Genomic DNA, 60,948 nt, shown 5'->3' on the forward strand with positions numbered 1-60,948 from the left:
ATATTCTCAAAAAATACTAAGAGAATAGATGTAAAGTATTCTTACCACAGAAATCATAACTATGAGATGTATCATGTAAATTAGCTAGACAATTATATATACATTGTCATTCCACAATGTATATATACTTTAAAACATCATGTTGTACATGATACATATAATTATGTAAATTTAAAAATAAATAAATGTTTTAAATCACTGAATTGTACACTTTAGAAAAGTGAATTTATGGTATGTGAATTACATCTCAATAAAACTGCAGGCTTGGCATGGTGGTTCATTCCTGTAATCCTAGCACGTTGGGAGGCTGAGGTAGGTGGATCACTTGATGTCAGGAGTTTGAGATGAGCCTGGCTAATATGGTGAAATCATGTCTCTACTAAAAATTTTAAAAATTAGCCAGGCATGGTGGTGCATGCCTGTAGTCCCAACTACTCAGGAGGCTGAGGAAGGAGAATTGCTTGAACTTGGGAGGCAGAGGTTGCAGTGAGCCAAGATTGTGCCATTACACTCCAGCCTGAGCAACAGAGTGAGACTCTGTCTCAAAATTTTACAAAGAGTTCTCATAAAATACTCACATTAAAAATCATGTAGCTACTTTTAAATATCTGACCCTGTTCATTACCCTTTGCTATGGACTGAACTATATCCCTCTGGAATCCAAATGTTGAGGCCCTAATCTCTCATGTGATTATATCTGGAGATAATAGCATCTTTTGGGGTTAAAGTGAAATGAAGTCATAAGAATGAAACCCTGATCTAACAGGACTATGTTCTTATAAGAGGAAGCAAGAGAAAGGTCTCTTTCTCTCTCTCTGCCATCTGACAATACAGTGAGAAAACATCTACCTGCAAGCCAGAAAGAGAGACCTCACCACAACCCAACCATGCTGGCACTCTTATCTGAAACTTCTAGCTCCCAGACATGTGAGAAAATAAATTTCTGTTGTTTAATGCATCCAGCCTATGGCATTTTGTCATGGCAGCTAAGCTAATACTGCTTAGTCTAATTCTGAAGCTTGGTCTTAGAATTTGCATTATTCTTAAAGCTAGCATAAAAATTATAATAATATGATTTCTGGCCTAACAGCCAGGGAAAAACCGTCACTTTCCTAGAAGAATGTTAACTTTAGAAGCAGAATATTACATGCTTTATATTTCTCACTGTCTAAATTCTATTTATCTTCTTTTCATGTTTTAGGTTCCATTTCCTCAGGAAAGCACTTCTCATCCAGTGCTAGCAAAAGTCATTATGTGCTCAGCCTTGAGACTTTGAGCCTCCCTATTGAGCAGCCGTCTATCAAAGAAATTGTGCCGAGAGAGAAGGGATGAAAATGCTACCAGTACAGATATAAAACAAGATAAATAACAAAGTCATTTAGAATTTGTTTTAGACAACGTGAGGACTAAAAACATTCACAGCAATATTAATACAATGTAATTGTCCTTTTCTGTTTTATGTTATCATAAAAAATCAGTACCTGCCCTGTGTTTGTAGCAATAGAGTATTTGAGAGCATCTGGGCTGCAGAGATCACTGTTCCGTCCTGAGAAATAAACCATTAAGGCTTGAAAAGTCTGACTTATATAGTCAAACTGATTGCCCCGGACAATAAAGTTAAAATTTGGATCTCTCTTTTCTGAAAGTTAAAATAGGTATTTCTTTGTTAGCCAGGAGAGCTTAGTGATTTCCTGTTTTTTCAGTCACATGTAGGTTAAATAATGTGATGAATCTGCTAGGCTTCTTAGTTTGAATCAATGAATTTTAATGTCACATTAGAAATCAAATTAAAAAAAGTAACACCAAAACTCTTTATCTCCTTATCTACAGAGTTAAAACCTCACTTCCTGCCATTCCACTATCCCTTGAGGCCTCACAAGAAAGAGTCCAGATTGAGGTTACACTTCCCATTCCTATACTTTAGATAAATGTACACAAACAAAACAAATGAGAGGAAAAAAGAAAGATCTTAGATATACATAATGAAGACTGATGAGGTGTTTTAAAGCCACACTTAGAAACACAGACTTCTAAAGCAAAAAGTCAATTGTTGACCAAGATGAAGAGCTTACCTTTGAAGAATCAACTCTGCCTGTTTTTCAGAAATAGACCCATTGTCTGGAAACACTGGACAATTTCTGAAGCCTCAATTTTTTTCTTAAAAGAAATAAAAAGGGCAAAAAATAAAACTCAGAACTGACAAGAACCACAGAAATAATGAATTTCAAACCTCTCATTTAACAGAAAGCTTTACACTGATTAGGGCAAAATTATGCACTTAGGTGAGTTACAGGTTTGCTTAAATGCCTATCCCAAAATCGATACTCAAAATTTAACAAATGTATTAAATAAATAAACACACATTTTTAAAAATTCAGTAATTATAATAGCCCTATAGATAAATAATATTCCTCCAAAGAGACTGACTTCTCAAGTGTCCTTACCAAGTAATGTAATTAAGAAGTAGCGGAACTAAGATCCAAATCAAGATATTCTAACTCTGAGATAAATTCAATTAAACTAGGATCTACTTATTTTAATAGTACCTAATTCTACATTTTTAATAAATTACTAGACATTTTACTACGCAAAACATCATATTATATGATGGAGTTAAAAAGAAGTAGAAAATGAGGAAATAGACTTAACAATTTGGCAGTAAAAATATGGGGAGCAAAGATATAAGAACAATAAAACAGAAAATTTTAATGTTAAGGAAATTAGAGCATGTTTGTAGACAGAGGAGAACAATCAGAACAGAGGAAGAAAGAGAAAAGAGAAAGTAAAATGGAAGCAATAAATTAAGTACTACTGTATTTTCTTCCAGCAGCTCACAGGCGCATGAGAATCCTAGGATGACTGTACATGAAACAGAATAAAACAAAACAAAGTAAGAGAGGGTCTGGTGCTGAAGCAGCATGAGCAGCAGACTTTTCCAGAAAAAGAAGATAAAAATTCCTGCCAGTGGTGAAAGGACAGACTTTCTTGGAGAAAGGACCTTGGAGAGAAGACAGGATTCTGAGAGAATCCTCCCGAAGAGAAGGAACGAGCAGCATGAAAATCTTGATCATGAAAGGACAGTAAGAGCCAGCATCTGTTAGCAATGAAATTATGCAAATATCGTTCTGAATATTCTCCTTTAGAACTGCACTCTTAAAGAGATATGGTCAATTCTCATTATTCACAGTAATCATTTTCTATAAAGTTCTATATTCATTGCAAACACTGAATTAGCATACACTGAACCATTGTTCCCACAGGACATACAGGGTGAGGTTCCTATGAGCTGCTGATCACAACACTTTCATCAGTTGATCAATACATAACCTTTTCTTCTGTCTGTTTCTGTTTGAAGGCACCTCATTTAAAGTATTTGTTGATTCACTAACACTGAATTTGGGGCAAAGCTTATCTAATGCATCTATTTTCTCCAGAAGGCATTTCAGCGCTACATTTGGGGAACATTTTAAAAAGCAAATTATCAAAAAAATACAAAAATGCAAAAACTGGCACAAAATAGACCTTGAAAGAGATAGTTATTAGTTAATAGTATGAGAGCTGAAACAAGAAGGCAGAATATTGCCTTATTCTACTAGCCAAGAATATGCATGCTGAGCAACTCAAGTTTTTCACTACTCTGTGCATGTTCATGAATGCCTGGGAAAGTACTGTGAATATATATTTTGGGGTTACTTTTGGTGAGTAAGCAAATTTGCAAATACAGAATCCCCAAAGAATGAAGATCAACTGTAAATTTTTACATTAAGGAAGTCTGAAAAATAAAAATATAAACCTTTAATGCCACATTGTTTTAAAATAAACAAACATGGTAAATTAAGGGAACATTGTATAGATTTGCTACAAGTAAACCATTAAAATGTAATCTTTAATTATTTCCTCTGGTTCATTTAGAATGCTATGAAATGAACAGTTGATGTGTACACAACTTATACACTAGGATGATCGACCTCTGATTATCTGGCAATTGATCTTAAGATAGCTACATCTCTCAGCTACTGCCTCCCATAACAGCACACAGACAATCTGATATGCAACTGAACTGCAGAGGATCCATGCTGGAATGAAAGTTTGCAGGCAAGAAGGAAAGCTGAATTTTGCTAGAAGACTGGACTAAGACTAGACTTGGGGGCATATATTGTAAGACTCATTGGGGGTGACAAATGTTCCAACAGTACTACTGTCCAACCCAAACTCTGCTCTTCCTGGCTGAGAGTCATGGACTTGAACAATCATCAAAACCATTTAAAGAGTTTAGTTTGTTTGAGGGAAATTGCTTTGAATTTAACTTTAATTTTCAGTGTAAATCAGGGGATGGCCAGCTATAACCCTCAAGTCAAATATAGTCTATAACTATTTTTGTAAATATACTTATATTGGAAATCAGCCATACCCATTCATTTACATATTGCCCATGGCTGCTTTTGAAGTACCACAGCAGAGATGAGTAGCTACAACTGTGACCACATGACCCACAAAGCTAAAATATCTATTATCTAGACTTCTGGACAAAAAAGTTTGCTGACCTCAGATATGAACCACATTTCCTCTCAATCTATTTGTTTAACCTGTTTCATTAATAATAAGTCTGTAAATGAAATGACCCTGACTCTTTACAAGTAGGAAGGAGTTTGGGGCTGCATTATAATTTTATAAATTCTCTCTTCCTGTTAAAGTTTGCCTCTGGTGATGAGGGCTTCAAGACTCTATTTCTAATTAGAATTAGATAAGGTCTTCAGAGTAGGGCCCCCATGATGGGACTAGTGGCTTTATAAGAAGAGAAGGAGAGATCTGAGGTTGCACACTGACACAGTAAGAGGCCCGCACCAGATTCAGCCCTTCAACTTTGAACTTACCAGCCTCCAGAACTATAAGAAATAAATTTCATTTCTTCATAAATTACCCAGTGTGTGGTATTATATTATAGCAACTGAAAACAGATTAAAACAAACTCCAATCTATTCATCGAAACAGAGAAGTCATAATCACAACTAGAAGGCACATACTTAAATGTTTAAGTGCCATTTTTTCCCCTAATTTCGAGGACCAGAGAGTATCTTCTCTAAATTAATTCTTTCAAAAATACTATCAAATGGAAGATAATCTGAAAGTGTTTTTTTTTTAATTTGAGAATATACAATTGTCATTCCTGTCTAGAAATAAAAACAAATCTCTCTTTACTAGAGGGCAAGGAAATGTAATTATTATTTTTAAACTACAGGTTTAAGTCAAATCAGCATAATGTTCCACAGTTAAAATTTACAATAGGCCCTGCCCACAGTTTTTAATTCAGCAATGTAATTCATTACATTTCAAAGTAATGAAAAAAAAAAGCTATCTATAAGTTTTCTTCACTAAATAATATGAACTCTACATAAAAATCACATTACTAAGAAAAATAAGTATTAACACAAATAATAATTATCATCTAAACCCAGAGAGATTATACAAGCATCCTTTAGACTGTTGGAAGCATGAGAAATGCTTCTTCATAGCTGGTGATAAATACAAAAGAAAGACACACCATCATTATTTTTGTCCAAACTCTTAAATGCCAATTTCATTTTCTTCTCATGGTCTTTAAGGTACTTCATAAATTCTTCAAAATCCAGCTTCCCATCTTTGTTGACATCTCCAGTAGTAAAAATTTTCTATAAAAAACAAAAAACATTAGAGAGAAGTTATTGCCAATATGGGCTGATATATTAAATTATTTCTACACATATTTCAAGCATATTGACTGTTTTCCTAAAAAACTACAGCACCTATTTTGGGCCAGATATATTATCATTCATTATGGCAAAGGTCTATAATAAAAGTAGTTTTACTGCTGCAAAAAGATTCCGGGTCTTGTGTTAAATTTTCAATCAGAAAAAGGATACATTGATTTTTATAAAACATTACATTTTTAAGGCTAATGTAACCACACCCTAAATTTCTGGACATGTACTTTCTAAACCCCAAGATAGAAGACAAACACGTGACCTAGCACAGGATTTAGAATATTGCAGCACTCTGGGAGGCTGATCGGGGAGGATCCCTTGAGATCAGGATTTAAGACCACGTTGGACAACATAGTGAGACCTCATCTCCACAAAATATTTTTAAAATTAGCCAGATGTGTTGGCACATGCCTGTAAGTACTTGCTACATGGAGGCTGAGGTAGGAAGATCACTTGAGCTCAGGAATTTGAAGTTGAAGTGAGCTACATTGCACCACTGCATTCTAAACTAGTGACAGCAATACCCTGTCTCTAAAAAAGAAAGAAAAAAGCCTGAAACAATATTTTTCCCTTTGATTTCAAAAATTAAATCATCTTTTACTAAGGATGATCCATATAAAAAGCTGTCATAGCAAACTCTCCATTTCCATTAACAGAAATCATTGCTTTTGAGAAGTAATGAAGACCTTATGAAATTTGATATGACATGTAAGCCCTCTGTTACCACCACCCAAAATAAAGTCTATCTATCTATCTATCTACCTATTATGATACCCACAATCACCCACTCAAAGCTTACAAATTCCACTGTTCTGTTGGTCATGCTCTTCTGGGTAAATAATGCCATGTTGTTACTGGATGGTTTAACGGTCAGATCTCCAACCTCCAGACTTAAAGAGACAGATCCAAAAACTGTTAGCTGCAACTAAACCTTGAGAAAGATTTAAGGTTTAAATTGCATAATCAGAAAAGAAGAAAGACTGGAAATCAGTGATCAATCATTAAGGCTTATCTCAATCTCAAAAAATTATTTAAAAATTAAGCCAAATAAGAAGTTGAAGGAAACAAAAAGCAAGAAGTAATGAGACAGAAAACACACCATTGGGAGGATTAACAAAGCCAGAAGATGGTTCTTTGAAAACACTAATAAAATTGATAAACTTCTGAAACTGGCAGATAATCAATGTCACAAAGTAAAGATGGAAACTACTAGGCACTATAGACATTAAAGATATCATGAACAGCTTCACATCCAAAATAGGAAAGTGAGATAACAAACGCCTATAAAACCAACTTATTAAAAACTGACATAAGACAGCAGAAAATCTGAGTCGCCCCATACTCAGATTTTAAAGAAATTTAAAGTGTACTTTGAAAACATTCCCATGAAGAAAAATAGAGGCCCACGTGGTTTTAACAGTAATGTCTACCAGACTTTACGAAAAAAACCCACCAGTTTTCCAGAGAATTAAAAGGGTAGGAACATTTTCCAACCCATTTTATGATGTGGGTATACACTTGATTCTAAAACCCAACAGGGACATAACAACAACAACAAAAAAATTACAAGCAATGTCAACTAGTGAAAAAGAAGCAAAACTCCCATATAAAATATTTGCAAATCAAATCTAATAATACACAAAATGGATTAACACTATATATATATATATATATATATATATATATATATATATATACTTGGACTGTATACATTTCAGTCAATGACAGACCACATATATGACACTGGTCTAATAAGATTATGGTACTATATTTTCACCATGGAATACTACACAGCCAGAACAAAGAATAAAATCATGTCCTCTGCAGCAACATGAATGCAGCTGAAGGTCATTATCCTAAGCAAATTAATGAAGAAATAGAAAACCAAACACCACATGTTTCCACACATGGGAGCAAAATGTGAGGTGCACATGGATATAAAGATGGGAACAGCAGAAACTGGGGATTATGAATGGGGAGGGAATGGGCAATGGTTGAAAAATTATCTAATGGGTACTAAAAATAATTTCTCTTAGTCATGGGTTCCTTTAACTCTTTGGGGGCACAGTTTCATGATCATTTTGGAAGTTACAAATTAAAGAACATCCATGACCCTATCTGTGAACAGTTTTATTTTTTAAACCATATTTCTGCAACATTTCTTATGGTGAATCAAGAGTTATGATTGTCTAATGAGTTTGACTCAACAATATAGTAGTCCTCCCTTATCCATAGTTTCACTTTCCAGTTTCAGTTACCTGTGATCATTCATGGTTTGAACTATTAAATGGAAAACTACAGAAACAACTTAAATTGCACACCATTCTGAGTAGCATGATGAAATCTCACAATATCCTGTGCCATCGTGCCGAGGAGGTGAATATTCTTTTGTCCAGCATACACGATATAGATGCTACTTGTTAGTCACTTAGTAGCCAAACAAGTTAACAGATCAACAATATACAGTATATGGCCAGGCACAGTGACTCACGTCTGTAATCCCAGGACTTTGGGAGGTTGAGGCAGGAGGATCACTTGAGGTCAAAAGTTCAAGACCAGTCTAGCCAATATGGTGAAACCCCATTTCTACTAAAAGTTAAAAAGTTAGCCAGGTGTGGCGGCACATGCCTGTAGTCCTAGCTTCTCAGGAGCCTGAGACACAAGAATTGCTTGAACCTGGGAGGCAGTGAGCCAAGATTACACCCCTGCACTCCAGCCTGGGAGAGAGAGCAAGACTGCATCTTAAAAAAAAAAAAAAAAAAAAAAAAAGAAAAAGAAAAAAGTCCTGTGTGTGTGCATCTATATATACATACCAGGAGAGAGGGAGTATATATAGGGTTCAATATTACCCACAGTTTCAGGTATTCAGTAGAGGTCTTGAAACATCCCCGGCACATAAAAAGGGGACTACTATATTATGAAAGACTAGGGATGGATTCCGCTTTAAATTTTCCTGTCTGTTACTTGTAGAAATAAAAGACCAACCAAATGAGAAAAGCAAAAGCTACTTGGTCCAAGCTTGCTATAACAAGGGAGTCAGCCACCCTCACTTGCTTTTTTTACAGAGACTCAAAAGCAGGCAGAGAAGTGGGAAAGCTTTACAGTGGGAAAACGGAAAGGCTTCAGGCATTTCCTGATCGCAGGCTGATGGCCTGGGGAAGCTGTAGGCAGGCTCACTAGAAGCAGGGCATCCTATTTGACTAGTAGGGGGTGCATATTTAGCTTACTCTGGTTCATCTTAAGTTGGAAGTGAAGAAAAACATTAGGGATTTGTCAGTTATTAATCAAATCCTGATCACTTGGGGCTGAATGTTAGAGCAGTTAATGCACAGCTTTGTGTATTGTCTCTAGAGATAGCAACCTGACTTCTTGCAAGTCTGGCATAACAAGCTGGTTTCCTGGTCTCTTTATTTTAGATAAAGGGCTGATTTTCTGGGCAGACTGCTATAAATTTTGAGTCAAAGTTTCATTTTTGTGTATGGTCTGACCATGATCTACATATTTAGCTTCTCAACTTTCACAGAAAAAAACAAAATATTGTTCATAAAACATACATTTATCACAATAAAAATTTATATCTTTTGTATCTTAACATGACAATTTAAGTACCATTTCTTTATTTTTATTTTTTAAATCACTTGAGTTCTGTTTATATAAACAAATTTTCCTGCTAGGGAAGGTAGAGACATGTGAGAAAAGGCCTCCTATCAAAACTTCCTAGAGATGTGACTGCCACCTGAGGAAAAGTCCCAACAGTGCTCCTCTGAAATACAATGTTCTGTGTGGTTGGTGCAGAATTCTCTGGGGATGCACCTCCCTTGGGTTTTGACATGTGAACCATCATCAGTCATCAGTAGGTACACAAAGCCTCCTTGCCAAAAACGCCAGAGAGATCTACAAACCTTTTGTTTCAATAAGAAAGAAATGTGTTTCAAAACATGCGACTTGATGGCATAACCCAGAATTTCTTATGAAAGCCTACTTTGTATCAAATAGCCTACTTTGTATCAAATAAACAAATACAAGTTAGGCTTGCAAATGTAAATGTAAGAGTGGCTTTAAACAAATGTGAAGAACACTTAACTTTCTTTCTTTCTTTCTTTTTTTTTTTTTTTTTTTTTTTTTTTTTTTTTTTTTTTTGAGATGGGGTCTCCCTCTCACCCAGGCTGGAGAACAGTGATGCAATTTCAGCTTGCTGCAACCTCTGCCTCCCTGGTTCAAGTGACTCTCCTGCCTCAGCCTCCTGCGAACCCACCACCACACCCGGCTATTCTTAATAAACAGTAAGGTTGGTCAGCCACCTGAACACTGCAGCGGGCCTGGGTCAAGCTCGAGAACATGTAAATTTCGCCCTCTCTGCCCAATACCTCTCCAGGGCTCCCAGCCCCAACATCTCTCTGACCACAGCCACAGTGAGACCCACCTTCGCTTCTTCTGGAGAATGAATGACCCCTACGTCCTCCAGGCCTTCCCGAAGCTCAGAAATGTCCAAGGCACCGTCCTCGTTACAGTCCAGGTACCAAAGGAGATCTCCGTAGAGGGAGCCCGTCAAGGGTGTCTCCCTCGCAGTGCCCGACCCCAGCGGGGTGTGGACGTGTGATGGACCAAGGGGATCTCTGCCCCCACCACAGGTCCAGTGGGAGGAGACCTAGGACGGCATCCTTCTCAGGGGCGCCGAACACAAAGCACATTCGCGGTTCACGCGCCGGAAGGAGAGGGGTCGCCCTAAGGGCCCCAGCACGGAGGCGGAGCGCAGCGCCAGGACCTGCGCGGGCCGCACTGGGAGCTGCGCCCGCGGACCACGGAGCTCCTGCCGCGCTGCGTCTGATCAGAAGCCCTGGTTCCCACGCCAGGAAGAGTCGAGACCGGACAACTCATGCGCCTTTCCCTAGAAACTTACAGGGAGAACCCAGCACGGGGCCATCGAAAAGCAGAGCTGCTTTTTGGAGAGAATTTAGTCGGGAATGTTGGGACATGGGCTATCGCAGCGTAAGTGACTGGCGGTGGGGGCCCGTCAACATTTCAAAAAATTGGTTTGGCCGCACCTGTCTAGGAATCCTTCTTTTTAAGAATCTTTATAATGATTTTATTTTTTAAAATAATTTTATTGTAGATTCAGGGGTTACACTATCAGCTTGTTACAAGGGTATATTGTATGATGCTGGGGTTTGAGCGCCTAATGGTTCCATCACTCAGGTTGTGAACAAAGTACCCAGAAGAAAGTTTTCCAGCCCTTGCCTGCCTCCCTTCCTTCCTCTGTTTGGAGTCCCTAGTGTTTGGAGTCCCTAGTGTTTATTGTTCCCATCTTTATGCCCCCATTTACCCAAGGTTTAGCTTTTTTTTTTTGTAAGTGAAAATATAGTGATTTTCTGTTTCCAGATTAATTCACTTAAGTGATTGGCTTCCAGTTGCATTCATATTGCTGCAAAGAACATGATCTTGTTCTTTTTTACGGCTGCATAGTATTCTATGGTGTATATGTACCACATTTTCTTTATCCAGTCCGCTGCTGATGGGTACCGATATTGTGTTATAGGAATCCTTTTCTAAGGTCGCAGCCCTAAAGAACTGCTGTAATAAAGACTAGGAACTGAATGAAAATCTGCCCACATGGGCTCTTCCTTTTGTGACCTACCTTCCCAGTTTTTAATCTTTTATCTTCATCCAATCCCTACAATGGCTCCAGGGCAAGCTTAGCCTTAAGCTATTTGTGGCATGATTGGGAAGATAATCTCAAAATCGGCAAAAGTTCAGTGATCCCAGGTCCCAGAGAGAAGTCAGGAGATATTCATAAAGGCTATCTAGAGTTTCCTTTTAATCCTCACCCTCCAGAACCACAGAGGACCCTGGTTTCCCCAGTCATGCACATGTGATCCCTTATCCTGTTCCACCGGGAATGTGGAGGTACAGTTTCACAATAAAAACTCTCCACTTTTTATGTAATTTATTTTCCTAAATATGGAGATTGGGTACCCTAAAAAGTTGAATATTACAATTCAAAAAGAAAATTTAATTTAGCCATTATATGTTAGCTTTTGCTGTGTACCACCCATCATGTTAGATACTAGGAACATAAACAGACCATCACATGTTCTTAAAATACACATAGGTTTTCCTTTGGGAGGAGGTTGCACCATGGTTGGTCAAAAAAACTACTGTATGCTTTCCAATAAACTTTTCTTCTGGAGCTGTTGAGCAGTGAGTGGCAAATGTCTAATGCTGTTTCACAAGATGTGCTATGGCCCAATCAAGAATGAATTCTCCCAAAAAGAGAATGTTATGGTCCACAGGGAATGGTCCTTCCCTGTACATCACAGAGAATGTAGGTAGTGGCAAAGAGCCACAGAAGGCAGACAGCCAGGCAGAGAATGAGTTTTGGGTTAGAAAGAGTCCACAGGGCCAAGCAGAAAAGACAGAAGTCATGGCCAGGCTGATAAGGAAAACAGACTGACAGCATTTAACAGGATTGACAGGAGAGACCAAATCATAGAGTTGATAGTTTCATCTAATAAAAGGCAGGTATTTTGCTGAATAGCTCTTTCTGCTTTTTGAAATTATCCTGTTCATTATTTGCTTATTATTTTTTATTCCCCACGCACCTTCACAACCCACACAGACCTACTATAGGGAGAGTTTGGAGACTACAATAAAGAAACCTGTCGGTCTTGCTCACCACTGTATCCCCAGTTCATTAAACAATGTCTGGCACTGTTTGAAAACATTAAATGAATGAATTAACTATTTATGCTGAGTTACTAGGTAGTTCTTACCATTCCTAGTTAACATTTGAGCCTTCCAGGCAATAAATAACAGTCCCAAGGCCACAGTCTAGCATGTGGTGAACACATTTGAACCCTGGTCTAACTGATTCCACAAGCTATAATAACCATTACACCCACTAAAACAGTTAATGTGCAGTAAACACTATGATGCACATCCCAGAGTTACACTTCAAACTTTCTCAACAAAGCCTTTTGTTTTCATAAACCCTGTCAAATATAGATACCCTGGTGAACATTATTTGATCCTTAAAAACGTAAGATTTTTGAACTCAGCCTAGTCAAAAGAAGCTAAGCAGCATATTACAAAATGTTATCTTGTGGAGGCTTCTTTCTTTTCTTTTTTTTTTTTTAATTGCATTTTAGGTTTTGGGGTACATGTGATGAACATGCAAGATTGTTGCATAGGTACACACCTGGCAGTGTGCTTTGCTGCCTTCCGTCCCCTCACCTGTATCTGTCATTTCTCCTCTTTCTAAATGCTTTTCTTTTTCTGGAATACTGACAAAGAAAGTGGACTAGGAAAATTATAAAGGTGAGCTGGGGCCTTGAACAATGGGCACTCATATTCCAGGCAGAGAAGGGGGAATGAGAATTCTCAGGTGGAGAGAAGAAAATAAAGGGATCAGTGGACGTGGCTGTGGCCCAGTCAGGGGATAGGGCATGTGGAGAGTTTAGAAAGGTGACTGAAAAGACTTAGAATGCTACAAAGATGGAAAGGATACTTTATGCCTTACTGAAGAATTCTTCCATTTTTTCATTCTTCCAAAGACTTTATTTCTGCAAAGAAGCATAAAATCAGATTTTAGAATATAAATCAGGAGAAAACAGAAAAGATACAGATTTTATATATTTTAGAACATTTGACAGAAGTGTAGTTGGAATTCTATTTTTTTATAAACTCCCTGTTGTGATGCCCTAAAATGTACCCGAAGACTTCTATATCATGTTTCCACCATAAAGTGTCTGACAATTAAAATATTAAGGAAATGGGCCAAGCATAGTGGCTCATGCCTGTAATCATTGCACATTGGGAAGCAGAGACAGGTAGATCACTAGAGGCCAGGAATTCGTGACCAGACTTGCCAGCATGGCAAAACCCCACCTCTACTAAAAATACAAAAATTAGCCAGGTTTGTTGGGAGATGCCTGTAATTTCAGCTACTTGGGAGGCTGAGGCACAAGAATCACTTGAACCCAGAAAGCAGAGGCTGCAGTGAGCCAAGATCACATCACTGCACTCCAGCCTTGGCAATAGAGCGAGACTCTGTCTCTAGAGAAAAAAATAAAAAAGCAATATTAAAATGAACTTTCCTTGTTAACAGAGAAATTATTTAATGGAGTGAAATCCTGATTCCATTCAATGCAATAAACATTTGCTAAGCTACCATTCTTCTATGTGACTCTATCATCTGTTATGTAAATGTAAAAATTTTAAAACAGAGAAACAAAAAAATCATAGAATGTAAGAGTTAGAATCGTCCTTAAATCAGGTTACCAGTCCACCCACTCCTCTAACATTTGCTGATCATTCAGCATACACTTGATACACATGGGCACAAAGTGTCCTCAAGAAGTTCACCATCTAGTACATGGGACACCACATTTTAAAGGGTTTTTTTTTTTTTAACATGAACTTTCATACTCAGCCACACATGACCTTGTTAAAAGTCCTGTCCAGGATGCAGGCCAGATATCTGCATTTTAAGAATTCTGCATTCAAGAATAAGAAAGTAATGCTTGCGTGGTGGTGCGCACCTGCAGTCCCAACTACTTGGGAGGTGAGGCAGGAGAATTGCTTGAACCCGGGAGGTGGAGGTTGCAGTGAACCGAGATAGTGCCACTGCACTCCAGCCTGGCACCTGGCAATGGAGTGAGACTCTGTCTCTAAAAAAAAGAAAAAGAAAGAAAGTAAAGCTCAAACTTGACCATAGTTACAAGGTCTGGATCTCATTTGCTGGCTTACTCCTTACTGCTATGTGACCTTGAAGAAGTAGTATAAATTATTTGAGGATGAGTTTCCTTATCATTAAATGGTCATAATGATACCTTTAAATGATAATTGTGATCATAAAATACTCATGAGGGTTAAATAAAATAAAATATGCAGAGTCTCTAGTAGAGTGTCAGACACATAGGCACCCAACAAATGTTAGCCCCCTTACAGTGTATTTTTATGTTATTGTGTAGCTATAAATATTTTTTGAGAGCATTATCTTTAATTATTCTTATTGCCCCTTATTTACAGCCTCAAGCTAAACAATTATTTTGACTACAATCCTAGTAAAATCTCTACTTCTCTGTAGCATGCTTTTCCTTTTCTAACAAGAAATATGTAACTGACTGTGTCTCTCTTTTTATCTTGGCTGCCAGGAAGCTCAAAGACAAATTAAATTCAACTCTAGAAACAATATTGAGCCTAGTCATTCTGGATATGTGTGTTTTCCCAGTTTTGGTTTCTATTTCCACTCTTTTGTAGAATGTGAGATGCTATTAACTAGCCAACAAATTAATTCTGTTCCAGGCGAAGGTATCACTGTAGGTACTGTAAAAAGAACACCAATTCAGAATGTTAAAGTCCTAACTATTTCTCACACCTGTCCCATCTCTGGAGGTAATTCACTTTACCTTTCAGATCTGTATTTTATCATGTAAAGCAAAAACGATAATCTCTAAAGGTCCCTCAGAATCATTTATGTATACAAGTGTGCTTTGGAACCTGTCAAGCACTATGTAAGGGTCAGGCAGCACTACTTTGATAATCAGAGAAGTGAATGTACAAACAAGTGAAGGTGTGCACATACACATGCTCTATGGTGCAGCACTGAGGACCCCTGCAGGCGAGCATGAAAGCTGTGTCGTGGGCGCCGCAGCAGCCACCATGCCTACCTAGGCTGTCCAGGAAGCTCTAGCAGGGCTCCCTGGAAGAGAAGGGGCATGACGGAAATAAATGTGAACACTTCAAGGGGCAATCCCAATTCAGTAAGTCTCTCAAGCTAATTTGTTCTTTTGCTCTTACTCTAACTGATTTGCTTAGAAGACAGTGCAAATGAGACCATGCTTTGTTCCCCAGTGAGCCTGTGAGCTTCACCCCTCACTTTCACCAGGCCCATGCCAGGAAAGCTTGAGGGCGGCAAGAGGACTTATTATGTGGGAATCCAACATCTATCCTTAACCCCGCTAAAAACAGTGGGTACACTGCATCAACTGATACATCCAAAAATATTCATATACTAATAAGGTAATTCAAAGTGAAGGATGCTTTTTATTTCAATTTGGGTTAGAAATAAGCAGCTCATAATAATAATGAGTGTGTTTCTACATTTTTAAATAATTTGCTGATTTATTCTGGGAGGTCAAATGTTCTCACAGAATCTCCAAGTCTTTTTTCCAAAACCCATCCCCTTCACTAACAACTTAATGTAGCAGGTGCTTGCCTACAGAGAAGAGAAAGAAGGAAATTCCTGGTTTGCTGGAAAAATTATTAAAAAAATGACAAGTTTGAAACTGGAATTAAAAGTCACAGGTTCAAGTCCTAGCTCTTCTCCTTGCTAATGTGTGAATGTTATCAAGTTACTTAATGATAATAACTAATATATACTAAGCTATATTATTTGCCGGTACCCATTGAAAACTTTATACTCATGTAACTTTCACAGTCACCTGATGAGGTACATATCTTTATCATCTTATTTCACAGATCACAAGAATGGAGACTTAGGGCAGTCCAATAACTTGAAAACCCAACTCTACTAAAAATACAAAAATTAGCCGGGCACAATGGCTAACTATAATCCTAGTTACTCTGGAGGCTGAGGCAGGAGAATAACTTGAACCCGGGAGGCAGAGGTTGCAGGGAGCCAAGATCGCAGCACTATACTCCAGCCTGGGTAACAGAGTGAGACTCCGTCTAAAACAAACAAACAAACAAACAAACAAACAAACAAAACAAAAAAAAAAAAACGAAAAAAAACCAAAGACTTGAGAAGTCAGGTCATTTATCAACTTCTCTAAGCCACTGATTTGCATGAAGATTAAATACAGTATATTCATTGATTCAGCAAATATTTATTTAGTGTGGCTATGTTCCTTGTATTCTTCAGAGAGAGGGAAATATATCTGTGTATCAGAGAGACAAAGTTCCTCAGAAATTGTGAATAGATTAACAAGGTAATCTCAGCATTAAGTGTGTTGTGGCAAATAAAATGAGGCAGGGACTGCTTGGCATAGGGTGGTTCACAGGAGGCTTCTGGAGGACAAATGAGAAGAGACCAAAATGACAGGAAGGAATCAGCACTGTGAATATTTGCAGGTAACGTGTTACAAGCAAAGGGAACAGCAAAAGCAAATGCTGTAAGGTGAAGACAAGTTTAGGATGTTCCAGGAACAGAAACAAAGTTAGCATGGCTGGACAGGGCCAGGAGGTCAGCTTTAGCAGATGACACTGGTTGGGGCCATGAAACCAGGGTAAGAAGTCAGAATTTTAGGTGTTGTGGGAGCCACTGAAGAGTTGTAAAATGGAGAGTGACTTGAACTGTTTTTCATTTTTAAAAGATCACCTTGGCTGCCACGTGAAAAATGGACAGTAAGGGGACAAGAAAAATTAAGAAATTATCTTAGGAGCCAAGGGAAGGCTATGGGAGAAACAGGTTGTTGGGAAAAAATCAAGAGTTCTGTTTAGCCACTTGAAGAGTAAGATGCTTATTACACATGAAAAAGGAGCCATCGGGTACACAAGTAGATATCTGAGTCTGGAGCTCAGAGGCTCAGGATTAGATATAAAAATTGGGAAATCAATGAATAAAGCTGGTTCCTGAAACTATCACTAGATGAGATAATCCAGGAAGAAAATGTAAGAATCAAGGAGTGGACCAAATGCCGAGGCATGCCAACATTTCCAAGCAGAGCAGAGGATCAAAAACAGTCAATGGGGTAAGATGATATCCAGGCAAGAGTGATGTCAAGGAAGCCACAAAAGAAGGAGGATACTGCTACCAAGTGACTGAGAAAGATGGAAAGAGAGATGTTAAAAGCATTTTTGTCATGATCACATGATCACCAACATCTTCCAATTGCCAAATATACATATATATACACACACATATACATATATATATATATATATACATGCACATATATATACATATACATATGTGTGTGTATGTGTGTGTATATATATATATATATATATATATATATATATATATATTAGACAGAGTCTCACTTTGGAACCTGTCAAGCACTATGTAAGGGTCAGGTATTATTACTTTTATAATCAGAGAAGTGAATGTTCAAACAAGTGAAGGTTTGAACAAGTTCCAAAGCACATTCCAGCCTTGTCACCCAGGCTGGAATGCAGTAGCATCTATAATTCCAGCACTTGGGAGGCCTAGGCAGGCAGATCACAAGGTCAGGAGATCAAGACCATCCTGGCTAACACAGTGAAACCCTGTCTCTACTAAAAATACAAAAAATTAGCCGGGCATGGTGGCACATGGCTGTAGTCCCAGCTACTCAGGAGGCTGAGGCAGGAGAATTGCTTGAACCTAGTGGTAAAAATATAATTTTGACATACCACATACAGTAGCAGACACAAAGGAAGCATTCAATAGTTCTCTTTTCTCTTTCCTGCCTTCTTCCATTTATTCATTCATTATTTGCTTGATACCTACTATGTTCCAGGCACAATCCAAGGCACTGGAGTTAACAGTGAGCAAGACAGACAAGGTATCTAATGCAATCACATCCACCTTCTTAAAGATTATCCCTAGCAATGCAGGTAAATAAGATCAAAAGGCAAGAACCCATACATTATACATTTGTAGACATAGATAAGGATGACAGTTTAATGGGGAAATTTTCTTAAGAGACCTCAGAAGCACAACAAAATCTGAAGCCCTGTACTCCTGCATGTACATTAATAGTGCCAGCTCCCCTTTAGAAAACAAAGAGTGGTTTAGCTCATGTGGCTACTCAGAACTAACCCTTTCCAGTCCTATCAGGACTAACTCTTTCCAGCCTGTAGAATCCAGCACAAATTCACGTGGAACATCATTTCTGTACCCCACCATTAATCAAACTGGTCCTAAAGTCTTTTGTTGTCTTTTTTCAAATTTCCTAAATAAAAGATTTAGTCTTTGTGCCTAAGCCATTCCCAAAATTGCATGCAACCACCAAAGGAGAAGTAAAAGAAGAAAAGCTGACACAGTGGCTCAGCCTGTAATCCCAATGCTATGGGAGGCCGAATGGGAGGATTGTTTAAGGCCCGGAGTTCCAGATCTGTACGGGCAACATAACAAGACTCATCTTTGAATTTTTTTTTCAGATTAGCTAGGTGCAGTGGTGCGCACTTATAGTCCCAGCTACTTGGGAGGTTGAGGTGCAAGGAATGCTTGAGCCCAGAAGTTCAAGGCTGCAATGAGCTATGATTAGTCCACTGCATTCCAGCCTCAGTGACACAATGAATTCCTGTCTCTAAAGGAAGAAAGAAAATACAGAAAGAAAGAGAAAATGAAAATCAGCAACAACCGGAAGGAAAACTAGAAAAATTCAGAAAAACCCTCTTCCTAGGCTAAGAAGACCATCCAGCCTGACTGAGGCACTGTCACTTGTTCCATCTGAGATAGAGCATGAGAATAATGATTGGTTCATTCCTTGGATTTTTTTATGCATATTTCACATTCCCTCCAAAACTATACATAGCAAGTAATTAGAAACTTTATTCTTTCTGTCAGACAATGCCGAGCATCTCAAAGCAATCTGTTCCCTGCAGGAAGCAAAAAGTAAAAAGCATTCCCCAGAGCAGCCCTCACTCCTCCTTAGAAGTAAGTCCAGCCTGGTGCACCTAGGCTTCTGCATAAAATATAGGAATTCAGCACCTTTTCTTCTTTATGCCACAGATATCAATTATTTGGGTTTGTGTCCCTCCCCAGCACAAATCCTCTGAACAGTTGCTTGCTATTATTAGTAAGACAGTGATATCTTTTAAAATAACCATCTGATCCAACTAGTTCCTCCTTCTACCAATAGGAAGAAATTGACACATCCAGTCCTTAATCAAACCCCCAAAGCCATTCTTAAAAGTTCCTTTCACACACTCTGCATTCACTGAACACAAAGAAGGGAAGAGCATGCTTCTAAAAACTCCCTGGGTTGCTCACATCCCCAGCATGAGGCAAAGTTCAGAACAGATTTGGAAGTGTCTCACCGGCATCACGGGGATAAGGGCCACACCAGTCAGTATAAAATCCACTCGGGGTCAATAATACCTTCCCTCAACTAGGCCTGTGACCATAGAAGTTACACCCTTTCTACAGAAGTCCACACCCAAAGCAAGGTTTTTCTTATTCTCCATTATTTTGGGGCACCAAAATCATTTAACTGTAACACATGTCAAATCTACTACCAAATGGAACAGCTTTCACCAGCCAGTCCTAATCACTGAGCAGGCTCCTAAGGGTGACTTAAGCCCAGTATGAGAAACATTTGTGCAAAACTGTCAGCCACTGGGCCTTGAGCACCCATGTACATTCCACCCCTGTCAGTTCCCACCCCCAGAGCCCTTGCCAACTGCCAACGTGCTCACCAGCTAGTCCACACAGCGCAAGCAGCTGCCACTCAGCCAGTCAGCACGTGGCAGGCCGCCAGCACACAAGTTTCAGAATGCAAGCCTGCCCCGTCACAGTGCTGCTAAAGGTTGAAGGTCTGAGTGTGCTCGCCTTTAGATTCGCCTCACTTGCCCTCTCACCTCTCTTCTCCCATGCGTCCCCTGTTACTCCTCCCGCTGTAGCACTTCACTTGTCTCTAGAGTAACAGCATCTGGGTTCAGGGTTAAAACTTTATACAGCGCATGTCTCCTCCTAGCCCAAGCTCCTTGCCAAAAGGATGGAGGAGCAAAAAGGCTGCTGCTTTGCAAGCTGCCTGTTTCCCTGCCACTCCAGGGTTGCAGCCACTCTGTAAGCTGTAGGAAGAAAGCAACCACAGCCCTGAGCCCAGGGGAAGCCTCCAACCTCGGCGCACTGGCAGGTGTACAGAGGATCCACTCCGGGGCTTGAATACCCAGTCCCAGAGCCTGCCCACTCTATTCCACAGCCTGCTCTGCACCTAACTATGCTGCACATGGATCAAGGTCATAGCAGGGCTTTTGACTGCATCCCAAAAGGCACCGGGGATGGGACCCTGGAGAGCAGTAGGGCACCAGTGTTTAACATGTTTATACCAGAGTTTGACATCACTGGTTCTTCTGTGCATACAGCTTGAAGTTTATTAGCTAATTTTGTATTTCAGCTCACCCCACTTTATCCTCACTAGCTGGTCTGTTTATGACATCCAGTAAGCCCCACAATCTCTCACTTCACACAGCTTCCCTGTTCATAGCCAATGTTTAAAAAGTTATTCACACACATGCCCACACACACGCCAAAGTGACGCACACAGGAGAGTGGACAAATACTAGCAAGTGAAGAGTTTCATTATCAGCCATTTTTTGGCATGAAAACTAAGTATACACAAGGACATTTACTTGAGGATTGAAGTCTCAGAGTTCAAAAGCAGGCTGTCCGTGTTATTTGGCTAATCTTGGATCAGATCAAAGACAAAAATCAGCGTTTCACAGGTCTTCTTCAGGATCCACATAGAATATAACAATCAGTACTAACGTCTAAAATTATACATTCATACACACATTTCTGTGTTCTATTCCCTATTCAAATCATGTCTAAGAAGTGGGGGACTACTTCCATTATAAACCATTTGCAAACATGATGTTTTCTTTAATGCTTCACAGCAATTTGTTGGTGCTTTTGTTGTTTGGTAAAATCTGCTTTGCACATTTTCAACATATGTAAAGAACAAGATACAATTCTCTAAGCCACAGGTGACAAGGAAGACCGATCTCAGTGGCTGCAGAGTGCACTGCCATCTTTTGACAACATGTGTTCATTACAGGGAACCAAAGGGCAAGAAAAGGCTGCAAATCATTCCCTTTAAACTTCACAGAGTCAGATAAATGTCTTCTTTTGAGAATTGTCTGTTCATATCCTTTGCCCACTTTTTGATGGGTTTGTTTGTTATTTTCTTGTAAATTTGTTTTAGTTCTTTGTAGATTCAGGATTTTAGCCCTTTGTCACATGGGTAGCTTGCAAAAGTTTTTTTTTTTTTTTTTTTTTTTTTTTTTTTTTTTTTTTTTGCCGTGCAGGTTCACGCTAATGTTAGTTTCTTTTGCTGTGCAGAAGCTCCTTAGTTTAATTAGATCCCATTTGTCTATTTTGGCTTTTGTTGCAGTTGTTTTTGGTATTTTAGTCATGAAGTCCTTGTCCATGCCTATGTCCTGAATGGTGTTGCCTAGGTTTTCTTCTAGGATTTTTATGGTGTTAGGTCTTATGTTTAAATCTTTAATCCATCTGGAGTTAATTTTTGTATAAGCTGTAAGGAAGGGGTCCAGTTTCAGCTTTCTGTACATGGCTAACCAGTTTTCCCAACGCCATTTATTCAACAGGGAATCCTTTCCTCATTGCTTCTTTTTGTCAGGTTTGTCAAAGATCAGATGGTTGTAGATGTGTGGCATAGACATTTATACAGCCAACAAACATATGAAAAAATGGTCATCATCACTGGTCATTAGAGAAATGCAAATCAAAACCGCATTGAGATATCATCTCATGCCAGTTAGAATGGCGATCATTAAAAAATCTGGAGACAACAGATGCTGGAGAGGATGTGGAGAAATAGGAACACTTTTACCCTGATGGTGGGAATGTAAGTTAGTTCAACCATTGTGGAAGACTGTGGCAATTCCTCAAGGATCTAGAAATAGAAATTTCATTTGACCCAGCAATCCCATCCCTGGGTATATACCCAAAGAATTACAAATCATTCTATTATAAAGACACATGGACACAGATGTTCATTGTGGCACTGTTTACAATAGCAAAGACCTGGAACCAACCCATACGCCCATCAATGATAGAGTGGATAAAGAAAATGTGATACAAATACACCATGGAATACTATGCAGTCATAAAAAGGATGAGTACATGTCTATTGCAGGGACATGGATGAAGGTGGAAACTGTCATTCTCAGCAAACTGACACAAAAACAGAAAACCAAACACCACATGTTCTCACTCATAGGTGGTGTTGAACAATAACACATGGACACAGGGAGAGGAACATCACACACTGGGGTCTGTTAGGGGGTGAGGGGCTAGGGGAGGATAGCAGTGGGTGGGGAGTTTGAGAGGGGATAACATTAGGAGAAATACCTAATGTAGGTGACAGGGGGATGGAGGCAGCAAACCACCATGGCATGTGTATACCTATGTGACAATCCTGCATGATCTGCACATGTACCCCAGAAGTTAAAATATAATAATAATAATAATAATAATAATAACTTCACAGTGGCTCTAAGAAGGCCTTTCATCCCACAGGAGGTAAGACAGAACACAGTTGCTGACTTAACTGTGCAGACCGCTGCAGCTCTAGGCATCCATGCTGGGGGAAAGGGACATGGGTGCAGGAAAACTGACTAGCATGACTGATGGCAGAGATGACTCCCGGAGATCAGCGGGAAACAAAGCAAAGCAAATCTCCTTCCAGAGCTCAGGAGCACCCTAGCCAGCCTGGAAGTTTACACAGGCCCAGGGCCAGAGGAAAATAGGTGAGAGTCCCACACAGAATCAGACTGAGAACTGGATAAAAGGTGAAAATGCAACTCAGAGCAGGATAGCGCCAAGTCTAATTCTGGATTAAAAGTTCATTTGTACTCTTGGGCACTTATCCCAGAGAAATAAAAACTTACGTTCACTCAAAAACATGTACATGAATGTTCACAGCAGCTTTAAATATGGTAGGAAATGCCAGAATTAATCCACGTGTGTTTCAATAGGGGAGTGGTTAAACTATGGTACATCCATACCATGGAATACTGCTTAGCAAGAAAAATTAACTAACTATTGAGACAGCAAATTGAATGACTCTCCAGGGGGTTATGCTGAGTGAGAAAAGCTCATCCCAAAAGGCTACATACTACATTATTCCGTTTATATGAAGTGATAAAATTTTAGAAATGAAGGGCAGATTCACGTTTGCCAAGGGTTAAAGATGTAGGTATTTGCAGTTAACAAGGACAACATGAGGAACCCCTATGGTGTTGGCTCTACTCAGTTTCTTATCTGTGGATACATGGATCTACACAGGTGATAAAACTGAATAGAATGTAATACAGACAGAGAAGACAGAGAGAAAAATTAATACAAGTAAAACAGGAAATGTGAATAAGTTTGGTGTATTGTATCAGTGCCAATATCCTGGTTATGGTATTGTACTATCGTTTCGTAAAATGTTAACCTTGGCAAAAACTGGCAAAGTGGAGCTTTTCTGCACCAGTAACTCTCCTTATAATTTCTCAAATATGCATTTGCATCTACAATTATCTCAATAAAATTTTCAATTTAAAAAAGCTCATTTGTAACTTTGTTTTTTTAATTTCCCCTAGAAACATTATTCAGCATGGTAGTCAGGTCCAATCAGCTAGTCCACTAACACAGATGCAGAATCAGGCAAAACTGAATACAAAATCCCAGATGCACACTTTGGTAAGTGTGTAAGCTTAGAAAGTTAACTAGCCTATCACTTCAGTGTCTTTTAAAATGAACTTATAACACTTCAGAAGTAAGTTTGGGGAACTAATTTTTTTTAGAGTAAATACATCCCATTGGTTTTAGCTGAATCTAAATATAAAGATTATAGGGCCCAGAGAATAGAGTACTATCACTCCTACAGACACCAAGGTCACGATTCTTTCTCATGAGCAAATGCATGGAATTTTTAACTGGGAAGACCACAGATAAACTGTCCTTCAAATGATTAAGATCAAGCTCTCCCTTTCTACCTTCTCCATGCTGAGGCCAGGTCTCCTAAACTCTGTCTTCAGATTGTTAATTGACTTCTGAAAGGCTGGAGCAGGCTCAGCAACAAAAGACAAGAAAATAATTAGTAGAAGGATGGAGATAGAGACTCTAGGGTGAGAAAAGCCTCGGAGGCCAGTGGAGGTGACAGATGAAGAGAAAAAGTGGTGGGGAGGGTATTCGGTGTTGAAAGGAGGACTGCGTTCATGACTCCTCAGGACAGTCCCTGACTTAGCCTACACTCGCACTCACACACTACTTAATATTTTTAATGGGCCATCTCACGTGCTTCCACAAAGACCATGTGCTGCTTCTGACCAGAGCTCCACTGTAGAATAGAGCAGTCTCCTTCCTGTGTCAGAAACCAAGTACTTTGTCCTTCAAACATTTTCTCAGAGTTTTTACTATTAGGACAGGAAAAAGAAACTCCCTTCTAAACTCTTTATCTCTCAGTCACCCTTCTTCAAGGCTTCTTGTGTGAAAATCAGAAATCTCCTAAGACAGGAGTCAGGCAAGATTAAATGGCTGGGCTCCTCCATGTGAGACACCAGCACAGAGGATGGCAGTGGACACGTTCATCCTCTGTCCCCTCCTCCCTCCCACTACCAGTTCTGCAACCAAGAGCCAGACCCAAACCAGCAGCAGAGTAAGAGCAAAGGGAGGAAAGGAGGATGCTCCCCAGGGCAATCACAGGAAAAGGGCTATCTATAGCTGAAAACCTACCCTGCAAGAGCTGTTAGTCAAGGGAAGCTCCAACATGCCCAGGTTTGACGTGAGTGTAGGATGCCTGGATTCCCATCCACCCTCTCACTAGTGGTTTCTCACTGGCCTCCCTGGATCTGAACTTATTCCCCTCTAATCCATCCATTTATAAAACACTTTGGTATCCTTCTCCTTTTAAAGTGCCTTTCATGGTTCATTACATGAAAAATTGAATCCAACTTGCTCAACATGAAATGTAAGCTCAGGTCCTCTACCATCACCACACCAAACACCCTGAACCATCCAGCACCCCTTCGTGTACATGCTAGTTCTTCTAATTAACATATCATCTTAGCTAACCCATTCTTCAAAACCCAACTCAAGATTCAATCTCCCCAGAAGCCTCTCTACATTCTCAGACATATCCTTCCCTGAGCAGAGCTATGCTCCTTCTTCTGTTTTCCACTGGCATTTTGAATGTCCCTGCTTCTCATATAGCACGTTACAATGCATTGTCATTATAACTTAGTATGACTCAACTGTACTTGTGCACGTCATGGCTCTTGTCCCACCATGTTATGAGCTCTTCGAGAGCAGATATTGTCTTTCTAAAGTTTTTCTACAGCTAGTGTCAAGCTATGTGCCATTGACTATGAATCAATCGATGAATCAATCAATCAACCAACCAGTTAGAAATGGGCGAAGTGAGAGCACACACATATTTGGTATTAAATGGATCTCTAAGTCTAAAGGCCCTGAATGTATATTTCAAACAACATAAACTCCATAAACAAGCAAATTTCCAAATACTTAGCCTGCTATTCAACGGAGGAAACTGATTTGTTCCAGAGAAAGGAGGGGTGGGGGAAATGGCTATGCTCTACTCCCTGAAAAGTGTTATGTTTATTGTTGAATTAAGGGATTTTTTCATGGATATTTTTAACTATATAATTTTCTCTTTATAGGCTAACATTAGAACTTAACCCTTCACACAGACTATAACTATACTGTCATATGTGGTGGCCAAGTTAAATTCAGATGAGAATCTCCCCTTGTCTGCTAAAGAAAAAAAATAAGAGGTACCTGGGCTTGTCACATATTAGGTTCTAAATAATTTTTTTTCCACAAGCAGAAGAATTAGTGAACTTAAAAATAAATCACACGATAAACTACTTTAAATACCAAGAACAAAGTCTGACACACTAAAAAGCTTCTGAAAAGCAAAAAAGAAAAAAAAAATAATAATAATGATCAGCAAAGTAAACAGACAATTCACAGAGTGGGAGAAAATCTTTACAAACTACAAAAGACTAATATCCACAATCTACAAAAAGCTTAAACAAATCAGCAAAAGAAAAAGAAATAATCCCTCAAAAAGTGGGCCAAGAACATGAATAGACAATTTTCAAAAGAAGATATACAAATGACCAAAAGACATATGAAAAAATGCTCGACATCACTAATGATCATTGAAATGCAAATCAAAACCACAATGCAATACTATTTTGCTCCTGTAAGAATGGCCATAATTTAAAATTTTCAGAATAATAGATGTTGGTATGGTGGTAATAAGGAAACACATTTACACTGCTGGTGGGAATGCAAACTGGTACAACCACTATGGTAAGTAGTACAGAGATTCCTGAACTAACTAAAAGTAGAACTGCCATTTGATCCAGCAATTCCACTGCTGGACATCTATTCAGAGGAAAATAAGTTATTACTTAAAAAGACCCATACACACACATGTTTATAGCAGCACAATTCACAATTGCAAAAATATGGAACCAGGGTAAATTCCCATCAACCATTGGGTGGATTAAGAATAGGTGACATATATATGTCACCTATGGATAGATAAAGAATAGGTGATGTACGTGTATATATATGTGTATATGTATATATACACACACACATATATCACCTATTCTTAATGCATATTCCTATTATATGTATACATATCACCTATTCTTTATCCACCCATTGTAAAATACACACACACACACACACACACATACACACACAGACACACACACACACACACACACACACACACACCATAGAATACTACTCAGCCATAAAACGGGACAAAATAATGGTATTACAGAAACCTGGATGGAGTTGGAGACCATTATTCTAAGTGAAGTAATTCAGCAGCAGAAAACCAAACAATGTATGTTCTCACCTATATGGGACCTAAGCCACTAGAACGCAAAGGCATAAGAATTGTATAACAGACTATTGGAACTCAGAGGGAAGGGTAGGAGGGGAGTGAGGGATAAAACACTACACATTGGGTACAATATAGATTGCTCAAGTAATGGGTGCACCAAAACCTCCAAAAGCACAACTGAAAAGCTCATCAATGTAATCAAAAGACAACTGTCACCTAGAAACAATTGAAATAATAAAAAAGAAGAATAAATTAAAACAGACGAATATTTTTAAATAACCAGAAAAATAGAATTGGCTCAAAAAACCAAACACATTGTAAAATTAGTTCATTTTGTAGTAGAGAGCAGGCAGGAGTTGTTATATTTCTAATTCCACATACTTTCCACTAGGCAATGACCTAAGCTCTAAAATGGGAAGCACTGTACCATACCTTTTAGGAAAAAAATGTGATGCTAAAGCTGGATGCACAATAAAAGCTAAGCAGCACTACCCACTTCAAAATATCAAGAGGAAGAGAGAATTTTTTATACAAGTTAATTATTTAATAGTTTCCTCAGCGACATTTAAAACACAATTCTGCATGAAATGAATTCAAAGTATTTTCGGTATTTGCAAAACGGTATTGATACTGTCAGTGGACTTCTTAATGTTCTTGTTTCCATTACAATGTATGAAATGTAGTTAAGTTCAATAATTTTTTTTTCTTGTAACCTGTGAATTAGAACAATAAATTTCAATATAAGCTCATATGGCTTTATATCATTTTTGCTTTCCCTGGTGTTTTCCTCCTGTTTTAGCACCTGTTAAACAGGTACTAAATCCCTGAAAAACAAATTTTTGCTTGACATAGTAAGTTTTGAAAGGTGTTTTGTCACAAGAAGAAAGGAATCTTGTATCACAATCTCTTCTTTCTGTAATAAACTGGAGTCTCATTTATTAGGTTTCCCAGCTTACAGCCTCAAACATAATTAATCTTTTTTTCCCTTCTCTTCTGCTCTAACGAACTTCCAGACACAAAACAGACATTTTGTGATGATGAATATCACAGCTGTCACACCAACCAGCAGGAACCCAATCACATCCAAAGAGTGGTACTGAAACCAGGTGAGATTGTGGGCTGCAACCCGAAGGTGTTTGGCTCCTTTGTGGCGCATGACGAATTCAATCCAGAAGACTGCTCTATCCAGGGGCTTCACTGGTTGATCATGATGAATGTTTGATAATTTCATAGCATTCTCTTTATATCTGAATGATAAACATAACAATATCAACATTGAAAGTAAGTTAATTTGCCTGAGCATATCAAGTCCATGAAAGTTTTTTAAAGTGTCACGATTCAAAGTACATGTCATAGAATTGACATAGAACTTGTGTATTTTAATTTGAGTCATCATAGAAAGTTTGACTTTTAAATTGGAATTTCATCATTGACAAATATTTTTTAAGTAAAAATGGAAGGTCAGGTGAGAAGGTTAATTATCTGAGGCAGAGAACATATTATGAACAATTTTTTTATTTTTCTAATTTTTAGTTTTTGTGGATACATAGTAGGTGTACATATTTATGGGGGTATATGAGATGCTTTGGTACAGGCTGCAATGTAAAATAATCACATTATGAAGAAAAGGTACCCATCACTTAAGTATTTTCCTTTATGTTATGAAAAATTCAATTACACTCCTTTAGTTATCAAACAAGCATATAAAATCATGCTCAACATCTTGAGCCATTTTAAATGCTGAACGGTATATAGTTAAAATGCAATTTAATAATCACCATCTTTAGGTTTCTAAAGAGGGATTGTGCCATGTGGGTGAAATGCCTCATAGCCACTTGCTTCGTTTCTGTTCTACTGTTTTGTGTCCTACTGTTTCCCACCCAGTAGCCAGAATGATTTTCTGGAAATAAAAGTCAGGCTATGACACTCCCCTGATTAAGACTTTTCTCGGCTTTTTATCATATTTTGAATAAAATCCAACTCTGTTATTTGGTCCTCAGGACCCTGCATTATCAGATACTGGCAAGCTCTTCTCCAAACACTGTTCCCATGCACACCAGGTCTTCTAGGAACATTGGCCTTATATATATTTTTAAGCTCCCAAAGGTGTTTTCATCTTAGCACTTTAAGCATTTTGTCTCCTCTTCTCACTCTTGGAGTATTCTTTATTGCAAAAACACAAGTGATACTTCTATCTCTTGGGAGGCAACCCTTTAAATGTTATCTCTAAGAGATGCTTTTTCTGGCCACGCTATGATAGAACCCCTAGGATTTCCTTTATTTTTTGTGCTTATTTTGAAATTATTTGATGCCTAGAATTTTAAAATGCATTACGTGTCTTCTAAAATACACATTAAACTATAAAATACATAAAATAAACGTACATACGCATAGCTCAAAAAGGTGTCATCATCTTGAACATTATCCTGAAGTGAAGATACCAATTTACCTATTTCTCAGATCATGATAGAGGACATCAGAATCTACTTAGAAGAACTTTTTTTTCCTGGACCATTTTAGTCACTTACTTTTGTCCTCCAATTAAGTATTAACCTGATTTCGAATATTATACATTAGCTTTGTTTGCTTGTATAATTAAATTATATAACAAATACTCATTCGTGTCTTTTTTTTTTTTTGAGATGGAGCCTCACTCTGTCACCCAGGCTGAAGTGCAGTGGTGTAATCTCAGCTCACTGCAACCTCTGCATCCCGAGTTCAAACAGTTCTCCTGCCTCTGCCTCCTGAGTAGCTGGAATTACAAGTGTGCACCACCATGCCCAGCTAAACTTTGTATTTTTAGTAGAGAAAAGGGTTCACCATTTTGGTTAGGCTGGTCTCAAACTCCTGACCTTGTGATCCGCCTGCCTCAGCCTCCCAAAGTGTCTTTTTAAAAAATGTAGCAGTTGTTGGTTTAATTCTGTTGCTGTGTAGCATTTCATTAATTAATAATACCACAGATTAGCTCTTCATTTTATGATCAATATATATTTGAGTTGCCAACAATTTTTGGAAACTATTCATAATTTTATATAAACATTCTTGTATATAGCAATGGATTTGTACATTTATACGTATCTATTGGGTGTGAGTGTGGAATTACTGAGATAAAAGTGGAATTGCTGAGATAAAAGTGCATGCATAATTATGATTTACTTTTTTATTTGAAAAATTTTAAGTGTATTTAATATTCAAAATTTAAAGATGTTTTAGTTATCATTTTTATAATTTCTCACATCCACTAGGGCTGGATCATGTTTTCTTTATGATATTGAATCTTTTCATACAGACTGAGTCTTGATTTATGACCCACCACATGTAAATTCAAATAACTATTAACTATTCAACATGCTTTAGAATAATGTGTGTTACAATGTAACACACACACATTATACATTATAACCTTTCTTATATAAAAACATTATTAATAGTAGTTATAAATGCTGAATTGATAGTAGCTGGGTTGGGCAAGGCATTTTGCACATTGCTTTCTTTGGAGTATGAATAAATCAACTATCAAAAATTTTACTTGTTAAAAATATAATTTTTGTGCTTCAAAGGCCATCATCAAAAAAGTAAAAAATTAGTTCACCAAGAATGAGACAAAATATTTAAAAATTATATATGTGATATGGGATTGTATCTATAGTATATGAATAGTTCTTACATAAAACTCAATAATAAAACAAGTCACAAAGTTTAAAAATGTTCCAAGGATTGGAATAGACATTTTTCTAGAGAAGATATATGCATGGTCAGTAAGCACATATAAAGATTCTCAACAGCTCTGGGCGTAATGAAAATACAATCCGAGGCAACAGGGAGAGATCATTTCACACCCACCAAGAATGGTGTAATAAAAAGACAAATAATTACAGGTGTTGGCAACAGTGTGAAGGAATTAGAACCCTTCTGTACAGATGGTCGTAATGACAAATGGAACAAGCGTTTGGAAAACAGTTTGACAAATCTTCATTAACATACAGTTCCTATAGGGGCCAGAAATTCCACTTCTAGTGTCTACACAAAAGAAATGAAATCATGTCCATGCAAAAAAAAAAGTTCCTAATAACCACAATTGGAAACAATCAAAGGGCTAATGAGCTAATAAAGAGACAAATAAAATAAGGCACATCCATATTATAAAATATACTGCTATAAAAATAAATGAAATATTAATACACACAAAGTAAATAAAACTAAAAACCATAAAAAACAACAAAAATTGTGCTAGGTGAAAAAAGTCATTTACACAATATCATAAATTGTATGATTCAATTTATACGAAATATATAGAGAGAATAATCTATAGAAAAGGAAAGCAAATTGATGTTCGTCTAGAGCTAACAGGTCATGGGAAGTGACTTCTATGCCATTACAATTTACTTAATGTGGTTTAAAATGTCCTGAAATTACATAATGGTGATGGCTTCAAGACTGTAAGCATAAATACATTTGGACTTTATACTTTAAATAGGAGGGATTTATGCTATGGAAATTAAATTTAATTATCAAGCCTGTTATAATAATGATAATAAAAATAAATTTTTCAGGAAGAAAACATAAATACTTTGAGACAGTTTAGACATCGAATTAACATATTTTATTATATTTCATCAAGTTTATCTTTCCTTTCTACTGTGGATTCTGTCAAATTTATTTTAAAATGTCTTTTTAGTATCCATATCACCTCAAAATTATTTTTGTGTTGAAAAGTATTTTAATAATTGGTTATTCATTAAATGTGGTTCAAATACAGTTTTAAAATAACCACTCAAAAATAAAAGCAGATTTCAGATCAGTTACATCATTTAAATTATTTCAAATTCAGTCTCTTATAAAAACGATAAAAGTCATACTCACTATTGACAAGAGAACCTATCTATAAAGACCGCCTAGTTTAAAAAAAAGCTATACTCACACAGGATCGTTAATTACAGTCTTCAGTGCGTTCAGCAAGTCTGTACTCGACATTGTGTTGAAGTCCAATCTAACGGCTGCACCCTTGGCCACCATGTGAGCAATGTTATCAGGCTGATCCGCAAACATTGGAATGCCCACCATAGGGATCCCATGGTAGATCGCCTCGTAGATGCCATTGGCTCCACCATGGGTTATAAAAGCTTTAGTTTTTGGATGACCTAGGATTGAATGAATTTTAGCAAAATTATTCATAGGACTAAAATGAGAAATGCACAATAGAAGACTCTGAAAGTGGCAGTGTTTTTTATATAACACACTGAACTAAATTGAAATTGAGCACCTACTTCTGCTGGAGATGTAAGTGAAGGTTATATGGTGTGAGCAACTTCAGGCTAAAAAAATTACACCGAGTGAGGTGACTCATGCCTGTAATTCCAGCACTTTGGGAGACTGAGGTGGGCGGATCAAGAGGTCCAGAGATCAAGACCATCCCTGGCCAGCATGGTGAAATCTGGTCTTTACTAAAAATACAAAAAATAGCTGACCGTGGTGGTGCGTGCATTTAGTTCTAGCTAATCAGGAGGCTGAGGCAGAAGAATCACTTGAACCCAGGATGTGGAGGTTGCAGTGAGCCGAGACCATACCACTGCACTCCAGCCTGGCAAGTGCAAGATCTGTCTCAAAAAAAAAAAAAATTAATACAAGATTATCAGTTGGACTAATGAAAAAGTGCAATTTAAATAAGAGGCATAAAATGTGCCAAAAAGATAAAAGCAAAGAAAAGGGATAGGGATGTAAGACTGTGTTATTAATTAATTAACTAATTATGTTTTGTTTTTTTTTTTTAATGGAGACAAAGTCTTGCTCTGTCACCAGGCTGGAGTGCAGTGGCGCAATCTCTGCTCACTGCAACCTCCCCCTCCAGGGTTCAAGCAATTCTCCTACCTCAGCCTCCTGAGTAGCTTGGACTACAGGTGCAGCAGCACACCTGGTTAATTTTGTGTGTTTTAGTGGAGACAAGATTTCATCATGTTGCCCAGACTGGTCTCAAACTCTTGAGCTCAGGCAATCTGCCTGTGTTTGCCTCCCAAAGTGCTAGGATTACAGGCGTGAGCCACCATGCCCAGCCAGAATGTGTTCTTTTAAGTGCAGTCATGGAGTATGGTATGTGGGGTGTGCAAGGCAGCAGGCAGTGTGGTGATGGTGCTTGAATTGAGGAAGGACAGGTCATACTTCATTATAAAATGTGTCATCACTGTATGATTAAGATTAGGGATTTAATCCTACAGAAAGTGCAGTGTCCCTGGTGATAGAAGAAGGTTATTTTTAGTGGCACTCGAAATATCCCTGAAGGAGAGGAAAGAAAAGGTGTAAAGTTGTGGAAATAGGAGAAAGGAAGACAACCCAGGAAGTGCCAGAAAAATCCTCTAAGAGGTAATAACACCTGAAATAAAGATACTCCGATTGTGATCATAAAGAATGTGAGTGCATATCACAAAATGCCAACAATTATAGTTTATTATTTTCTCCCTGGACTGAAAAATAAATATAAAGAAGTTTCATTTTATTTTATATTATTTTTTAGTTTTTCCATAACAAATGTTCAACAAACTTCTTTCATGATGAACCACTAACATTCTAATGATCTCTTAAGAATATATTAAGTATTTGTTCTCCAGAGACTTACCAAGAAGGTCATTCTGGGGTATCCACTTGTACAGCCGAGTATTATGTCCTAAGGTATCTGGTTTATTCCCATCAAATCTCCACAGAACCTGTTATATTAAAGAAAATATCTTATTCCATGAGTGGAGCTCCAAAGTTACAGAATGTTAGCACTCTAAAGAGATTAACAATGAGAACAAGGGATGTTAAGTAACAAGAACTACTCACGATGAAGTAAATAGAATACTCACATTTCATTTCATTTTTTCAATTTTTATAATTAGGTATATAGGGAAATCATGATTTTTCAACGAAAAGTTCAAGTATTAAAAACTTCCCAAAAGAAAATCTATGTGTGGCAAACCACAATATGAAAAAAAGTTTAACATCACTGATCAAAACCACAAAGAGATGCCATCTCACACCAGTCAGAATGGCCATTATTAAAACCTCAAAAAAGTAACAGATGCCAGTGAGGTTTTATAAAAAAAGAAATGCTTCTACTCTGTTGGAAGGAGTGTAAGTCAGTTCAACCATTGTGGAAGACAGCATGGTGATTCCTCAAAAACCTAGAGGCAGAAATACCATTTGACCCAGCAATCCCATTACGGGGTACATATCCAAAGGACTATAAATTAGAACATGCAAGCATATGTCCATACAGTACTATTCACCCTAGCAAAGACATGAAATCAGCCTAAATACCCATTAATGATGGATTAGATAAAGAAAATGAGGCACATACACACCATGGAATATTATACAACCATAAAAATGAACAAGATCATGTCATTTGCAGGAACATAAATGGATCTGCAGGCCATTATCCTAAGCAAATGAACCAGGAACAGAAATCCAAATACCACATGTCCACTTATAAGTGGAAGCTAAAAGATAAGAACACATGAACGTATAGAGAGGAACAACATAAACTGGGGCTTATTGGAGGGTAGAGGTTGGGAGAAGAGAAAGGATCAGGAAAAACGACTAATGGGTACTAGTCTTAATACCTGTGTAATGAAACAGTCTGGACAAAAAACCCCCAAGACCTAAGTTTACCTATGTAACAAACCTCCACATGTATCCCTGCAATTAAATGTTAAAAAATAAAATTTAATTAAAATTTTAAAAGATTAAAAAATTAATAATTATATGCATTAAAAATTTTAGATAGTGATAATGTAGTGTGACAAAGCAATAACAATTTACCAATGACCTACATGATTATTTTGCTTTATGTATTTTATATTATTTTTCATCTATCAAATATAATACTAAATTTTTTTCAGTAATATGGGAAGTGGTTCACATATATCTACTTGTCTGTAAGTTATTTTAATAGTTTGATGTCCTTTGATTGACAAAAATGCAAGTCTATAAAATAAGCTACTTGGAAGGAGTCAATTAATGCTGCAAAGGTAGCATGTATAACTTATTTGAAATTACAAATTATCAAGCACTACATCCAAGAAAAATTTCAAGTGACAATTTGCCTGGCTTCCTTTTGTTTGGCTCCTTCCTATATTTCCAACTGCTGCCTCCATTGGGAGGAGTTGTTAATCTGATAGTTAGTGCAGAATCCTCACACTTTATACTGCACAGGGTCCACCCTCAGAGCAGGATCCATCTCTGCCCTTTCTCTTTCATCTTCCTGCTTTGGACATTGGCTGGGGCCAGCCCAGCAAGGTAGGTTGCTTTTTCTCTTTCTCTAAATCTACCTGGCTGGGTGGGTCCTTAGACTAGCTGTCAGTCAGCCTAGGCCATCCTTTCTCTGATAGTACCCTGAACATCACTTGAATAGGCCTATCCTAAAATGACCAGGAAGTAAATGAGGCTGGATAACATGGCAAGTCTAAACTGCATGATGCATGTCAGACTTTTTGAAATACCTGCTGTTATTGTGCTAGTGAAGTTACTCACATGTAACTTTTTCTAACATCTGTAGTGTGTACAGCTCCCTCAGGAATCTTTAAACAAAAGGATCAAATGACAGGGGCAGAATTTAATGATAGCTCTTACTTGACCCTAATATCATGATAATACCAAAACTTTACCTACAACTCTTAATTTTATTTATTCCTGATCACAATAATAATACTGTTTATTATCAATGAAAAAACATCCCCTGTGTTATTTTAGATCATATATATATATATATGTACATATATATATATATATATATATATATATATATATATTTGATTTTGAACTAATATCTGAGATAATTAGTGCTTTCCCAGCAGCTGAATTTGTACGCAGGAAATTTCTATAATTGGATTCTTTGCCAACTTTAGCAGCCTCTTTCAGTAATTTTCGAAACTATTAAGACACTTTATCTAACCTTTTGTGGGACCTTGGCAAGGGCTGATGCAATTACATTGGCCCTTTCTTCTGTCATGTTGCTGATCATTGACCCCAGAGAAAACACCACAACACCATTTTCTCCAGAACTCTGTACAAAGTCTTCCATTTCCTGTGGAAAAAAATAAAGAATGTGTTCTATCATAATAGAGTATCAGCACATGTGGACTAAATGGTACAAAAACTAAAGAGAGAAAATGAAGTATTATCAGGAATTATTGGAGTAAGCGATGTTTTTTTAACTGACTCAATTACTCCGATTTTTTGCAAGATGTATATTATGAGATAGGTTGCCTCTGTTAAGGGTATTTGTGTAAATATATGTGTGTATGTATGTACACGTGTGCATGTGTGAAAGGGAGAAATGAAATAGAGCTATTACATCATATTTGAGGAGATAATATTAGAAAACATTATACCCAAATTCTTCACTTGTAATATTGTAATTACTAACGTAGGTTCTTGGAAAGTGGCACCACTTGTCTTTAATGCTATATTGTTGTTCTACTAAATCAGACATGTTTATTTTAGTCAGGTTTTCTATAGAATTATTTTAGTTTGAAGTCATTAGTGGTTGACTTCCCTGACTATGAGTACTGAGGAACAGTTACTCACAGCTGGGATTATGTTATATCTACATTTATCATACTCTATAATCCTTTACACTTCATTTAAAGTTTGTCAGAGTTTTCTAGGTTTTTTCAAAAAATAAAAAAAAAATAAGAACTGTAAAAGGTGGTGGTTAAGAAACACTGGAGTCTGGTATTGTGGTTTGGAATTTCTATGAATTAATTCTAAGAGTCTCATTCATAATACAGATTTGTACAGTATATATAATACAGAATTGGACAGTGATATAGTTGAATAATCATGTTTCATGTTACAGTTTAAGTGGAACAACTTTTCCCTGAAATCACACTGTTAAATGTATGTGCTATTTATAATTGCATGTGAGAAACTCTCCTCATCACTCTGCTGTGTCTCAGAAGCAGCAGCACTTGCACCGCAATGGAAGTGACTACCAGGCCTTTCTGCAGAAAAGATTTGGTCACCCTCTTGAGTAGCTTACTCACACTACATAAAAATTTTAGTGGAAGATGCACTTGGCTGGAATTTATTGAGAATCATTCTGACTGGTGTTCCTCAATCTACACCAATTTTTTGATTTAAATACTTTCAGATATAATCATTGGGGTAAAACTTTTTCTTAAGTATTCTTTACAAAACAAAACAATCCCAAATGTTTACTTTACAGATTACGTATGGCTGCGTATTTTTAAGAATATGATTTTTAATCTTAAGACATCAGTGTTAATGAAGTGAGAGTCATTGTACTACTATTCCAGGTAATACATGGGATATCCAGGTATCTTGTGTGATTGCAATTACCACATTAAATATAACTTTCGTTCAGTGTTTTGTCTCAGTGGCTTGATGCCTAGAGCCTTCTTCATCCACCCGGTGTTAAAGTAATATAACCTCTGTTTACAGATTCATTATTGATGTGGACTGGTTGTTTCTCATTCTGTGACAACTTTTTAAAAAATACACTATTTATGTAAAAAATTTATAAAAGTATTAAAAGTTTTTAAATGAAAACAATTTTTTTTCTAAAATATCTGTCTAGAGATGTTACCATAGTAAACTCTGTATGATTTCATCATGGCTTTTGTTCTATTTTGATAGTTGAATGTACACTTGTGACATTTATTTAGGCAATTTTATTCTCACTGAATATACCTTTTCTTCCTAACAGAAATGTATCATCTTGTAATATTTATGATTTTCTACCTCACTTTACTTGTAGTATAGCTGGCTGTAATTGAACATTTTCTTGATAAAATTATTGTAATGCTATAGTATGCATCTAGTGTAAGTTTTTAATTATTCCTTCATTTAAGATGTTTGATTACTTCCAGTGTTTATTTTATGAATATTTCCCATAAATATTAAATATGTACATCTTGATTTCTTTTTTAAACTGTACGATTTCATGTGAATATATTAGAAAACCAATGGCTATATACATTTTTAACATTTGATACGTTTGCCAAGTGGCCTTTTCTCTTATAACATACATAAATTATCTGAGAATTGAATATTTAATTGACTAGAAAGCAACTTGGGTTTACAATTATTTTACATGATAAACAATTAGAGAATGGGTTTCCCAACCATAGACTGGCATTCAAAGCTTTCTGCAAGTTAATAACAACAGCTAGATTAGTAATTATTGCTGTCGTGATCCTCTTCCTTGTCCTTCTACACCTCCTGCTCTCTTCCCCCTCCTGCTGGCACTATCACTTTCCCTTAATGTGAGTGGTGAAATCTTTCAAGAGTAGGGTAGGATGGCACAGAATTTTCATGATTCTTACCTCAGCTTTTGTCTCTTTAGAAAGTTACCATATAGAGCCCATACAATTTGCATTCAACATAGATATTGAATTTTAACCATGGAATAAAATACCAGTTTCATGTTGTTGTTAATAAGGAGGTAGACAAAAGTGATCTCGTAAGAGATTATATAATAATGTAATAAGGAATGCTTACTTTCTACCTATTTCTTAGAAGTGTGACATCAATTTAAAATATATAAGGTTCTTATGTTCCTTCATAAAGAATATAAGGTTAAATGATGACAGAATTATTTTGTTATTGTAAACTAAGGGCACTATTCAGATATAAGTGGTAGAAATTATTTGGTATTTATTATACATGCATTGCTCGTTTTTTTCCGTGCTTCTTTGTTAGGCAGTTATGATGTCGAGACACAAGTTATCCCAGGAAGCTTTACTGAGTTGCTCATCTTAAGGCAGAAAACTCCTGCTCTAATAGGGTATGTTTATGCTAAGAGGTAAACTTCTGGGATCTCAATGCAAAATGATTTAAATGCTTTAGTAAAATCAAATGAACATTGGGTGTGGCTGCAAATATAGGATCACACATTTCTATTGTTAAGGAATTATTTTCTTATAAGTTAGAATACTGGTGAAGATCCTTATTACTTATGGTTGAATTTTAGAATTTTAGCTTGCTCATCTTTCTGTCAAAACTGATATGTCTTCTTTTAATCAAGTCCCAAGGGTATCTGTTATATAGAAGGCAGGTAGGACTTTGTTAGAGAATGTAATCTTGAAATGCTGAATAATTAGTTTCCATTAAATGAGGAATAATATTTCAAGTGAGTTACACATGTTAAGTAATTAATAGTATTAGTAATAACAAAAATAACCACAATTGCAAAATTAATATTTCAGAATCACTATAAGCCAGAGACATTTTAAGTGGTTTATTTGTATTAACTTTTTTCCATGCAACACAATATGAAGTTAGTAGCATTACTGTAAAAGTAGGCATAATTATTTCTATCTCCTGTCTAATCCACTTTTCCATCATCTGCTACCTGAATTCACAGAAAATTTCCCGACTGGTCGGCTCTTTATAGTCTGGCCCTTCTGCAATTTAATCCATTGAACATCTTGGATTTTAAAAAATGTAATACTGTCACATACTTTTTTTTTGCCTTAACTCTTTTTACTAGTTCCTAAATGTGCTTAATAAATTTCAGCTTCTAAAGAGTATCTGGCTCTTATCTTGCCTGTCAGCATCATCTGATTCTTACTCAGTATCTCCCTTGCAAACTAAACTTTGAGTCTTGAGAACTGTCCTGACCACTTCACTTGCTTTTCCTTTTGTGTTTTTCTCTTCCTCATTCGTTCACCTATTCCTGCATATTGTTCAGCTCTCATCTTAATTGTTAATATCAGTGACCCCAGGATACTTTCTAGTATCTACACTGGATGCTTCCTTAGCATCATTTTTTTCCCTGGAGATAATAGTTTTTACATAGTTTTTATTACTTGCACATACTCTGTCTTTCAAAGTAGAATGTAAGGTGTGTTGGGACAGAAACTGTGTTCCACACACTTACCTGTTGTGTGTGCTAATCTGTTTATAAATATTCTTTCAATGAATGGCTAGTACCTTCCTATATGTTGCATAATCAAAGCTTTAATTTACCAACCCTATTTTCAAAGTCTCCTTAGTATCCCTCTTTATCTGTAAAAATGGTGAAATTCACAAACTTGTGATTGTATCCACCTGTGCATGTACATGAGTTTTTAATCAGTATCTGCTTTACCTTTCCCACTTCCCATCTTTCTGCCAGTGTAAGTCAAACACTCTGAATGAATGTAGAACCATTCATACTGAACATTCAAAGCCAACAAAATAAACAGTAATAATTTACCTTAGGTAGGGGTTTAGTTTACCTTAGGTAGGGGTTTGGCAGGTTTGCAGTGGAGTCCTCCAATGAACTCAACATTTGGTAAGCCTGGATGAGGAAACTGAAAATCCCAGTAGTTTCGAATAAGCCATATTTCAGCTTTTCCCATTATCTCAAATAAGGTAGTGGGTCTTCCTGATGGGGAAAAAAGAAAAGAAAATGTAGATGACACAAGGTAATTACACTAAGTAATTTTCTCAAAGAAGTTAGAATAATGTAGGCAAAATATTTATGCTTTGAAAAATATATACATATATAGGCATAATTTAATTTTTGTGTATTATATATTTTTTCAATGTGTATTTATAAGAAAGGCAAAGTGGTAAGAGAATCATAAGAGAAAACTACATCCTTTATATCACATCAATATATTCCAATCACAAACAAACCATAGAGAATCAATCTCTGTTTTATTTGTTAAACCTTCAATAGTATCAGATATACATAAAAACCACTCTTGGAGCCATGATTAATTAATTCTACCTATAAAAAATTTTCTAAGGAAGAGTCTAATTTCCATAATTCATTAATTTAGTTCTTTCATCTTTGATTCTTCAAATGAACTGTTGATTATTTTGAAATTATGGCTGAAATCCTTGTACCTGCCACTATTTTTGATGCATGCTAAGATCTTAATAACATTCATTTTTAAGTAAATACATTTGCAAATGGTAGCTAGAAAACTTTGAGAAATTATTAAAATAGAAATTTGTGTTCAACCTTAATTTAGCTCATATTTTTAAATAGACATAATTTTAAAAACTATACAGTTATAACTTAATGTTCACACTTCAACAAGATGATTGACTTTAAAATAAATGGTTTCCCATCCTTTTGTGAAGTAGTATAGAAACATTAGAAACTTCAAATTACTTGTATTTTTTCTTTTATTCTGAAATGAAGACATTTCTCTCAACTGTAGAGAAAATCTTCTGGTAACATGAGTATATATTGTGATTACTAAACAAGGAGACTGAGGTATACGAGAGAAAAACAAGTTTTGTAATGATACATAGATAGTTCTAGAAAAATGTGTAACTACTCAATCTACCAGTATGCATTCAGCAAGATGTTTCTTGATAGATTTGACTTTAAAATGATACAAATGTATAATAAAACAGATGTGTGATTGATTACAGAAATCTAAGGTGCACTAATTTACAGATTTATGACTCACTGGAGTGTTCTGAATGAGTGATGGCCACAGGGTTTTAACTGATCCTATAATTTACCTTTTCTATAGCCTCTGTGAATTTGATAGATCATCTTATACTTTCATACAATAAATTCACTTACAAAAAAAAAAAAAACCCACTACCCTAACTTTATGGCTTTATACAAGTTCAACTTCAAAGGCACAAGAAGGTTAGATCTTCATGCTACCAATTGAAAAGTTACTTACCTAGAACTTCACTGTAAAGCTGGTCCCACTTCTTCATATCAAATATTTGGAACCAAAATCGAAAATAAAGCACATGGATCATATTTTTTACCCTCTCCATGAAAGTCATTTGATCACTTAATTCTGACATAACAACAGGTACATAGGAAGGAGGCAATGGAAATCCTCCACAATATTTTTCAAGTATGGAGCCAGGAGAGAAGCGGAGACTGTATACAAAAGGTATTTTAAGAAGCTCTGCCAGTAGCTCACCACAGGGAGAAATGGCATCTGCAAAAACAACATCAAATCTTGACTCCTGTAGTTTTGTCATTAGTTTCTTATTTGAAACCGCATCTTTACAAAACGTTCTAATTAGGTCACTATATGCCCACATCATTTCTTGTACTTTTGAAAAATATGACCAAAATGTATCTTTTGGAATTTCTGACTGTCTCTCAACCAGATGAATAACGTTATCCACAAACTCAGTTTCAGCTAAAGATGTAGAACAAACTTCAAATTTAAGAGCGGATGAGTTGTTGGAATCAAAAAGAAAAGAAGGTGAATATGCCAATACAGTCACTTCATGACCTCTCTGAACAAGCTCATACAGGATGGTCTTTATATTCATCCAATGGCTGAATTCTGTGGGCCATACCAGCACCTTTCCACAACTCCCAGAGCTAAAGTAACAGCTCAGCTGTATCAGCAGAAGAACTGAAGTCCATTTCATAGACATCCTAATGTAATTCAATGCTTGTTTTCTAGGAGCTGCTCCTTTCTGTCATTTCTCATGGTGATATGCAAGGATAAATCAGTCACAAAGTTAAAATGTAACTTTTACACTTCAAAGTAAGTACAATATATTAACAGTCTGAGCATGTGGATGACAGGAGACAAATAAAAAGGAGATAACCTCTTACACAACTGAGTTTAATGTCCTTTTTATATTTTTAAGTGTTGTAATTCATCTAATATTAATAATCTTGCATGGATGATATTAATAATCATCTAATATTAATAATCACCTGACTCATGTAATACATTATAGAATATTGTCCATAAGAGTAGCAGTGAGAGGTTCATGTTCCTGCGGTCTCTTAACACAGAACTAAAGATAAAATAACTAAACGTGATTCAAAACGTTTGTAAATTTGTTGACATATAATTCATATAATTATCAATTGTTGTGTAAAATTTAATGTTTTATAGTATATTCACAGAATTGTGCATCTACCATAACAGTCCGTTTTAGAGAACTCTTATCTCTTAAAAATAAACCCTATACTCTTTAGCTTTTTTCTCCCTGTCCCTACTTTCTGCATTTGTCCTATCCCGGGCAACTGTTAATTGAATTTTTATTTCTGGATTTGCCCATTCTGGACATTTTTTAATACATGGAATCATACAATATGTGATCTCTTATGACTGGCTTGTTTTACTTTGCATAATATTTTAAAGGTTCATTTTATGATATCACATTTATATATTGATTTTTAAGACCATCATGTATGATTTAGAGAGTTTCAAGATGAAATTACCCTTATAGACTTTGTTGAATTAATCAAGGATAGAGGGAGGGGAAGAAACAAAAGCAAACCAAGTCTGCAGTACATTCAGCATTCATCATTAGGTTAGTTTGCTCTCTGACTCACTTCCTCATAGGTTTTTTGGCGACTGTCTTAGAATTAGGCAGACACTGTTAACAATATTGTAGTTCATCTTGACTGTTCTATAGATAACTTAAACATTTTTAAATGTTGTTTTCTCTTTGAGGTATTCCTTCAGGTCCAACATACTTATGAAACTACTGCCTTAGCTGGTCTGAAGGACTTCATTGATGCCAGCTGCTCTAAAGGACCCCACAAGGAGCTGGCTCACCAAAGAATGCAGTTTCCAAGTTCTGATGATTTTGTCTCCATTTTCCTGGCTAATTCATGACCTCAATTTTTGAGTCCATCACCTTCCATTATCCCCTTAGAGTCTCTAGCCCAGAACTTCTTAAGGAGGTAAGTTTTAGGGTTTCCACCCATTTTTCTTCTCAGTGCTCTGCAATTATTAAATTCTTTCTTTGCTGCAAAATCTAATGTCTCAGTGTAATGGGTCTATTATTGTGGAGTGGGCATATGAACCTGCTGGCCGTATAGCAAAGTCTTCAGTGGAGGAAATAACTGCAAATATGGTGGAAATAGAAAGATAACTCAGATTAGAAGTGGAACTTGAAGATCTAACTAAATCGCTGCAATCTCGTGATAAAACAAATACATGAGGAGCTGCTTGTTAAGGAAAAGCAAAGAAAGTTGTTGCTTGAGATGGAATCTATTCCTGGTGAAAATTATCTGAACATTGTCGAAATAACAACAAGGAATTTAGAATATGACTTAAACTTACTTAATAAAGCAGCGTTAGACTTTCAGAGGATCGATTCCAATTTTGAAAGAAGCGCCACTATGGGAAAATTGCTATCAAACAACAATGCATGCTAAACAGAAATCTTTGTGGAAGACGGGTTAGTGGATGTAGCAAATGCCATTGTTTTCTTATTTTTAAGAAAGTGTTCCAGCCATGGCAACTTCTAGCAGCCACTACTCTGATGAGTTAGCAGCCATCAACATTGATGCAAGACTCCACCAGCAAAAGGTTTACAACTCACTGAAGGCTCAGATGAGTGTTACCACTTTTTAGCAACGAAGTGTTTTTAAATTAAGGCATGTACTTTTTATGAACGTAATACTATTGCAGAATTAATAGACTGTAGCATTGTGTAAACATAACTTTTGTGTGCCAGAGAAACCAAACCAAATTGCGTGACTCACTTTATATCAGGTTTTGCTTTATTGTAATAGTCTGGGGCCAAATCTGCAACATCTCAGAAGTATGTCTTGTATTAGCAAAATCACTTCATATGAGAGGTACTCTTGAAAAATATTATAAGTAGGGGAGTGGCCAAGATGGTCAACTAGAAGCAGCTAATATGAATGGCTCTCATGGAGAGGAACAGATGGAGCAAGCAAATACAGCACCTTCAACTGAAACATCCAGGTACTTGCATTGGGACTAACCAAGGAAGCAACTGATACATAGTGAATGGAGAAAAATAAGGAATCTGTAAATCCATCTAACCCTGGGCTACTTTTTTTTTTTTTTTTTTTTTTTTTTTTTTTTTTTTTTTTTTGGTTGGTAGGGTATTTATTACCGCCTCCACTTTAGAACTTTTTATTGGTCTTAACTTTTTCTCAGTTCAGCTTTGGAAGGGTGTATGTGCCAAGGAATTCATCCACTTCTAGATTTTCTTGTTTATTTGCTTAGAGGCATTTATAGTATTCTCTGATGGTGGTTTGTATTCCATGGAGTCAGTGATGATATCCCCATTATCATTTTTTATTGTGTCTATTTGATTCTTCTCTCTTTTCCTTTTTATTAGTCTAGATAGCTGTCTATTTTTTTTCAAAAAAATAAAAAACAGCTCCTGAATTTGAATTTGTTGATTTTTTTAATAGTTTTTCATATATCTATCACCTTCAGCACCACTCTGATATTGTTATTTCTTGTCTTCTGCTAGCTTTGGGGTTAGTTTGTATTTGGTTCTCTAGGTCTTTTAGTTGTGATGTTTGTGTCAATTTGAGGTCTTTCTAGCTTTTCCATGTGGGGATTCAGTCCTTTAAATTTCCCTCTTAGCAATGCTTTAGCTGCATCCCAGAGATTCTGCTACATTGTCTTTTTGTTCTCATTGGTTTGAAAGAGCTTCCTGGTCTGCCTTAATTTCATTATTGCCCAGGAGTCATTCAAGAGCAGGTCGTTCAATTTCTGTAGTTGTAGGGTTTTTGAGTGAGTTTCTTAATTTTGAGTTCCGATTTTATTGTGCTATGGTCTGAGAGACTGCTTATTATAATTTCAGTTCTTTTGCATTTGCTAAGGAGTGTTTTACTTCCAATTATGTCATCAGTTTTAGAGTAAGTGCCATGTGGTGCTGAGAACAATGTATATTCTGTTGTTTTTTGAGCAGAGAATTATGTAGATATCTGTCAAGTCCACTTGATCCAGAGCTGAGTTCAAGTACTGAATGTTTTAATTTTCTGTCTCGTTGATCTGTCTAATATTGACAATGGGATGTTAAAGTCTCCCACTATTATTGTGTGGGAGTCTAAGTCTCTTTGTAACTCTCTAAGAACTTGCTTTATGAGTCTGTGTGCTTCTGTTTTGAGTGCATATATATTTAGGATAGTTAGCTCTTCTTGTTGAATTGAACACTTAACTATTATGTAATCACCTTTATCTTTCTTGATCTTTTTTTGGTTTAAAGTCAGTTTTATCAGAAACTACGATAGCAAGACCTGCTTTTTTTCTTCTTTCAGTTTGCTTGGTAAATTTTCTTCCATTCCTTAATTTTGAGCCTATGTGTCTTTGCATGTGAAATGAGTCTCTTGCATACAGCATGCTGATGAGTACTGACTCTTTATCCAGCTTGCCATTCTGTGTTTATTAATTGGAGTATTTATCCCATTTACATTTAAGGTTAATAGTGTTATAATCCCATTACTGAGTATATACCCAAAGAATCTAAATGATTGTATTTTAAAGATACATGCACACATACATTCACTGCTGCACAATTCACGATAGCAAAAGAAATCAACCCAAATGCCCTTCAATGATAGACTAGATAAAGAAAACGTGTTATATATACACTGTGGAATACTATGAAGACATAAACAGGAATGAGAACATGCCTTTTTCAGGGATGTCTGCATCCTGGTGACAGAAGCGATTATCCTCAGCAAACTAATGTAGAAACTGAAAACCAAATACCATATGTTTTCACTTGGGTAATGGCATGCATAGATAGCTGGCAAAATATTGTTTCTGGATGTGTCTGTGAGGGTATTGCCAGGAGAGATGGACATTTCAGTCAGTAGACTAGGAGAGGAAGATTCACCCTCAATGTGGGTGAGCACCATCAACTCAGCTCCCAGCATGGCTAGATCATAGCAGAAAGAAGGTAGTAGAATAAGCCGACTTGCTGTGTCTTCTAGCTGTTTCTCTTGCCCTTGGACATGAGACTTACAGTTTTTTGGCCTTTGAACTCTTGAACTTACACTGGTGGTTCGGCAGGTTAGCTTGGATATTCAGTCACAGGCTGAAAGCTGTATTGTTAGGCTTCCCTGTGTTTGAGGTTTTGTTCTTGGACTGAGCCCCTTCTGGCTTCTTTCTTCCCCAGCTTGCAGATGTCCCATCATGGGACTTCACCTTGTGATTGTGTGAGCCAATTGTTATTAATAAACACTCTTATATATACATATATCCTATTAGTTCTATCGCTGTGAAGAACCCTGACTAATACAACCATTATCATGGATAGTACCAAAATAACTAATATGCCTATGAGTTGTCCCTGGTACATTTGTATGATAAAGACTTCTCATTGGTTCAATAATAATGAGGGAGTTTTTCTTCCTCATTCTTATTGAGGAATAAGAGTCCCTATATAGTACAAAGTAAAAAATTAAGTGGGTCTTTTTTTTTATAGCTACTTGGTTGTGATAAAGAAACCATAATATTGAAACCTTTTTGAATGTTCTGTGTAGTATATATACAAATTTGGTTTAATTAATTGTGTATTTATGTAATGGGATATTATAGCATAAAAATGGACAAACTACAATGATATGCAAAAATGTAAATAAATTAGAAAACATCAAAGAAGTTAGACATAGAATATTTTTAAATTACTTTATTGCCTTATTGACACACAGATTTTACTCAGCCAGAGATGGGAGAAAGAATTAGAAGTCACATCTCTGCCATTTGAGTAACATGTTGATAATTAGCCAAACACTTGCCTTCAAAGCAAGATATAAAGACTTCCACTTTCTGGTTTCTGTTGTAGTGGTATTTGTCATTTCATGGTCTATGCAAATATTTAATTTACTTTTCCAACCACAAACTGGTAGGATGACAGTTATAGCCAGAAAAACACATATAGTAGAATGTAGTTGGAAAGATCAAAAGTTAAGATGCCAGAGCTATTAAAATTTAGTGTTAATTTTTAACAAGAAACCTCAAGATTTTCACTAAAGGAGGGATGATATTACATTCATATTTTGAAGATGTGGCAAGAAAGAGACAAGATTATGTGAAAAGTACTTGTTTACTTTCATGAATGTTTGGTTCTTACATCTGGACCTGGAAATCTAAAATAACGTGATTGTTATGTTGGGGCCCCTACATTTTCTATTTCCCACCACCATGTGAGAAAAGCTCTATATGGCCAAATAAATAAATAAATAAATAAAAAGAGTATGGTCCTTGTTGGAGAAGATGGAATATGGAATGATTCACAAAACTTTGACACACTTATGGTAGAACAAGATAGGAGGTCACTGCAGAGTAAAGAAGAGAAGCAGAGTACACATGAAAGTTGTAAATTTTTTATTAGTACTTTCAGGTAGAATTTAATGACAGATAAGATGAATAATACATTTCTTAATATAAGTAAGAGCACATGTAGTGCATAGCTTAAGTTTAAAACACTAGCATCTGCATAGAATTTGAAGAAAAGTTGAAAGAAGAATCTTCCTTTTCTTTATAAAAAATCAAGCTGCTTACTTCTAAATGCCACAATTTCAATTACAAGTATAATCCTCCTTTTCTACTTCTCCTCTTCCATTAAATTTCTTTTTCTTTCCTTCCTTCCTTCCTTTCTTCCTTCCCTCCTTCCTTTCTTCCTTCCCTTTCTTTCTTTTTTTTTTTTTTAATTGTTGAGACACAGTCTCACTCTGTCACCTAGGCTGGAGTGCGGTGGCGCCATCTCAGCTCACTGCAACATCCTCCCAACCTCAAGTGATTCTCCTGCCTCAGCCTCCTGAATAGCTGGGAGTACAGGTGCATGTCACCATGTCCAGCTAATTTTTTGTATTTATTGAATAAATTTCTATGCTGAATTTCACTTCTATTAAGGACAGTCTTCTGGAGATCCTTACTTATCTATTATGCCTCCTTTTTTTTTTTGTATCCATGACTTCCCTTTCATAAAAACTCCCATTTAAATTAGAGATAGCTAATGCATTTTCAAGCAGTATTGACTCTGGGCTCCATCAGTTTATGGTAAATTTTTCCTCAATCACTATCAATGAACCTAACATTGTAAAATTATATAATCTACTTGTCTCTGTTCTCTTATTGGTAAAATTTGTCTAAAACTAATATGATATTTTATGATGTTCAAGAATTTATTGACTTAATACATCCCACTTAAAATAACATCAATTATTTAGCATAAAACAATACCACAACGTATAGGGTCTTGATCTTGATGCTATATCTTCAGGTTGGTATTGATTTTGATAGCCTATCTTTAAGTTTCATGGATCGTACAGTCATTCAAGTTTCATCTTATTTCCTTTTTTTCCATTCACAGCTTAGTTTTATGCATTTTATCTTCTTTCCTTACTTTCTATTTTGTAATTCGTTTTCTGTTGCTGCCATTTCATTGAAATAGCAAACATTACAGAATTAGTAAAAAAAAAAAAGTATTCAAATCAGATTGCAAAAATCTTTTCAGTCATTTTATTGACACAATCTGGAAGTCAATACTATTTTACTCTATTAATATTCTTACTTTGATTTATGACTCATCATAACCTCACAGTTTTCTCTTATTTATTACTTGTTCCCTCTTCTTGATAAGATATGACAGTCTCTTTCTATAGTAAATGTGAATATCTTTATTTATTGATTAGTTCAATCAGTATTTACAGTTTCTTCTTTGTGCCCAGATGATCGCTAGATACAAAGAATGTGGAGACAAACAGAATCAGTTCCTACCTTTGGCTATCTTTATTATATTGATTGATGCATATCTAAATAAAAATGTGAGCAAGAGGAATGGAATAAATTTTGGAAAAAATTATGGGAATTATGTAAACATATTTTGAATGCCCATGTTTCAATGGCTTTAAAGAACATCATTGCAAAAATTAATTTATTTAAGTATTTTCAAGTTGTAGCCTGTAATTTAAAGTTCAGCTCAGATGCTTCTCAAGTATAATCACTGTATGACATTTTTTGTTCTTGATTCTTTTTTTTTTTTTTTTTTTTTTGAGACGGAATTTCGTTCTTGTTACCCAGGCTGGAGTGCAATGGCACGATCTCGGCTCACCGCAACCTCTGCCTCCTGGGTTCAGGCAATTCTCCTGCCTCAGCCTCCTGAGTAGCTGGGACTACAGGCACGTGCCACCATGCCCAGCTAATTTTTTGTATTTTTAGTAGAGATGGGGTTTCACCATGTTGACCAGGATGGTCTCGATCTTTTTGACCTTGTGATCCACCTGCCTCGGCCTCCCCAAGTGCTGGGATTATAGGCGTGAGCCACCGCGTCTGGCCTGTTCTTGATTCTTTTTATGCTTGAGATCACATCAATGAAAGCAAAAAGTCTTTCAATTTGGTGAGTGTGGGTTATTTGCCCAGCTGTGAATCTAATAGAGTATATTATGAAGACATTACAAAATGACATATAGAGATTTATAGGAAATATTTTTTCCTCATGTAAATACTGGGACTGCTAAAGTTTGAGACTGATTGTATGTGGGCTATCTGGACTCTAGAAGACTTTAGGGTCAATATTTAATTATTGGCTGGTTATCAGAGACTGGGAAATTTCACAAGGTTTCTAATTGTTCAGACCTTGTCTGACTCTGAGGTTGTTCTCATGCTTAATTGATACACAGTTGCTTTTTATGAAAAAATAGAACACTGGTCACGTGTTTCATGTAGCAGTGTTCTTGACTTCAAATTATCCCTGGTTGCAATATGTTCTAACATGTTTATTGTGGGAAAGTTTTGTGAGCTCAAATTTGAAACTTGCTTGTTATAATGCTAATCAAAGATCCACAAGGGGACAAGCATGTCTAAGTTGGAAAATAAATAGATAGTAAAGGAAAGATTAGCAAGGCTTTGAATTTGTAACTCATGAAAGAAGAAAAAAACCTCTATGGAAGGAAGTTGTAAATAATACCTAATATAAGGTAGCCAAATTGAAATCATGACTATCAGGCCCCAGATCTAATTGTAGTGGGGAATTGTAATGACTGTTCAATGTCCAAGCTTATAAATGTCTCCAAATTGCTTAATGTTATTTCAGGAAACTGAGTAGAAATGAGTAGGACCCTAAGATTTAGAGAGGGATATTTCAGCAGACACAGACAACTTAGAAACTTGTACTCCTAAAATTCCTTGAACTTCTTTTATGGGCTAAATGATACCCTCCTTCTCTATCTAAAAACACTAATTTTGTGTTGTATAAGACTTTGTAATAACCTGGACTGCAGTAGTGATCTAGCAAGGGAATCTATGGATTCCGTAAGATCCAACTCTACCACTTCTTAATGCTTCAGTTCAAAGAAAGAATTGCAAAGTCCTCTCACATATACAGCAACATGAAGTACAATTTTATAGCTTTGATGGACTGAACTAGAAGCCTATTTTTACATGTTATAGAAAAACTACTAAAAATAATATTTATCAGGCCAACATTTTATAAAGATCTATTTATCCAGCAGTTTGAAGTAAATGTGTTGGTCCAAATTGTTAATTTTGTCATTATCAGGCATTTCGTTGGATAATTAAAGACTGGATTTAACATGGTTTATAGTAAATAAAGTTGAAATTTTATGACATTGTTAATATTCTACATGAAAATAATCTATAGGCTGAGGGAAATGAAAATGTTACAGGACATGTATTATGTGCAATATGCTCAGAATCCATTTCACCATACCAGTGATATTAAAAAATGCATTGATAATAGGCATATCAATATCCTTGAAAATCTCTGTGTTGTTTTTCTTCTGTAGGGTAGAGATGGAAATAAAAGATGCTGAAATATAACTGGGATCCACAATTTCAGTGGAAATAACAGATACCCATAATAGTAAAGGCTGGTTGGGCTATATTAACTACAAAAACTTTATTTGGAAAAAGTACCAAATCCAGCCAAAAGACCAAAATTGTGCAAGTAACTGTAGAATTGCCTCATTGCTCATTTTACTTTTTGGAATAAAGTTTATGAATAGCCTACTATGATATTGCTTCATCTTTTATGAATATATGAAGTAGATATCCTATGTGTACACACACACATATCCTATATATCTTATACATGTATTGAACGTGTGTGTGTGATTGTTTAGTAGATAAACAGACAGATAGATAGATAATTAGGTTGCTTATAGACACCTTGTAACATTCATCTTATAATTCAGAAAATCCAAGTTCCTATGTCTGTGATAAGTACCAAAGTTAAGTAAACCTTTAACAAAATCCAGTAAAAGAATCCCAGGATTTTGGTGCAAAACTATCACCTATTTTCCTGAAATGTTTTCTCTGTTAGAAAAATAGTCTCTGATCTACTATCCAGTTCTGGTGAATACTTAATATTAATATTTGTACATGGGCACCAAGAACCTATGCTACCTGAGATGGCCATTCTGCTGTGACAACAAAAACATATAAATGAACATTAATAACATTATTCTACTATTAATGTACATAACTATATAATAAAACGACTGAGAAATTTCAGAAAAAACAAGTAAATCATTTTAGCAGCTAAATAATGCTCTCATGGAATGAACAATAATTTCAAACCAATCTCAATAGCTGCCTAGAGATTCATAGGGTAATTTCTAATATAAAGAACAAAACACAGGGTTTACAGTCCTACTCAGGAGTTTCTCTTAACAATATTTAAATAGGCAACCTACAGAGTGGGGGACAATTTTTGCAATCTACCCATCTGACAAAGAAATACACTTCACCTAGGAAGAAACTTACAGACTTAAAGAGATGAAAAAAGATATTTCATGCTAATTGAAACAAGAAAAGGGCAGGAGTTACTATACTTACATCAGACAAAATAGATTTCAATATAATAACTATAGGAAAGAAATGAGGTACACCATGTAATAAAGCAGTCAATTCAGTATGATGATATAACAATTTTAAATATATATGCACCCAACACTGGAGCACACAGATATATAAAACAAATATTATTAGAGATGAAGAAATAAATATAACTAAATACAGTAAGAGCTGGAGACTTTGATACTCCACTTTCAGCACTGGAAAGATCTCGCAGGAAAAAAAAAAAATAGCAAAGAAACATGGGACTAAATCTTCACAACAGACCAAATGAACCTAACAGATATTTATAGAACATATATCCAGTGGCTGAAGAATACACTTTTCTCTTCAACACATAAATCATTCTTGAGGAGACACCATACGTTAGGTCACAAAACAATTTTTTTAAAATTTAGAAAAAATGTGAAATAATATTAAACATCTTATCTAACCACCCTGGAATAAAACTGCAAATCAGTAACAAGAGAAAATTTGGAAATTATATAAACACCTAGAAATCAAACAATATGTTTTTGAACGACTAGTGGATCGATGAAGTAATTTTTGAAAATTAAAAATAATTCTTAAAATATAAAATAAAATCATAAGATACCAAAACTGATAGGATTCAGTGAAAGCAGTACTAAAAAGATACCCGTTAAGTGCCAGCAACAAAAAAGAAAACTTCAGATAAGTAACTTAATAATGCATCTTCAAAAACTAGAAAAGCAAAAGCAAAACAAACAGAAAATTGGTGTAAGAAAAAAAGGATAAGAATTAGAGCAGAAGTAAATAAATTTGAAAGAAAAGAACACAAAATATTAGTGAAAGAGTAAGTTGGTTTTTTTGAGAAGATAAAGAAAATTGACAAACCTTTAGCTAGACTAAGAAAAAAAAAGAAGACATAGATAAGTAGAATAAGATATGCAAAGTGAGACATTATAATTTATACTGAAGAAATTCTAAGGATCATTTGTGGCTACTATGAGCCATTATAAGCTGAAATTTAAAAAAAAAAAGAATTCTAGGAGAAATAAACAAATCGCTAGACACATACAATTTACCAAAATTGAACCATAAAAAGTTCCAAAAATAGAACAGGAAAAAAAGCAAGGAACAAGACTGAAGCCATATCCTAGGAAGAAAATCCCAGAACCCAATCACTTCACTGTTGAATACTACCAAACATTAAAAAGTTAAAAAAAAAAATAAATAAACTAACATCAATACTTCTCAAACTCTGCCAAAAATAGAATAAGAAGAACCTTTCCAAACTCATTCTATGGGACAAATAGAAAGCCAGGAAAAGACACACTGAGCGAGCGAGCGAGAGAGAGAGAGAGAACTGCAAGCTAATATCCCTAGTAAACATTGGTGTAAAAACCCTGAACAAAATGCTAAGAAATCCAATTCAATAGCACATTAAAAACAATATTCATCACAACAAAGTGGAATTTATTGCAGTGATGCTAGGAGAATTAAGTATATGCAAATCAATCAATGTGATACATCTTATTAACTGAATGAAAGTCAAAATCTGTATGAACATTTTAATTTATGCCATAAATGCATTTGATAATCCTTAATATACCTTTCTGATAAAAAGCTTCAATAAAATGAATATACAAGGAACATACTTCAACTTAGTAGAAACCATATATGACAAACCCACAGTTAGTATCATACTGAAGAGGTAAAAACTAAGTCTTTCTTCTTGAATCTGGAACACAGTAAGGATGCCCTCTGTCACCATTGTCACTCAACATAGTATTGAAAGTCTTAGGTAGAGCAACCAGACAAGGGAAAGAAATAAAGGACATTGAAATTGGAGAGGAAGAAGTCAAGTTATCCTTGTTTGCAGATGATACAGCTTATATTTCAAAAAACTTGTATCACCAAAAAACTATTAAAATTGATAAATAAATTCCATGAAGTTGCAGATACAAAATGAACACACATAAATGAGTAGCATTTCTATATACCAAACAGTAAACAATTTGGAAAATAAATAAAAATGTAATTTCATTTACAAGAGCCACAAATAAAATTAAATACCTAAAATTTCTCTTAATCAATGAAATGAAAGATTTCTAAAATAAATACATAAAACACTGATTCAAAAAATTGAAGAGGACACAAAATATAAAAAGATATTTTATTTTCATGGATTGGAATAATCGATTTTATTAAAATGTTCATATTTCCCAAGGCAATCTACAGATTTGATGCAACCCCTATCGGAATACCAATTACATTCTTCACAAATATAGAAAAAACAACCCTAAAATATATGTGAAGTCACACACACACACACACACACACAAACAGAATAATCAAAGATATCCTGAGCAAAAAGAAGAAAACTGAAGGAATTACATTATCTGACTTCAAATTAGACTACAACATTGTAGTAACCAAAACAGCATGGTAATGGCATCAAAAAAGAAACATAAGTCAGTGGAAGAGAACTGAGAACCCAGAAACAAATCCACACACATGGAGTGAACTCATTTTTGAGAAACTTCCCAAGAACATACAGTACAGAAAAGACAGTATCTTTAATAAATGGTGCTGGGAAAATCAAATATTCATCTATAGAATAATGATATAAGCCCTACTTCTTACCTTACATAAACATCAATTCAAAATGGATTAAAGACTTAAATATAAGACCTCAATCTATAAAACGAATACAAGGATACATTGGGGAAACTTTCCAGGAGATTGGTCTGGGCAAAATATTTCTTTAGTGATACCCCAGGAGTATAGGCAACCAAAGCAAACATAGATAAATGGGATCTAAAGGAGAATTATGGAGCCAAACAGTATCTTCACATTTAATGTGAAAAGATTATTCCAAGTTACATTTCATCTAAAAATTGATCTTAGATTCTTATAAGTTGCAAATCATCTCTGGAAAAACAACTCATTGATTTATACTTTTTCTCTAAATATCGGTGACTTTTACTGTCTTTTATGTTGTTTGCCTTTTTTACTTCTGTGAATTGCCTGTTCACATATTACCTATGTTTATATTGGTCTATTTGTTTTTTTGGTTGATAATTTTTACTAGTTTTACTGTACAATGGATACCAATCTTTTGTTACATGTCTTGTAGAATAGGTTTGATAAAAATTAATTCTGGCTTATGTGAATAATTAGAAAATATTATCTCTGATGGTAGTATATTAGTTCTATTTTTCTTTAAAAATATATGAATTATCTACATGAGTTAAAACTTCTGTTGTAAACTCTTTCGATAATTCTCTTAGTGTCAAAGTTTTAAAATGTTTTTAAGTTAAGTTCATGCCTCAGCCTGGAGAGTATTTCTTGCACAATTAGAATGATAGTTTTCTTACTAATAAAGACAACTTCTTGTGGTGGTGGTGTTTAACACAAAAATTTTCGTCATAAAGTACTTTGCTTATATGTAGCTTTCAGAAGGGCCTGGAATATCCCGTGAATATCCATAAGATTGTTGTAATTTTTGTATTTTTTTGCGTTATTAATGATTGTGGTTAACCACAGCATGCCTAGACTTAAAAGAAATTTGTTACTACCCTATATTTAATCATGCCAAATTATTTAGTGTTTTGAAAAGAATGTAGCAATAGTATTCTGAGGAAAGAGAGAAGGAATAAGACATGCTCATCTAAATTATGGCTATATAAAACAATAATTCTGAGTTTAAACTGTGTTTTATAAACATGTTGAATGTCACAACATATCTGAAAAGCAGGTACTGAAAGCAAAACTTCTCTAAATGACTCGATTTTGTAGCAAGAAGCACGTTGGCATTGCTATTTTTCTCATTCCAAATAAATTCTACTGGGATATGTTTTAATCTATGTTTTCAAAGGGAAAAAAGTTATGCTGACTCTGGCTGCACATTAAAGTTAAGCAGCGCTAATTGTCTCCCAACCCCTGAAGAAGTATATGGGAGTATTAATAAGGTTTGGCTCTGGGTCTCCATGCCATGCAAATCTCACCTTGAATTGTAATGATCCCCACATGTTGTGGGAGGGGACCTGGTGGGAGATAATTGAATCATGGAGGTGGCTTTCCCCGTACTGTTCTCATGATAGTGAGTGAGTTCCATGAGATCTGAAGGTTTCATAGCATCTGGCATTTCCCCTGCTGGCATTCATTTCTCTCTCACTTGTCACCATGGACAACACCATGTAAAGCTTGCCTTTCACCTGACACGATTATGAGGCCTCCCCAGCCACATGGAACTGCGATCTATTAAACCTCTTCTTCTTTATAAATTACCCAGTCTGGGGTATGTTTTTATCAGCAATTTGAGAACTGACTAATACAAATATGTAAATTCTTTTAACCTTGGTTACAGGCAAAGTCACAGATGAGTTCCCAACAAATTCTGAAAGATTTATTTTAGACATATCTGACTACAGTACAATAATATTTTTTAAATAATAACTGATTAAAAAGGAATGCACCACTCTCCAAACATACATTTCAGAGTTTAGTACAGTATAATATACTGAGATGATTATAAGTGACTCAATTCTTTCCCACTTCTTCTGCTACAGAACCATACACTTCCAGAAGAAGAAACGAAATTGAACAACATATACAGCCTAGTATAAAAGGAAGACATTATGTCCACAAAATGTTAACGTTATAGGGAATTCTATGATTAGATGCCTGTAAGAGCTATGAAAAAGTGACTTTTGGGAGGAAACCAAATGAGACAATCCCTGGAAGTACAGAAAAAAATTTAGAATTCATCGACTTCCTGCTTAAGAAAAAATAAAATAAAACAAATGTAATAAAACTAGAGATCTTCCTAGATTAAAGCAGAGGCAATTTCAAAAAAATATGAAGAGATGGTCTTACATCAGAAGTGTTCAGAAATCAAAACTTGTTGAAGAGCTTCTAAAGAGAACCATATAAGAAAATAACTAACCATACACAATAGAAAGATTCGCATCCAAGGTTTGTAGGTAGAGAAAAAAGTCAGAATGAAATGTTTGTATTTCATTTTTAGTTTTATTTTTAATTTTTTATAGATAGGATGTTGCTCTATTGCCCAGAGTGGAGTTCAGCAGTGTGATCATGGCTCATTGCAACCTCAGCCTCCCCAGCTCAAGCAATTGTCTCACCTCAGCCCACTCAGCAGCTGGGGTCACAGATTCATGCCACCACATTTAGCTAATGTTTTTAATTTTTTGTAGACACTAGCTCTCACTATATCACTTCTGGGCTCAAGCAATACTTTGGCCTCCCAATGTTTTGGAATTACAGGTGTGTAGGGTTGCACCTGGCCAGAATAAAAATTGTAAATAAGCATGATTCAAATATTCAGAGATAAAACAGTCACTAACATAAGACAAGAATAAGATGAGAAGAATGAATTATTTTTATTTATTTATTTATTTATTTATTTATTTATTTTGTATTGCATTTTAGGTTTGGGGGTACATGTGAAGAACATGCAAGATTGTTGCATAGGTACACACATGGCAGTGTGGTTTGCTGCCTTCCTTCCCCTCACCTGTATCTGTCATTTCTCCCCATGCTATCTCTTCCCACCTCCCCACCCCCACTGTCCCTCCCCCAAGTCCCCCCAACAGACCCCAGTGTGTAGTACTCCCTTCCCTGTGTCCATGTGTTCTCGTTGTTCAACACCCACCTATGATTGAGAACATGCGGTGTTTGATTTTCTGCTCTTGTGTCAGTTTGCTGAGAATGATGGTTACCAGATTCATCCATGTCCCTACAAAGGACGTGAACTCATCGTTTTTGATGGCTGCATAATATTCCATGGTGTATTACCACATTTTCCCTATCCAGTCTATCATCGTTGGGCATTTGGGTTGGTTCCAGGTCTTTGCTATTGTAAACAGTGCTGCAATGAGCATTTGTGTGCATGTGTCCTTATAGTAGAATGATTTATAATCCTTTGGATATATACCCAGTAATAGGATTGCTTGGTCAAATGGGATTTCTATTTTTAGGTCATTGAGGAATCACCACACTGTCTTCCACAATGGTTGAATTCTAAAAAACAAATAAACAGCCAAAAAACTGGATATTTTTATTTTAAAAAATAGAAATGGGTTCTCTAAGTATATGAAATATTTGCTTACATAAAATAAAATAGAACGAAATGCCTGACTGATAGAACTCCTAAGAGGAATCACCTAATGCTCTAGAGAAATTGCCAGTAAACGGATTAAAGCATAACGTTGTTTGTTAACAACTTACATTAAAGCTGTCTTCATTACCTGTTTTTCTTCTAAAGCTCTCATGTTTCTAGTTTTCTTGGTCTTAACTATCCATTCACTGCTTTGTAAAATATTTACGATCTGGCCCGGCGTGGTGGCTTACGCCTATAGTCCCCTCACCTTGGGAGGCCAAGGCGGGTGGATCACGATGTCAAGAGATCGAGACCATTCTGGTCAACATGGTGAAACCCTGTCTCTACTAAAAATACAAAAATTAGCTTGGCATGGTGGGGCATGCCTATAATCCCAGCTACTCAGGAGGCTGAGGCAGGAGAATTGCCTGAACTCAGGAGGTGGAGGTTATGGTGAGCCGAGATAGCCCCATTGCACTCCAGCCTGGGTTACAAGAGGGAAACTCTGTCTCAAAAAAAAAAAAAAAAAAAAAAAAAAGTTATGATTTGATTCAATGTGTTTGTTTCCATTTTTATTTCATGCTATCCCAGCTCCTGCAGCTTGTTATCTCCTTATAATGATTGATCAATTCAACTGCAAAGCTCACCTTATCTGACTAAGGATTATTCATTAACTTTTACTTATTTTTCCGACCTTGATTAACCTTGTTTCTTTGACAGTCACTCTGAGTCACAGTCATGATGACTCAGGATTCTAGATCTCTTTCAAATAACAAATTTATCTTTTGTAAAGTCTCTATACCAGAGTAGAATCTAAAAATAAAAAAATAAAATAAAAAAAAATAAAAAAAAAACCTCAAGAAACAATGAGAGCAATGTAGGACCAAAATTCTGACTGGATTATAAACAAAAAAAAAAAAAAAAAAAAAAAAAAAAGTGATTAATCAGATTAATAACTAGGAATTTACAGTGAAACCAATGACACATTTTTATAAATTTACATTAATAAAATTAATATTTATTCACAGACAAAGCACCAAATAACTAGTGACTCCAGGGCTGGTTTGTTGGGTATACGATTGGTGATTGTTGAAGGGTACACAGAGGCTGAGAAAAGCAGATTGCAACCTACTAGTATCTCAATTCTTATTATGCATTTAGATATTAGGAAACTGAGCACCAGGGAAACTGAAAACTCTGGGCCAATTCTAACCCCATTTTTGTTGGAACCTCTATATACCCCAACTTACAAAAACATTATTTTCAAAAGAAAGCCATGACTCTTAATCATGAGAATCTAAGAGTCAATGACCAAGGGTATAAGAACTTTGAGGATGCTAACAAATGAGAAATTTGACATTTGCTTTACCAGTTTTCAACTGATTGTCCCTCTGGTCCAAACAAAATTTGTGATGTTGAATCAGGACCCTGTAAATATTCTTTATTTGCCAGGTGTCTGAATGGTAAGCTTCATTTATAGAGGGCACTGGAGTGACTGCAAGGTGGTGTAGACAGAAAGACACATCCCTCTCAAGGCCCCACTCTTTACTGTTATTCAGTAATTTGTATGATGATTATTGGGTTTTAATACTGTGCATTTTAAAGAATATACTTAAAAATAATTAAAATATATTTAATGAATATAAAAAGGAAACTTTCAATTAGCATATTCATTTCTGTTTTGAGAAGCAGAGCATTCTGCACAGGAATTAATATAGAAAATGCCTATGTATACAATTTGTCCTTGACATAGATAGACCCAGCTTCATATGTTATTTTCAAAATTAAGTTCACAATTATTTGATTTCTGTCTTCAACCTCTGTGGTGCTTGCATATTCTTGTCTTTAAGCATCATATTTAAAATATTTATCTCTGTGATTGGAGATAAAGAATGTGACATTAACTCAGTTATTCTATGTGACTTCTTAAAGTTTATGTGTTTACATATTGGTAATGACTGAGACATTTAAAAGCTTGTTGAATCAGTATCAAACAGACAGATACATGTACAATATTACAA

General features: G+C 36.0%; 1 protein-coding gene across 1 annotated transcript; it reads right to left on the reverse strand.

The window, feature by feature from the left end:
* Positions 1-27,826: 27,826 nt before the first annotated feature.
* LOC101032959 (UDP-glucuronosyltransferase 2B19) lies at positions 27,827-42,715 on the reverse strand. Its single transcript, XM_003931914.3, has 6 exons — positions 41,941-42,715; positions 40,525-40,673; positions 36,234-36,365; positions 33,915-34,002; positions 32,226-32,445; positions 27,827-28,551 (listed from the first exon to the last, which is right to left on the reverse strand). The coding sequence occupies exons 1-6, from the start codon at positions 42,659-42,661 to the stop codon at positions 28,275-28,277; spliced, it is 1,587 nt and encodes a 528-aa protein (XP_003931963.1). The 5' UTR covers positions 42,662-42,715; the 3' UTR covers positions 27,827-28,274.
* Between the last annotated feature and the right edge of the window lie 18,233 nt (positions 42,716-60,948).

This window comes from Saimiri boliviensis, chromosome 3 (assembly GCF_048565385.1).
Source record: "Saimiri boliviensis isolate mSaiBol1 chromosome 3, mSaiBol1.pri, whole genome shotgun sequence".
NCBI classification, from domain to species: Eukaryota; Metazoa; Chordata; class Mammalia; order Primates; family Cebidae; genus Saimiri; species Saimiri boliviensis.

Excerpts from the sequence above, each read along its gene's own strand:
- LOC101032959 (XM_003931914.3), bottom strand. The coding sequence starts at position 42,661 with ATGTCTATGAAATGGACTTCAGTTCTTCTGCTGATACAGCTGAGCTGT. Across the intron at positions 36,366-40,524 it reads CTGCCAAACCCCTACCTAAG|GAAATGGAAGACTTTGTACA; the intron begins GTAAACTAAACC and ends TTTTTTCCACAG. Across the intron at positions 28,552-32,225 it reads ACTGTAATTAACGATCCTGT|ATATAAAGAGAATGCTATGA; the intron begins GTGAGTATAGCT and ends TTTATCATTCAG.